Below are 72,089 nucleotides of genomic sequence, written 5' to 3' on the forward strand. Positions count from 1 at the left end.
ATGAGATATTCACTGAATTTCCAACTTCTGTTTTACATATCTTCAAATCTGTTGACATTATTTTACATTTCTTTGGATATAAAGAGTAGGAATAGGAACTTACTGCTTCATATCCGTAATTAATTGTCTCAGGACAATTAAAGAATATTTATACCTTTCAAAAAGCATGACATTGATTGAGGTACTGTATTCATAAACTGCTTGGCAACTCTTGTACAACTACTTAAAGAAAATACATTTTTAATATATATTTTTATTGTAAAGATACTGTATAAAGGGGTTACAGTTGCATAAGGTAATGAGTATACTTCCTATCGAGCATTGTTACCCCCCTCCTATGTTTTTCCCCTACCATCCCTTCTCTCCCCACCTCTACATCTCCCTTCCCCCACCCCTGAACCTGTAAAGTCCATTTTCAACATAGTGTTTTGTACATCTCATTGTTACAATGGGTCAACCTGTATCCTTATTTCAGCAATTTGTTATTTCCCTTCCCCTCCCCAAATTAAAAAATGCATATGCAAGATGCAAGGCATCAGAATCAAATACAGTGAAATAAAAAAATTTACACTTAAAAATATTGTTTAAATATATTAAAATTTCTAATCTTTCCCGAGGATTCTAAATAACCATATTCTAATATATTTTCTACTAAGTCTGTTTCTATGTTTTTCTATTCAGTATATTTATAGACAAATATATATTAATATAATTTATATATTCTTGCTGATTTAACTGAAGCTATCACATTTCTAAGGAAATGAACTCAATATATCTAAGAGATATGGTTATTGTAGCACTATTCACAATAAGCAAGATATGGAATCACTCTAGGTACCCATGAGTGGATGAATGGATAATGAAAGCATTGAACATATACATGATGGTGTATTTATTCAACTACACAAAGAACAAAATCTTATCATTTTCAGCAAAATGGATGGATAGGGGAAATTTAAGTTGGAAAGTAGCTAGATTGTGGACATATTTTAAAAAGGAAGTAAGATTTAGTAAGCTCTGTGACATATTTGATCATAGAGGTCAAAGATAACTGCCCTCCCCTCACCCTGCCTGCCACCCCCTCCCCTACACATGACTTGCTAAGAGGGAAGCTTAGGGGTTTTTAGACTTTCAAAATATGAGGTGTTTGAGTATCTTTGTAGAATGAAGTGAGCAGATAGGTATGTTTGTCTGAACGTTAGGGAAGTTTCAAAATAAATATCAATTTTGTAGTCCTCAGTCATGTGATTAGGTAATATCATTTAACGAGTTGGTATAGTTTATACTGAGCTTTAGAAATTGTAGTTTGGAGGCCAAGAAATGATCAAATGAGACTGAAGGGACAACTACCAAATTAGGGGAAAAACCCCAAAAATACTGATGGCACAGAGGCAGAGAGAAACATCAGCTGAAAAGGGAGTCAGTAAAGCAACCTTGTTAACTGCTGCTCACAGGTCAAATCGGATGGTGACTTAGAAATGATTAGTGGATATAGCAACATGAGAGTTTTGTTGGTCTTGACAAGAACAGTATGGGATATAGAAGGGAAATGAGGCAGCAGTTTGGGGAGCACAAGGGGCAAATAGGAATTGCCTTCAAGATGGAAGAAATAAAGTTAGAACTTCTTTCTGATGGCCTATGCTTTTTTGTCTTATGTTCTTTTTTTTTTAATAAGTTTTTTTTATTGTGAAAATACTGTACAGAGGGGTTACAAGTACATGAGCAAGGTAATGAGTACATTTCTTATCAAGTATTGCCTTCTTTGTTTTCCCCCTACTTTCCCTTCCCTCCCACTTCCTCATCTACACTCCCTCCTCCCCCCCCACCTAAATTGTAGATTTCATTTTTCAACAAAGAGTCCTGTACATATCATTGTTGCAATGGGTCTACCTGTATCCCTATTTAAACAATTTGTTTTTCCCTTCCCCTCCCAAAATTATACCAATATCAAATACAGTGAAAACAGGGGTTATACTGTGGGGGAGAGACATACAAAGCAAAAAAAAAACCCCACATGGTGCCTTATAAATACGTTAGAAACAATAGCAAGAAAGAAAAACCCACTTGTGTCCCTATCTTGGGGTTCATTTTGCTTAACATCATCTTATCCGACCTTTTCTGCTTGTCCCAGACATATACTAGTTATTGCAAATAAGGGAAACCATGGGACCTATGTTTCTTTGGGCCTGGCTTACTTAATTTAATATGATTTTTTTCCAAGTCTTTACCTTTCCTAACAAATGGGTGATGTCATTCTTTCTGATGGAGGCATAGAATTCCATTGTGTATATATACTACATTTTCTTGATCCATTCATCTACTGAGGGGCATCTGGGTTGGTTTCATATCTTAGCTATGGTAAATAATGCTGCAATAAACCGTTGTGCTGGTAGCTTTAGTATGGTCTTGTTTGTGATCATTTCGGTAAATGCCCAAAAGTGGGATTGCTGGGTCATACGGGAGCTCTATGTGGAGTCTTTTGAGGAACCTCCACACTATTTTCCAAAGTGGTTGAACAAGTTTACACTCCCACCAACAATGTAGTGGGGTTCCCTTCTGGCCACATCCCTTTCAGCATCTGTTTTTATTAGATTATAGCCATTGTAACTGGGGTGAGGTAGAATCTGAATGTTGTTTTGATTTGCATTTCTTTTATGGCTAGAGAGATTGAGCATTTCTTCATGTGTCTATTGGCCATCCTTCTTTCCTCTTCAGAGAAGTTTCTCTAAGTTTTTAGCCCACTTATTTATTGGGCAGCTGTTTCTTTGAAGATTTGTTGTTGGGGGATTTAATTTTTTGAGTTCCAAGTATATTTTAGAAATGAGACCCTTGTCCATTGTATGGCTAGTGAAAATCTTGTCCCAATCTGTGGGCTTTCTATTGATCTTGCTAGCTATGTCCTTTGGCATGCAGAAGCTCTGCAGCTTCATGCAATCCCATTTGTCCAAACTTTCTGTGATTTGTTGTGTTTCTGGGTCTCTATTAAGAAAATTTTAGCCTGTGTCAAGGAGACCTAGGGTTTCTCATATTCCATCCTGTAATGTTTTCAGAGTGTCTGCTTTGACTCCGAGGTCTTTGATCCATTTGGAATTGATTCTGGTGCAGGGTGATGTATAAGCATCTAGTTTTAGTTTTCTGCAAGTGATTAACCAATTTTGCCAGCACCATTTACTGAAGAGGCTGTCTTTCTTCCATTCTAATTTTTTTAGCTTCCTTATCAAAGATTAGGTGGCTATAGGTCTGTGGGTTCATTTTTGAGTTTTCAATTCTATTCCATTGATCCTGAGGTCTGTTCTTGTGCCAGGACCAAGCTGTTTTGATTACTATGGCTTTGTAGTAGAGTTTGAAATTTGGTATTGATATTCCTCTAGCACTGGTCTTTCTGCTAAGGATCGATTTTTGCTCTTCGGGGGTCTTTCAATGTGATACCTATCAATATTCCAATCTTATTCTTCAAGAAAATAGAATGGTGGCCTAAGTTTTCTATATTTCCTTTGTGTACAATACCTTACTATGGCCTTAAAAGACATACCTTCACTCTGGACTTGTAATTTTACCAAAAGAATTGTAAGATATGACAATGGGTCCAGAATAGTAATACTTATTAACTAGTTTAAAAATGGATAAAATATTTGGTTTCACAGAAAAAAATAACTTTATATTCAACTTTAAAAATAAATTAGAAGGTGGGCACTCATAGCAGGCTCATAGCTATCCTAGCAATTTAGGAGGCTGAGAGCCAAGGATAGTAGTTCAAAGCTAGCCTGGATATGCAAATCAAAAAGATTCGTACCTCCAATTAACAACAAAAAGCCAGAAGAGAAGGTGTGGCTCTAGTAGTAGAGTGCCAACTGTGAGAAAAAAAAAATGAGCAAGATTATGTAGCTCTGAGTTCAAGCCTTGATAGTAGTAACAAAAAATAAGGAAAATCATGTGATGAAAGTTAGATTCAGATAAAGGAGTTGGAAACAAGAAGAAAGGGAAATAAAATCATGGCACCTGGGGTGCTAGATTTCATACTAATAAATAAATGGTGATATTGTGAAAAGCTCTATCAGATAAGCTAAAACTTGAAACAATTTATTATCCGAGAAGGAAAAATGGACCCACTTTTATCACAATGAAATAGTTGGATGTCAATGTTATTTTAATACCAGTACCTAAAGTAAATATGATCTAATATGTAGTTACAATAAACGATTTTAGGTGTAGGATGAATTTTGTGTGTGTGTGTGTGTGTGTGTGTGTGTGTGTGTGTGTCGGTCCTGGAGCTTGAATTTAGGGCCTGGGAAGTCTCTTGAGATTTTTTTTCTCAAAGTTAGTGCTCTACCACTTGAGCCATAACAGCACTTCCAGCTTTTTGGCGATGAGCCTCACTGACTTTCCTGTCCAAACTGGCTTTGAACCGCTATCCTCAGATCTCAGCCTCCTACGTAGCTGGATTACAAGGGTGAACAAACAATGCCCAGCCTGGGGTGAATTTTTAGTATTTCTTTGGCTAGCCATATTAATATGACAGATTGGTTCAGGAAATAGAGAAGGATTTAGATAGAATCCAGTCAAACAAATCTTTTGGAGTTATATAGTTAATTTATAATTTTGGAGCTACATGGTTAATTTCTGGATGTAACTTCTGTTTCAGAAAATCGGAGTTCAGAGAATGGTAGTTCATCTCAACGTTAGCAGGTGTAAAAAAATCTTTTAAACATTTCATTTTCCCCTGAAGAACTGTATAATTAAGTAGCTGGATAGCATTTTCATCAATTCTTAAAAATAAGACATTTGACATACATAGGTGCCATCATTATGACAACTTCTTATTATCCATCAAGTCTCATTTACAAAATCAGATATAAAATATGTAGTTCAAGCCCAAACACATTTAATTTTAATTATACTATTTTAATATTATATAGTTACGCCTTGGGAATTTAAAATCCAACTTGTTCCCTCAAAACAGCTAGAATGGTAACGGTCCTACTTGAGAGAGAGGGGCACTTGAGAAATTGCAAATGTTCTTTGATTAGTTGTTACTGTGTGTCTATTATAGAAAGGTGCTGCCCAAGGTTTCGTTGTTTTTAATTACCTGTATGTCTCTATCAATAGAAATATTGATATTTATTATGTAGTTAATTTAACCAAATTTAAATTTTAAGTAGGAATATGTAATTAAAAAACAATATACAAGAGAACTTTTAGGTTTGAGTTCAAACATCAGAGTAAAACTTGTTTATTTGGGTATCTTTTCTGGAAGACACAAATGCTTCCAAACCACAGAGAAATGCTAGTCGTCTTTCTTTTTCAATTGTTTCATGAGGCAGAATCTTTTTCAGGTGATAAAACTTACAAGCTAAATTAAAATGCACTCTACTCATTGGCAAGCTACATGAGCAAGAATAATGTGATTGCAGTACGTGGAAGTTTTTGATTTATAACTATACTATTCTCTACTTATATGGCTGCAGTCTAGAAGGCAGAGCAATGAATCATTACAATTGTCTATTTGGGAAATGTCAAAAGATTAAGTAAGGATAGAAGAGAGAAAAAGAAAGAGCACACATTTGTGTCCAAGAAATACTCTTCAGTTAATGAGAATGTATCAGTAACACATAAATCTAGTGCCACAGAAATAATAAATTGTACATTTTTTCAAGTAAAAGTGTGAACAAACCATAATGTTTACAACTTCTTGGGTGGAAGGTACATTGACATTAGAAGCACTGATAACTAAATCATTCCTCATTCAATAATAACTTTATAATCTATTTCTATCTTCCATCATTTTGTTAGCAGATTAATAAAGCAAGTAAGTTTAAGTTAGGGAAATAAATTAGAAATATGAACCAATTAGTGATTCAATTAAAGAAACACACACAGTTTAATCGACACTTTCCAATACAAAAATAAGCATCCACAGAATGTTTATTTGCTGTTTAAATTATTCCATATTTTCACATATTGTGAAAAGAAAATATATTTCACCTCACACATAATAAAAGCAAATAAGTGCAACCTTTCAAACATTAAAAATCATAATCAAATCTGTACAACAGATAAATAAATGTATACCTCTAACAGTTAGCTTATAAAAAAAAACAAAAACAAAGATGCACACATTTATTGCCCAAAGTCACCAGTTTACTTAACAATTCTACTATGGCCATTCATCTCAATCACCACTTGACTCTTAATTACACTGTATATGCTTAGATTGATAAATATTGTTTAAAAATAGGAGAGGATCATAGGAAATACCAAAATGGCTACAAAGAACTTTCCAAACATTGGAAATAATATACAAAAATTAATTAGTGGGAAGAAAACATATCAAATGGATCCAAAGACTAACTGACATTACACTGGTATAGATTAAGGAAAACAAACAGGTAAATGTTTGGCCTTTTTATAAAAAGAAGCAATGACAACAACTAACAATGACAAAACCCTGTCATGGAGCCTCAGAACAACTCTGTGAGAGACTAAGTGTACAAAGGTTTAGGCTTTTATGTACCTGAAAACCACAGTAAAGAGAAAATCACATCAGGAAACACAGAATATCAGAACATGAATACATATAAATTAAAGGCATATCATTCCACATCATTGCACATATGGTAAGAAAACAATACTGCAAGTCATTCTTGAGTAAAAATATTTTCACTGAAATAGTAAGTTCCACATGAGTTTAGGTAGAGTCTTTTACCACGAATTTAGTAAATATCAAAACACTCAGTGGTGTCACTAAGCTAATAAAATTATCCATACTGTTTACTGGAAAGGTAATCATTTCCCTGCTTTCATAGGTTAACTTAATATCAGTTATAAATGGAAATAGAGAACCAGTAGAAAAAGCTTTACATGCAATCCTATATGGTGCATTCTTAGTATTTCATGTTGGATATATACATTGCTTATATATACAACCACACATGCTCAATAGACATGGCCTTCTTCCCATACATGTTTATATTGATCCATACAGATGCTCTTCTCCTCTAGGCAGATATAAAGTAATAAACCTGAAACATTTAAGTTTTCTTTTTTAATGATTTGAGGAACCTAATGTCTTGCTTCTTGAATGGATGATAAGAAGAGTAGTCCACAAAAAAAAGCAGCTATACATGCTAATCTTTTCAAGAGAGATGAGTTATCTTTAGGAATAAAAATATGTGCAAGATCATTAGTGATCTGAGAAATTTCATGTGCTACACAAACAAAGATGAATGTGCTGACAATGATGTTGAGCACAGGGTTTCCAGGGATGAGAACCAAGATACCCCTGGTGTCCGCTGCCAGCCATATGTGGTATTGGCAAATAAATAGCTAGGAGAAAAGAAATAGTTGAAGTTAGATATATACAGAGTCCATGAATAAATGAATTTTTCCTAATTTAAATATTTGAAAGCAAAAGTTTCCCCCAAAAGATTAGATTCTGTCTCACTATTAGCCCTGAAAAACCCCCTGTAGAATTTACTTCCCAGGACCCCTATGCCTATACAATACTACACTATACTATCACCCACAAATGAAACTACATTAACAGGACACTGAATACTCAAAAGAGAAACTTCATTTCCTTTATGTTAAGGATAACTCAATAAACCTTATACTCTGAAATGCACATTACAGTTACATAAATTGTTTTAAAAGATTCTATTTCAAATAATAAAGTTCAGACTATGCAGAATGGACTTCAAAACCTACTGCACACTGCTTTTGTATATAATTTATACAGAATGTAAAGTCTAATATTTCCTCATAATTTCCAATCATGTTAAAGATGAATATTATTTTGATAACCATCAATAATCTGAATTCTCATGATATTGTGTTTTATTATGGACATGATCAAGATTTCATTTTTACATGGCCTAATACTTTTTCTTTTCTGATCTGAGAATCTTGATCATGCTCAAAAGCTTAAGACAATGTAAAGAATGTTCAGAAAACTATTTTCATCTAGCCATTTTAATATAGGCTTTAAAAACATTCCAAAATACTTATAATAACAGCTCAAATTCCTTATGCCTATACCATGAAAGCTTTGGCTGTTAAAAATGTCAGATTTATGTATTCACATGTGTGCACATGTATATGTACACACATACATACAAAATACATGGCTGTGTATAATAAAGCAAAATATTAATGTACTAACCTCTAATGAAATTTTTCCAAACCAAGCAAAAAATGAACTGTAAACTGAACGGGCATATCCAGGGATGTTCCTTATTAGAATAAAAGCTAAAATCTAAGAAAAAAATGATAAAGATAAACTTTGCTGTATTTATTTAAAAGTATTTTAGATAAAGCTTTAAGTGGTTTTAAACTTTCTAAGTTTATTCTGAAAGATTGTGAATTTGACATGTATATTTAAGTTACAGATTTTTTGTTGTTGAGATCTTAACCAAACTGGATTTCTTGACCCAATGTCTGCATTCTGAATATCAATGCAGATTTGAGACAATGCAAGGCTAAAGTTTTTTTGTTTTTTTTTTTCTGTTTCTTGTTTTTGTTTTTGTTGGCCATGGGGCCTGAACTCTGGGCTTGGGCACTGTCCCTCAGCTCTTCAGCTCAAGGCTAGCACTCTACCAGTTGAAGGCTAAAGTCTTATCTTATAAATATACAATGGAGAAAACCTGCTTTGAGGCTTTCTAAGTAGCAAAAGTTGGTATCATATTTATATGGCAAAACTTCATAAAAGCCCATGATATAATCTTGCTATTTCTGTAAAGTATCTGCCTGATTGGCAAGGCAGTCATTCTCTCTTTACTCTCTTTCAAGCCCCTTGTTATTGTGTAGATATGAAGTGCTCTCTCATAAAGGTTCATGTGTTAAAGGCTCTGTTCTCAGTGGTGTGATTTAGAGGTGATAGGATCATTAGGTACTAACTGGATCAATAGATTAATCCACTGCTGAGTTCCTAGGTGAATGAGCTATTAGGGGCCTAATGGAAGTCATGGTGGCTAAGGGTATATATTTCGTTCCTGGACAATTTCACCCCCTTTACCCCCCCCACACACCTCAGGTATGACTCAACTAAGGGTATTCATGGGCAACAGCATCATGCAGACTCATCTGAATCTGATAAAGATACGTTATAGGAACACGTGGAGATGTCAAAATGAAATCCCCTTGTGCAACTAATTGGTGCTAATAAAAAATGTAAAAGAAAAGAATCTGGCTTTTGGATTACATTTGTTTTGGGACCTGTGGAAAGGACGAAACTTAACTTTTGAGTGTTTATCTTCATCTGTACAAATGCAAGTAAGCTTAACTTTGAATACAAACATTAAATTAGAATGCATCGTAAGTCATTTAAAAAACATATTAGGTAATTACCATAGGTAGTATACCATATTAGTGTAGGTAATAAACATAACTGATAAAACATTATAAAGATAAGGCCTGAATAAAATCTTTCATAGTTTTATTATAATTAAAGTATTACATAAACTCTATGTAAAATACTATCATTTACATATATATATATATATATATATATATATACACACACATAAACACACACATAAAATCATTAACCTGAGCAACACAAAGTCTAGGAATAGTCCTAAACAATTCATCCTCCTTTTCCTGTCAACTGGCATTCCCCAATGCATACATCCTTTCTTTAGCATAGTCAACTCTTGTTGTTTGGTCACATACTTAGTAAACAATATGATCTGAAGAACAGATGAGAAATTTAAAAATTAAAAAAATGAAAATTTGTATAGCTGAGTACTATCCAAGGTACTCTGAATACATTATTCATAACTAATCATCTGTTTTACAGCAAAGCTCTTCTGGATGTTTCTATCTAGACTCATAGGCAAAACAATTAAGGTCAGGATTTCAAAGACTGATGTCTAAGCCATCAGATGTGTTAGGCTGGAAAATATCTTCCAATAAAACACTGGAATTCTTGTACATGTTGACAATGTTAATGGAGGTCCCTTAGATAAGTACACTAAAAATTTTCTATCATCCACCTATTTACTACCTACTTATCAATCTATTTCACATACTTACATATTATCACAAAATCTTGTGATACACACACATAACATTATTATATATATATATATAAATATACCTCTGTTCACATCTAAGAATAACAGTGAATGTAGTTGGAATATGGCTGAAACTTATAGCATTTGAAACTATCTGGATGCTCTATTACAACAAGAAGCAAATGTTTGAGCATAGAGTGAATACAGTATAAAGTTTAAAAGTTTCATTATCAAGTCTGGAGAATCTATCATCTTCTTGGTGATACAGAGTATGCATAGGATTAAAAGAAATAAAATACTCCCTGCCCTGAAGAGAACTGAAGCCCTACAAGAAGCCCCTCCAGAGATTCTCCTAGCTCCTCTTGGTTGGGCTCAATTAAGCTTTAACTGAGACACAACTTCCCCTAAAACCCAGATCAATAATCAAGATAAATTAGGAAAAGGTTTTTTTCCTAAGAAATCTATACTTAACCATCTCTACCCTGTGATTTTTCTGCAATCTCCTGTACCATACTCTACCAAATCTGATTTGAGCTGTTCACAGCTTCTGCCTAACCTCAATTATTACCACACACTTCTCTGGGCTGAGTTCTGGTCTCACTAGCCTTTCTTGGATGGGCCATGCTCCCTTATACTATAAGACCCAAGTTTATAACTTCATCTCTCTATTATGCTTAATTTTCTCAGGGAAATAATTCCAGACCCAATCACCTTCCCCTTCAACTTCAACTAGGGTCATATACTCTCCCTTATTATATTTTATTATAGCATCATATACTGTGATTCATAATAATGTGGTTGTTATGAAATTACTACCTCTGAAAAGAAAAATGTAGGCTCAATAAGTATAGGAACAATACTTGATTTACTAATCACTGAAATGACTAATATTTGTAATCAAAAGTTCATTTACTGATTTTTTGTGCCAGTCCTAGAGCTTGAACTCAGGGTCTGAACACTATAACTGAGCTTTTTTGTGTTCAAAGCTATCACTCTACCACTTGAGCTCTACTTCCCGTTTGGGTATTTTTTTTTTGGTGGTTAAATGGAGGGAACCAGGGTGGCTTCAAATCATGATCCTCAGATCTCATCCTCCTAAGTAACTAGGATTACAGGTGTGGGCTATCAGTGCCCTGCTAAAAGTTTATTAAATTTTTAATAAAAATCTTTATTAGATGTTTATTAATACTTATCATTATACAATTCTGAATTTCTTGAGAATTGAGCCTCATATCTAGCATAGTATTTAACACATAGTAATTAAAGAAATTCGAATAATGAAAAGGAGATAAGAATTAATATTTTGTAAGTCACAAATACTGAATTAGATCATTTCCATACATTTAACATGGTAACTCTTGGAGACTTAATATACCTGTTATTACAGAAGATTTTGGTAAAGTATAGAAAGAACAATAAGTAAAATTTCTACATTACCTCTATGTTTACCCAAAATTAAGCAAAATTTTCTCAACATTAAAAAAAAATATTACCAGAACCTGGGTGTGGTGGTACACTGTATAATTTAACACTAAGAAGCTGAGACAAGAGGGACATGAGTTCAAAGACAGCTCTGGCTACATAGCAAGACTTGTATCAATGAAGCATTACCTGTGCCACAGAAACAGACGGATGGAGCTCATTACACTCTGCTTTGTTTTTACAACTGCTAGCCCAAATGGAGTAAGTCTAAAACAAAACCAAACCAAACCAAACAAAATCTATCAGTTCACAAAAATAGTTAAACTTTAGAGTAGGGAAAGTTCTTATGCCTATTTTATTTACAATATTCAGTTCATCATATTATATTCATTATATTTATATGTGTGTGTTCAAGGTGATTAAAAAATTCTTCTTTCACTGACTCAATTATTCTTCATATTTAATATACATAAATATTTTCCTTAGAATTTATATTGTTAGAAAAAATTAAAGCAAAAAAATTAAAGATATTTACTAAAAATAATTGATTTTAATCCTTTACTCACTTTAAAATTAATCTTCTATGTTATGTAAGATTGTAAGAGGGAATGGGGCCAGGGAAAGGGGTAGATAATGAAAGAGGAAAAGGGGAGAACGCACTCAAGAATTCATTGTAGGGCTGGGAAGGTGGCTCAGTGCTAGAGTGCTTGCCTTGCATGCATGAGGCCCTGGGTTTAATTCCTCAGCACCACATAACCAGAAAAAAAAAAAGCCAGAAGTGACACTGTGGCTCAAGTGGTAGAGCGCTAGCCTTAGCTGAAGAGCTGAGGGACAGCGCCCAGGCCCAAAGTTCAGGCCTCATGACCAAAAAAAAAAAAAAAAAAAATCCATTGTATATACCACAAAATTAAGAAAAATAAAGGCAGAAATGTATTGAAGGGGGATGAAAATGTTGAGGGATGACACAGATCAGGATGTGTTGCACATATGAACTGCTTTGTTAAATGGAGAAAAAATTCAATACATATTCTAAAATATTAGGAAAAGTAAGGGAAGGAATGGTTTGGGAGGGGTAGGTGAGAACACTGAAAGAGGCGACACTGATCAAGACGCACTGTACTCATAAACCGCTTTGTTGAATGGCAACTGCTTGTACAATTACTTAAAGATAATAAATTTTTTTAAAAAAGAACTACTACATTAAAAAAATCTTTAATTGCTGATACTACCTAGCTATTGTGCCTCTATGGGGAATTAATTTCATAAATAGGAATAAAATCTATTGCCAGTCATGAAAAAAAAGGTTTTGGAAAATTATTTCAGCAAAACTTACCAAGAAAGAAACTACTGAAATAAACAACAGAATATTTGAAATTTTGCTTGAAAAAAGAGGTTCGCCCTTTCCTTCAGAAAGTACTTGACGTTTCTGTAAAGCCAAATAAATGAAAGCAAACAGCATTCCATGAAAAACTACCTGAAAAAAACAAACAAGAGAAAAATTGTCTTGCTTTACAAGAATTAGCAAAAATATTTTGTTAATGATGACTATATCACCAAAAGTAAGTCAGTTAAAAGTTTAAGGGTTTGGCGTTTTTATAAAGAACTTAAAAAGTTAGAGAGAAACATCAAATAATGAAATAAAGCCAGTGATTGTTAGAAACCATCAGTGATAGGCAGGCCAAAGGCTCTTGTATTTATATGAGATAAAACTAGTTCTCTGTGAGCAGTCTCAGAAGGAAGTAATAAAGACAATTTATTTACTTTATTCTATGTTTTTCTGGTGGTAGGGATTAAGCCCAAGGCTTTGTGCATATTGAATACATGCTGTGCCACTGTGCATGCTAATTAAGTACATGACTCCAGTCCCAACAACTTAAAAATAAGAATTTCTCCTAATGATACATGATAAAAATTTAAATACACCCAACAAGACATCTTTTATACTGATCTACCAATGTTTTAGTCAAATAGAATCAACAATAATACCAAGTACACTTTTAAAAAGAATATATACATAGGAGTGAAAAAAACAATGTAGAGCAGGAGTGAAAAAAACAATGTAGAGCAGAAAGCATATGTTTCCTTTTTTTTTGGTCTGGTAGTGGGGCCTCAACTCTGGGCCTGGGCACTGTCCCTCAGCTCTTCAGCTCAAGGCTAGCCCTCTACCACTTGAGCCACAATGCCACTTCCAGCTTTTTTCTTTTTGCTTATGTGGTGCTGAGGAATCGAACCTAGGGCCTCACGCATGCAAGGCAAGTGCTCTACCACTGAGCCACCTTCCCAGCCCTATAATGTTTCTTAAAAAAATGACATGAACATATAAATAGACCTAGTAAACACACAATATGAATTATGCAGATTTAATATTCATGTAAACCCCTAAAGTTTGAAACCTAATCCCCAATGTAACAATTTTGAAGTTGGGGTTTCACAGAATTGAAAAGGTCATGAGGGTGGACCCTTTATAAAGTAAGGAATGAGTACTGTTACCCTGATAGCTCCCCTATCCTTTCCACTATGTGAGGACATGGCTCTGTGAACCAGGATATAGATACCCACCATAAAACCAAATTTATACACAGTCAACTTATATGCCCAGTCTGGTGTTCTGCTTAGTAGTTCATATACACTAGGAAGCGTATCATAGTAAACTACTCTAAATGAAGCTTTAGAAAAAAGCTTCTATTCATATATGGTTTGGGAATTCAATAAACAGTGAAAAGTGGATAGGTATTGGAAACCAGGAACATCATCGAACAAGCCCCCTCCTCCCCCCCCCCCCCACACACACAAACAAAAACCATTTGTTGAAAGCAAAAGGAGATGAGTCAAAGATAGAAAGAAGATGCAAGTATATACAACTGTATTAACTGAAATATAGTAGATTCAAGGGGGAACTCAGATAATAAAATTCCTTAGAAAGCAAAGCCAAGATTCTACAAAATAAACCCCATGAAACAAGTATGTGAAGGGGTAGAGTGAGGTCAAGGGGAGAAGGGTAGACAAATGAAGAGGAAAAGGGAGGGGAGGGGAGGAGAAAGCAGTCAATAATTCAATGTGTAGCCTACAAAATTAAGAAACACGGGAAGAAGTAGGTTGAGAGGGATAAGTGAGAATGCTGAAAGGAGTGAGTGATCATGATACATTGTGTTCATAAATTGCTTTGTTGATGGCAAATTCTCTGTACTACTGTTTAAAGATAATAAAAATAAAAGGTAAAGAATAATCAGTATTTACTTAATATATAGTATTTTCTAAATGCCTTACATTTTCTCAGCTGGTGGCTCACACCTGTAATCCTAACTACTCAGGAGGATGACACCTGATAATCATGATTGAAAGCCAGCCCAGACAGGAAAGTCTCTGAACTCTTATTTCCAAATAACTACCGAAAAGCTGGAGTTTTAAGGCTGAAGTGGCAGAATGCAAACTAGCCTTATGCAAGACAAAACAAAACAAAACAAAACCAACAAAAAAATACCTCAGGGATAGTGCCCAGGCCATGAGTTCAAGCCCCAGGACTGGCACTCATGGACAAACACATACACAAAATCAGTCAAGTTTTTGGGGAGTCGGGAGGGCTGTGTAGAGGTGAGGAGTGACCTGGAAGGGCTCATCCATTGAGCTAGAAATTGAACTCTAGCCGACTGAATCTTAACTGGTTTTTGTTTGTAAATGGTTTAAGTTGTGGATGCCTAGCCAAGTGCAAGCACAGATTTCAAACCTTAGTACCACCAAAAGTGAAAAAAAAAAATGAATCTTAACCATTTTTAACTTCATGGAACAATCCAATACATTCCTGTTTATTCTTTTGTATAATTCTACAACATAGGTTGTTTCTTGGAGTTTTTAGACTTAGATTGCAAAGGCTTAGAAGCCCTATGGGTGTATCTTCCTTTTCTAATGTACACTTCACATCACCAATATCTAGGACTTAGAAGTTCAATATTCTGAATTCTATTCTGAGTTGTTGAAGCATATGTGGATCACTGGATTATAGTTTATTCCTAGGCCACTTTAGAAACATTTTTATATTATCTGCTTTCTGGTGAACATATACATGCATTTTCTATTCCTGCTGTAAAGAATAAGGAGATGGGGTAGACTTTTAAATGACTTACTAAATCAATGTGTTCCTCTATTCTAAAATTATATAAAATAGATAAACGAGTTACTAAATTACTAAAGCTCAAAAAGTATAATTTGAAATGGCAAAATATCACAAAGTAAATACATACGTAACGGTCCAACCTCCATCTGAACCACCATTCATACACATTCCCATTCAGCTCAAAACACTTAGACAAAGGCCAGAGAGAAAAGATCTTCTCAAATGCACCCTGAGAAAAGAAATCCAGAAACACTGTTACGATATAAATCAACATTTGTTTTGCAAGTCTATTTTAAACTGTAGTTTTCTAAAGTTATCATTCACAATGTTTAGTCTATTCATATAAAATATTAGAAATTCATTGCAAAATAAATTAATTTTCTAATGACCAAAACAAAGGTGACTTAAAGCTTTTTAAACTTATTCACACTTTACATGAAAGCTACTAAGACTGTAGTTTTCAGAATACTAGAACTTGGAAAATCATTCTATAGCATTACAAGAGTCCTCTGATCTAGTCACCTTACTCAATCATTCAGAGAATAAAGATGCAAAAGTCTTGTAACATTCCTGCACATTAATGAAGTCTTTTAAAAACAGAGATCAATTGCCAGACTAAGGAACCACAACAAATTCTATTAAGAAAAGCTCCATTATTGGACCTAATGCCACAATAAAAAAATGTATTTATATGTGTTTTATATCTATCTATTTATCTATCTATCTACAATTACTAAATTACTAAAGCTCAAAAAGTGAAAATATTTCAGGTAATGCTGAATCATTAAGTCAAAAACATTATATTAACAAAATGGAATGATCTTTGTTTAATCACAAGATTTAAAAGAGTATAGTAAAAATAGATTATATCAAAATTTATGCTCCAGAAAACTGTTAATTCTTACTGAGAGTTGTGCTCCTAAGTATCTTGGATCACATACATACATGCATATTGATATGAATATAGATACAGGACATTTACAGCTTAACGTTTTATTTCTAATTACAATTTACCTCTTCTGTTTGAGCTTTCAATTTTTAAAAGATAAAGAGCTACACTAGATTTTCTTTTGTCCAGGGATCAACACTGACCCAGAGCCGAAGAAATCATCTATTGACTCTATTAAATCTCTGGTCAGCTTTCTGTTCATTCCCACAGAAGCACTCATGGGGTTGGAAATTTTGATAAACAACTGTCAAGTAGTTGTTGCTCTTATTTCTTTATATACTTGTCCGCTGCTTCCTTATTGTTTTATTTATCTCCTATTTAAAAACCCTGATGTCATGCATAAATGAAAACATTTTAAATAATTATAAGTACGCAAATAAGTATTAATGCCTACACAAAAACCTCTCCAAAATAGCTTAGTAAAATATACACAAAATACACATGAAGTATTTACACTTGACACAGCCTGGTACAAAGCCAAGTGATAGAGATACAGTGAACTGTAGAATGTGTCAAAACTATAGGCATTCAAAGTAAAAATATTGTTATAAATATCATTCTTCCCCAAATAAAATGTCTTCCTGATAGACTGAACCTGCACAAGCAGACTGGCATACTGCTAAAACAACAGAAAATGCCAACCATTAAAATGAAAGGATGAAAGGTTAGAGCTAGGAAAATGACCCAAAATTCCATTAAATTAAATGTATGACACATAAACAAACACCTTTGTACCTAAGTTCACTTTACTAACTGCCAAAATTTTTCTCTGTGTAGTTATAGAAAAATCAGGTGAAAGTTTGATGAAATGAATAATGCACAAACCAAACTGCAAATTCTGTCAAGAGAATTTTGATCTCCACTTAGAGTAGTGTCTTCTAAGAGGCATTCAATAAACGTTTGATTGATCAAAGTCAAGTAAAATGGATCTTGAACAACTGCCAGAAGAAGAGCTTTAAATTGCTCTTACAACAAAAACAGTGGTAACTAAAGTAGAACTACATTGAATAGTCAACTAAAGTGACACTTTTATTACAGTCATTAAAATATGAAACAAAAAAAGGCTCTGACTCTTCTCACATACTTTAATAGACTTGAACTTTAAAATACTACAAAATAAAAACAGAAAAGGCTGTACAAACCTGAGAATATGCCAAAAAACAAATGCACAACAGCAAAAAGGCTAGCTTCAACAGTAAGCCAAAATGCCAGAAACAATTTCCTAAGAGAGAAAATATTCAATTTACTAAAAAAAATTCATATTAGAAAACATATTAAATACTTTCTATTTAGAACACTTATACCTTGACTAGTTCTCAAGATAATTTAAGGACGCATTATAAGGATATAAAATGTATCTACTGGAGTAGAACAATGTAAGGGGTGTCATAAAATAAAACTAACTAAATAACTAGATAAATAAAATATACTAGGTGGTATAAATTACAGGTAGGACAAAGGGGAAAAAAACATAGGAGATTCTTTTTAGAAATGAGACTAAAATGAAAAGCAGTACCCTGTACACTGTTGTTCATCCACTATAGATATATCTGAAGACATTTTAAAATATATTTTAAAATACTGCTTAGATATTATTATACTTAACCCTACAAAATATAGAGTATGTTCAATGCAATGTTAAAACTCATATTAATATTGCTTAAATATTATAGTCTTAAAGAAAGACTAAACTCCACAAAACACATATTAACATACATATATTTGAAATTGTGTTCAAATCTTTATAAACATTAACTAATAGGTTAGGTTTGTGTAGATAAACTACATTATAGAGGCTGTCCAAAGACACCATTTCAACTCTTTCCAGAAAAATTATCTGATATTATAGTGAGATCCAATGAAAAAGTGTTTTTGATATATATTTGCCTAAAAGCCAAATGTGCTTTTAAAAATAAAAAAGCATTATTTCTCCAAACAAAGGAAATTTCATTTTAATGATATGATCTTAAGAAAAATAGCATTAATATAAATAAATGATTATGGCTTTAATTTGAATATGATCAGTAACAAGTGATAGGAAATATGAATATGAAAACTTTTGGGATACTTAGGTTCTTTATGCCTTATATGTTAGATAGGCTGATAATCGGTATTTAACTATTTAACGTAAATATTTATCTAGCACTTATGTTAGTGCTTTAAACTTCGTTTGATATAAGAAGTATTTACTGAAAGACTCCAGAGGGCTAACAAATGGAGAAAAGAAGAGGAAGAGAATGCAATCATAATATTCAATGTACATATGTGGAGATGGAACCAGAGAACTTGAAGGGATAGTAGGGATGGGAGAGATAGGGGAGAATGATGGAAAGGGTGGCATTGATTAAGATGCTTTGCACTTACAAAGTGACATGCTGACTTGAAACCCCTCTGTACTATTACTTAAAGGTAATTTGGGAAGGGTAAACAAAGGAGGAGGCTACAATGCTTGATAAGAAATGTACTCACTATCTTGCCCATGTAATTGTAACCCCTCTGTACAGTATTTTCACAATTAAAAAAAAAAGGATTATAGCTCATGCCTATAATTCTAGCTACTCAGGAGGCTGAGATCTGAGGATCGCCAATTCGAATCTAGCCCAGGCAGAAACATCCCAGTGAGACCCTTATCTCTAATTAACCACTCAAAAATTGGAAGTGACACTATGGCTCAAGTGGTAGAGCACTCGCCTTGAGCACAAAGAGGCTCTGGAACACTGCCCAGTCTCTGAGTTCAAGCCCTAAAACTGACCAAAAAAAAAAAAAAAAGATAATTTAAAAAGGAAAAGTTGAAAAAAATCTCTCTCTCTCTATATATATATACATATACATATATATCTATATATCAGAACTGTCAAATACTAAGGAAAGATAGGTGGCCTGAAGCTGAATTTAGTTTTTCCTTCTCCTAGCTGTGTTACACTCTGGCATTACACTAGGAAATATGAAAACTACTGTATTAGCTAGAGGGAACACACATATAAACCAGTATTACAAGTGTTATACTGTATTGCACACTATGTCATTATAATCTTTTCACTGAACTACTCTAATATTTTAGAAACATACTTTAAGAACAAAACTTCAAAATGTCAAAACTACACATGAATGTCTACACATCTCAATAAAAAGAAAAGCTTCTCAACTAAAAAGGAATTTTATACATTGAAAGAACATTTATTGACATTAGTAAGAGTATATTTACCATTTGCTTTTTTTTGAATTATTTGGGGCCATAGTGCTAAAGTAACATATATGACCATAAACCACACAGTGACCAAGGGGACAAAGTAATAGAATTGATAAGGTCGATCCATTACTATACATAACACTACTACCAGGAAATTGAGACGAAATAAGACCTATAAAAAAGAGAAGAAAATAGTTTTTATTCCAGGTATACAAGAGTAAAGACAGATTTTCTTTCTGACAGAGTATTAACATTGAGGCCTTAAAAATGACTGTATAAATATATTTTATTAATCTTTAATTATATTTGTATAATCATTGTAATTATATATCCTTATATTAACTAAATCCCATCAAAGTGCCAGCTTGAGCTGTCCTCTAGCTTCAACTATCATCTTGTTAAATATAAAGGGAAAAAAACCCATAAACCTCTTTTGTAGAGCTATAGTTTATAAGCAGAGATTGGATTACCTCAAGAAAAGGGTATCCATTTCATCTCTTGTCTATGATTTATCCCATTGGGATTAAACTGAGGGTTGTCACAGTTACAAAGTAATATTACTCTAATTTAAAAAAAAATGTCTTTGGAACCTTTGTTATCATCAACTCAGACATCAGTTGGAAGTCATTTTAAAAACAATATTTGAACAGATTTTTATTAGTCCAATATCACTTATTATGAAACCATGGACAGATTATATGATCTTTCTGAGTCTTAGTTTCCTTATCTATAAACATGAAATAGTATTGCAACAGAAGGTATATAAGATAATGTTTAAAAACTAGTTAGCACAAGGTAGAAAGCTCATAAAATATGTACTAGCTGAAGATTATCTACTCTTCAGAGAAACAACTTGTAACAATAACTCTCTACCTATATTTGTATGAACTAAATGAATCAACAATGTCACTTGCCTATCAGTGGTACTACTGTACATTATCTAAATGATACTTTCCTCCTCTCACCAAAAAATTATCTCAAATTATCAGACTATAACTTTGATGTTATTTCATAAATTCAAATTATTCAATCTTATACTGACCTTACTCATATTTCCTCAAGAGTTAGGCATAGAAGCATGTCAAATTGAAAGAAAAACATAATAACTCAATGATTTCCTACCTGACATACTCTATGGATTCCAAAGTCGCCTTTGATCCAAAAATATGAGAAATGTCCATACCCTGTCTGAAACAGATATGCAGCAACCAGCACTCGAATATGCATGTACACAGGCAAAAACTGTTGACAAGAATAAATAGGTAAAACATATGGTGGCATAAACTATTCCTTGAATTATCATAACTTAAACATCAGCATACATATTTGTTTATAAAGAAACACCATTTTCATTTGGTATTAACTCAATGAAAACATTCTCAAGACATTATTATAGTAATGATTACAAGAATATAGACTTCGCAATCAGATGGACACGTGTTCAAATTCTAGTTCTGTTACTTCTATCTATAGGACATTAAGTTTTCAAACTCACAAAATGAGAATTTTACCTTCTTTATTAAACAGTTCTTAGTAAACACAAAGGAAATAATATATAGAAGGAATTTTATAGATTAATTTGCACCCAGGAGTAATTCAATGTATAATAGTGGCAATTATTAACCATCATACATCCTGATTATCCTGGATTTCATATTTTCTCAATATGAGGTGAAAAACAAGACAACAAACACTATTTCTTAAAAATTTAAGTCTTAGAGTTGTAAGTAAAATAACCAAATAACTACTTTTAATACTTAACAAAATACCTAATAAAATAAATATTTTAGAAAAAATATCTAAGCATAATTTAGAAATATCCCTCCCCTCCACTTTGTTTTTTGGATAGTACTGGGGCTTTGTTTTTTGGATAGTACTGGGGTTGAAACTTAAGGCTACCATTTAAGCTTGCTTGTGTGGCTGGTGCCACACCATTTGAGACAATCTTCCAGTCCTAACTCCTCTTCTATGAAACAACTGTTTAATACTCCTACTGTCTTCATCATGACGGAGCTCATTAAAATCATTTACTCTGATGTTGCAAAGAATCACATCCTCACTTCTAAGGAAAAAAAGCAACACACTTCAACTCAATGTATAAGGATCATGGGAAATGTTACTTTAATTCTCATTGTCTTACACATTTCACCTGACTACCAATCACTTTCAGCAGTATGTTCATCATCTCTTCAACATACTTGTTGCATTTGTTTTTTGTTTTGTTTTTCCTTTTTTCCTTCCTTTCTTCCTTCTTTGCTCCCTCCCTTTCTTTTCTTTCTTAAAATTTTATTTGAGACAGAGTCTCAATAGGTAGCCCAAGTTGGCCTTGAATTCATGATCTACTTGCTTCTGCAAGAGAGTTATGGTCTTACAACAATGTGTCACTGTGCCCACTTCTAATTTTGATTTTTAAAATATGATCTTTGGCCTGGTGCTGGTGGCTCACTCCTATAATCCTAGCTACTCAGGAGGCTGAGATCTGAGGATCGCGGTTCAAAGCCAGCCTGGGCAAAAAAGTCTGTGAAACTCTTATCTCCAATAAACCACCAGAAAATCAGAAGGCGCTGTAGCTCAAGTGGTAGAGCGCTAGCCTTGAGCTGAAGAGCTGAGGGACAGCGCCCAGGCCCAGAGTTCAAGCCCCATGACCAACAAAAAAAATAAATAAACAAAATATGATCTTTGAAAGGCTTGTAGAGTGATACCTAGCCTTTGGAATTGCTAAATTTCTATGGGTTCCATTTTACAAACTCATCTGATCACCTTTGCAAGTATCCAGCATAAATATTGTTTATGACAATAAAGTGAGTATAGGCATCTTTTGCATGTATGCTGAGATATATTTTTAGGTATTAATATTCTGGGAGAAAAACTTAAATATATCATAAATTTTCCTCATCTCCACTTCAACTGAACTGTTAAGATTCCTCATCCTCTAAACTGGTCTTCTCACTTATATTCCCTTGCCAACTACCTTGTTTACCTGTTTATTCAGTCATAAAATATTCTTCCCTTCCCAAATTTTGCTTAATCAAACCTTATCCTCCTTCATAGCAGATTAAAAACCCCAATACTGGCTGGACAATTATTAACTTCTATAGAGTTCTTTTTCACTAAAAGCTGAAATCCATCTATAAAAGCTACAATTTCAGTCCTCTAGAATAGCTATGTCCTACAGAAATAAAATGGGAGTCATCTGTCAATGTAGCTATCAGAACATTTAAAAATTTAAAAGAAACAAATGAAATTAATTTTAACAAATATATTTACCTTAATATATATAAAATATTGTAACTTCAGTATGTATAGGGGATAATATACTTTATTTTTACATGAAGTTTTTTAAACTTAGTATTAGTTTATTTTAATTATAATTCTCAGTTCTGACTAGCTACATTTGAAATGCTCAAAAGCTTTATGTAGCTACTGGTTACTACAGTAGAGTGTAGCTATAGATCCACAGTAGAGTACAGCAATAAATCCATAGATGTATGAATCTATGGATTACCGTAATAGGTAACCTTTCTTACATCTGATCTGAATTCAAGTATTCGAAACAGATGTCAAACCTATGTTAGCCATTCCCAATTACTTTAACCACTTTCCATAAAACATGCTCTCAAGTTCTTTGAGACTTGAGCTGAGAAATCTGGTAAATATATTTAAACAGCAAATACAATTCACTTAACTGAATGAAATATACTGTTATAACAATTTCAAGGTCCTACAAATGCTGGTCTATTATAAATTTCAAGCAACATTTCTGTTAAAATTTTACTACAATATATTTTAAACCATAACAAAACTAAAATACCAAGCTACGCTGAGAAACGTTAAGTGTTGTAGAGCATGTGACAGCACTCCTAGGCATTTGACCATGGTACTGGTAGAAAGAAAGGTAGCTTCTTACATGAACACACTATCATCACCACACCCAAGAAAATTAATATGAAAATAATAGCATCTACTTTAGAACTCAGATTTAAACATCTCTGATTATTCTTCTATACAATTAAAGAAAATGTATCTGATATGGTCATATATACCTATAATCCCAGAACTTTAGAGGTGAAAAGCAAGAGGATTTCAAGTGCAAGGTGAATTTTTGAGACTCTCAACAAAGGCTAGGATATAGCCCAGTGGTATATGCTAAAAATGTGCACATTCCTAGGTTCAATTCCCAGCACTAAAAAAATAAATAAATCTAGGGGCTGCAATCAAGAATAACACATTACATTTAGTTGTTCTTTCCTTCTGTCTCAGTATAAATGGTTTTTCTTTTCATCTTTCATCAGTCAAGTATCAAAACAAAATTTAATTTATATATCAATATATCTATATATCTGTTGTGTGTGTATTTAAAATATGTTTAACATTCTCAATACAAAAGAGTTAAGAGCTTGACTGACTCTGGTTTTATTCTTTTCTGGTTCTCCAAATTTCTTAATGAAACTCTCAGAGTTAAAAAACAAACAAATACAATACAGGGAAAAACAAAATAACAAATGCCAAGCAAGTGGTTCTCTCTCTATTAAGTTCACAGCATTTTAAATGAAGTACATATTTGATATGTAAATTTTATTTTAAAGGAAAATATACCAACAATCACAATCTGCTAGACCATCTGGGTTATTTTAATAGTCTTCTGCAATTTTTAACATAGTTTTTCTTTTGGCATGAAATATGGCACAAAGTTTGAAATGTTTTACTCAAAACATTAAAATAAGTAATTAAAATAACCATGGCAGTTAAAAGTTTTTAGTGAGATTAATCTCTCAACTATCCAGGAATAAAGTCTCAAAATATAAACTGTACTAACAATGTTTGTCAATACAGGTAATTTTTAATGACAAAATGTGATATAACAGAAGAGTGATATAGTAATTAATCATTACAAATGATCAGTTAATGAAAAGTATGTCTTTCCAGAGCAGGGTATTTTTTTTTGTCAATTAGAATGAATTGGGAGGTAATCTAAGAAGATATATTAGAATATTAGGTTTGTAAGTGATTATAATAGAAAGCCAAATTATCTTCATCCTATTATGATCTAAATTCTATCTGGAATCATTGACTTGAGAAACTTAATCTTCCATGAATTCTATTTTTTTAATAGAGATATCACCCTGTAATATGTCAGCAATTAATTATGTCTCTACATGGTATTTTCTTAAAACGAAACATGTTTTCCTCCGAAACTCAGTCTTTATTCATATGTCAGCAGTATTTCTCTAATTCAACATTCATCTCTAATCTCTATTTACTTTTTAGAGAATACGAATTCAATTCCAAGGTAGGCTTATAAACTAAGTCTTGTCATCTCCATCTCTCCTTGCTTCAGGTATCTCTAACTGTCTTAGCTCAACAGTAACTACTCAAATTCCCTAGCTCCAGCTTATTCATAGCTTCAATGTTCACAGGAACTTACTGTTGTTGCCACAAGTATACATATTATAGCCATATAATTTCAGTAAAAAGTACATGTCATTCCATTACTTTGTATCTTTCAAACATCCATAAAATCACCAATTTTTAGAAATAAGAGACAATTTTTACATATGTGAAAAATTATTTACTTTCTTATTGCTGTGCTGCTATGTAATTTTCAAAACATTCTTTGCTGATAACTTTTCTCTTATGTCAATTTAGCACTGATTCAAATACTGTTTATGAAAAGTCATGGACATATGTTTTATATTCACAAATAAAGGAATAAAACAGTTTGGGAGTCCCAAATTACAAATAAGTTTCTAATTTAAATTTCCTCTAAAAAAGTTTTCATCAGTCAGTTTGAACCTTCACTATGAAAGCCTAGGTGAAAAGTTGTTAGGCTCAGCCACAAAAAACTTTTTAATGCACTACAGCAAAATGTTACAATTAAGAATGAATAGATTTTCTTCTAACCCTGCCATATTCAAGGGTAGCCAAAGGTCAGGAAGAAAAGAGTTTCATCCAGATACAAAGGGCTATGGCTCACCAAAGCAGGGTCTTCTACTACATGCAGGAAGAAGTGCTTAAGAATGTGGCCTTGGGTGGGGCGCTGGTGGCTCACACCTGTAATCCTAGCTACTCAGAAGGCTGAAATCTAAGGATTGGGGTTCAAAGCCAGTCCGGGCAGGAAAGTCCAGGAGACTTTTAATCTCCAATACAACAGAAAACCGGAAGTGGCTCTGTGGCTCTCTTCAGCCTTGAGCTGAAGAGCTGAAGGACCAGTACCCAAGCCGAGAGCTCAAGACCCACAACCAACAAAAACAACAACAAAATGTGGCCTAAAATATAGAGCCCTTCAGCTACTTAAATGCTAGCATTAAAGATAAGTCAATTCAAATGAATTGTTCCCTTATCTTCTCGAACAAAACTCATTTTGCTTTTAGAATTATAGATGCACAAAGTCAGAAGAAGAATGAAAAGGTAAAATGATTAAATGGAAATCAAAAGGTTCTCTAAACAACAGAGAACATAGAAAACAAACAAACAAAAAGTACCCTTTAAGAAGCAGTAAAGTGATTTGTATCATCTGAACTTAAATTCAGATTACTTACTGTACTTGCTCCAGAGATATGATAAATTAAAATCACAAGTTGCATCCAGCCTTTCCATTCATCTGTTTGTTCTCTATTTAATACTTTAGTCTGCATAAAGGAACCAAAATCTGTTTAAAGATTCACCAAGAAGTAATTCTTTGGGTTATATATATTATATATTCTTAAAACACATCAAAAGTAATACTTCCATAAGAAAATCTTGGTGGGGAAGAGAGTTAAAAACCTTTCATTTCATGCTAAAACATGCAATTAAGCTATTTTAAATATAATTTGAAAAATAACTATAAACTACAGGGATTTTGAAGAACTTAGTTGATTTTTTACAGTTTTACATTAAAATTGCATTTAAACATGACAGATGTATTTGTAGATCTAAAAATGATATTTGATAACAAAATTTTGGAATTTCAGAGTTAAAAATTATTTTACAATTCTCATACGTTATTGAGAATAAGGTTCTACTATTATATTTTCCCTAGTATGCTTTTATTGGAGATGAAGAACAGATTAATCATCCTCATTTGAAAATTACTTTTGACGATAGAACTTAATTCAAATTAAATCACTCATTCCACAAAAGTTACACTAATATTCTGAGCAATGACAGCAATTTTGAATTAAGAAATTCAAAATATCATGAGTAGTCATTACATCATTATTTAAGTTCTGAATTTTGGGGAGATTTGCCTGATTAATAAATATAACATGTTTGTGCATATAGGAATTATATGTATTTATATAGAACAATATATTTAATTACATATATTTGTATATACATGAGATATTAAATAGTACCTAGCATGTGAAGGTGACTATAACATCAAAAGTCTTTCCACCTTCTCCATCTCTAAGCAGGCAATATTAACACTAAGTCAAGATTTTTTCCCACAGGTCATACTTTCCAACTTTTTACAACCTTTCACTTGATTCTGAATTTCCTCCAAATTATTTTGAAAAGCAAATGTTTATGGGGGGGAATGATAGAATGGGTGTGACACTGATCAAGATGTACTATACTCATAAATTAACATGTTGAATTAAAATCCTTTTGTACAACTATTTAAGGATAATTATTTTTTTTTTGGGGGGGGGGTCGATCGTGGGTCCTGATCTCTGGGCGTGGGGCTCTGTCGCTGAGCAATTCAGCTCAAGCAAACGCTCTAGCACTTGAGCCAAAGTACCACTTCCAGTTTTGTGGTGGTTAACTGGAGATAAGAGTCTCCTGGATATTCCTGCTTGGGCTGGCTTTGATCTGCGATCCTCAGATCTCAGCCTTCTAAGTAGCTAGGAGTACAGGCATGAGCCACCAGCGCCTGGCTAAGGATAATTTTTAAAACTAAAAAAAAAAAAAAAAAAAAAAATTCAGTAAGTGAAATTCCTTAACCCCCATTTGTATACATGTTTGAATATTCTGGCATAGTAAATAATATTTAACCTAGATTTTATTATGAGATCAAATGGATAACGTGAGCTAAAATAAAATCGATTCTTACCTCTTTTGTATTTTCATTGTAAAATATTCCCAAAACCAAGATATAGATAATGGGAATAAAGAAAGATGAATGAGTATAAAATTTGTTTTCCTTCATAAACAGATTTGCACGGTCACACATATAGAAATAAGCCATAATTAGGCCAAGTTTGCAGAAAGACTGTAGGAGTATTTCTAATGGAGACACAGGGGTATTGATAATATTTTTCTTTTCCTCTCCACTTTCCAAATCAGTACAAGGCTTATTCTTCCGATGAGCATTACGATGAATAATGTAAAAAATCAAATATCCAATAATAGATAATGTGAAGAAACAAGCAGCTAGCTTCTGTATGAGAGTAAGAGGAGGCTGAGGTTGACAACAGGAACCATCTACAGGCTTCAAAATCTTATTGCAATACACATTCATAAGAATCATGGCACTCTGTGAACAAATCAAGTTATTTGGTTATTATCTTGTCAGTGATGTATTTCACATTTGATTTTCTCCTGTGAATATTTTTGAGTTTTCAACACTTTTGCAACCATATTTCAAGCAGTCATGCACAAATAATAGTATTCCTTCAATCTGTAATAGCTAGTTCAGGGTGTTTTAAATTTCTGGTTATGATTCATAATAAGAAATTTGTTTATGATGTGACCTAGGAAATATTTACAGGAAACAATTCCTCTCCTTACTATTTGGAATATATTCTATGGTTCCATTCTTCAAGGAAATAAAAATAACCACATGGGGAAAAAAATGCCACACAAACCCCCATGGATTTCATGGTTACTAATGAATCATGACCTTTGGTTAAAAAAAAATTCTAACATGCCATGCACTGGTGGCTCACACCTGTAATCCTAGCAACTCAGGAGGAAGAGATCTGAGGATAGTGATTCAAAGCCAGCCAAGGAAAATTCATGAGATTCTTTTATCCAACTAATCATCCTAAAAAAAAAAAAAAAGAAAGAAAGAAAAAGAAAAAAGAAAAAGAAAAAATGCTGGAAGTAAGCTGTGCTCAAGTGGCAGAGCACCAAAGTCAAAAAGCTCAAGGATCACACCTTGAATTTAAACTCCAAGATTGGAACCAATAAATACTGACAGATGTCAAGGGCCAGAGTTTGAATTAGCAGAATTTCAAAACAAAAGATACCAGACTATAGGGCCCCAGCTTTTTTACATATATATATATATATATGAAAAAATATATATATAAATACTATATAGAGGGGTTACAGGTACATGAGTAGGGTAATGAGTACATTTCCTATCAAGCATTGTTACCTCGTCCTTTGTGTTTCCCCTACCAATCTTCAACTCCGCCCTTCCCCCCCCAAAATTGTAAAGTTCATTTTCAATATAGTGTCTTGTACATCTTATTGTTACAATGGGTCAACCTGTATCCTTATTTCAGAATTTTGTTATATCTCTTCCCCTCCCCAAATTAGAAAAATGTATATACAAGATGCAGGACAGTGGAATCAGATACAGTGAAAACAGGGATTATACCATGGGGGAAGAACTTGTTCAGCCACTTTGGAAAGCAGTATGGAGGTTCCTCAAAAGACTCCACATAGAAGCCAAGTGCAAAGAGACAAACAGCACATGGTCTCCCTGATAAGTGGATGTTAAATCCAAAATGTTAGGTGATACAACAAAATTAACAGGACTTAAGAAACAAAGGACTGCCCCACGACTGACAAAAAACAGAAACAAAGGACTTCCACTCATCTGGTCGAATCACTACTAAATAACTCCCATGCTGCTGATCACATGTATGATATATATGTCCACACCGGAGGGAAACCAGGAGGACAACACAGAACTAGAGGGAATCAGGGAAAAACATACAACAGTGGGACCCATCAACTGTACTGGACCCTGACCAAAATGAACTAAGCAATTCAATGGCAGTGATTGGAGGGAGGGAACAGCTGATGCTATGCAAAACAAAAGAAATGTACATATAACAAATGTGGAAGAAATAACTGTATTACAAAGCTCATTGAACTCATAAATGTTATAGACCATGATAGACAATTTGTTCTATGAAAGTTAGAATGTGTTTGTGACTTTAACTAAGCTTCACTATCCCACAATACTGTGAAATTTGGGAAATTATATAACCACTTAATCACAATAAAAATTTTGAAAAAAAAAAAGACTCCACGTAGGGCCCCCCGTTTTTAGAAGTGAAAAAAAGAATATAAAATAACTGTCATAGCAAAATTCTTAATTCTTAGCAAACATATTTGTATTTTTTTTGAAGGAGAGGAATAGAATCTCTGCTTTTTTTTTTTTTTTGGTCAGTTGTGGGGCTTGAACTCTGGGCCTGGGCACTGTCTCTCAGCTCTTCAGCTCAAGGCTGTGCTCTACCATTTGAGCCACAGTGTCACTTCCAGCTTTTTCTGCTTATGTGGTTGGTGCTGAGGAATTGAACCCAGGGCCTCATGCATGTGAGGCAAGCACTCTACCACTGAGTCACCTTCCCAGCCCCAGAATCTCTGCTTTTAAATCAGATATTCAAATGGTTCATGAGAGCCTCATAAAAGGTTAAGAACCATTGCTTTCTAAGAGAAAAAGAAAACAGGAACTATCTATTCTACTATGTGTGAAAGTTGTAACTGAAATTCTTTCACAGTTAATATAAATAAATCCCTATCAGTCAACCTGGGTTACATTCAATATCTACTCTGTATCTTGAATAATACTTAAGTATAACAACTCTAAGAAAATTTAAAAAATTTATTTATGGATTAAAATGTGTGCTCTTTTCTGAAGTTTAATTCTGTAATCATAAGGTTTAAGGCAAGGATAGCATAAAGCAGTATTTTTCCAGAGTATGCTAAGAAACGTATAGGGTTTTTTTTCTCTGTTTTTACAGTACTAGGGTTTGAACCCAGGCCCTCACGCTTGCTCAGCAGGCACTCTACTGCTGAGCCACACCTCCACTCCTTTCTGCTTTCATTATTTTTAGGGCTTGCTTACTTAATGCTTAGGCTGGCCTGGACTGCAGTCCTCCTGATGTTAGCCTCTTGAGGATTGCTAGGATTATAGGTGTAAGCCATCATACTCTGCTGGAATTTACAGATTTTATATAGGAGAATATGTATTAACAGTGATTAGCACTCTATAAACAAAGTTTAATTTCTCTCCCTTCCATAGCTTCTACTTTTAAGTATACTGAACTCTTATTTCTTATATGGTCAACTAGATAATTAAAAAGCAAAAATATTTCCAGATACATTCTTAAATAGACTATGAGTAATTTAAAATACAATTTAAAATATACTATTATAAACATGTTAGTCTATAACCAATAAAAATCATAGTCTCCATTTACCAACAAACATATTCTTACCGTCTCTCTGCTTGATTCAGGAAGATGTAAGCCATCCAAAGATTCCATAATCGTTTCTTGAGCAATTAATTTGGAAACGCTAAACATCTTAACATTTGACTTAGAATTTCTGGTGCTACTATTCAAAATACTGACTGCAGCTTCATTGTATGCATCTATCTTCTCATTAGTGATCATTTTCCTATTTTCACTTAATAGATCTTCATAAACAGGATCTGTGTGTGAAACACATTTTTTTTTTTAATTTATTTTTTTTTGGGTCCGGTCGTGGAGCCTGAACTCTGGGCCTGGGCGCTGTCCCTCAGCTCTTCAGCTCAAGGCTAGCGCTCTACTACTTGAGCCACAGCGCCACTTCCGGCTTTTTTCTTTTTGTTTATGTGGTGCTGAGGAATCGAACCCAAGGCCTCAGGCATGCAAGGCAAGCGCTCTACCACTAAGCCACCTTCCCAGCCCTGAAACACACTTTTAAAAACAAATTTTAAAAATCTTTATAGGTAGAAGCTATAACCATACAAATTAGTTGATCTACATTCAATATTTTGTTCATAAAAGTCCAGATTATACCAAGGAACTAAATATTAACTTTCTGCATAATGCTGGCCAAGGTTTACAATAGATTTTCTTGCTTATATTCAAATTTTGAGTCAACCAACAGCTTCCTCAAATTTAAGAAATATTTGTCTCTCCTTTACATACACAGCTTTGGTGAAAAATTTTTATGTTCCAACATGTCTTAAGAGTTTTGAAATTTTGGATCTGAAAACAAGAAATTAAAATTGAATTATTGAAGACTAATAAAGAATAATAGCCAATCTTTTTCTTTCCTGTTACTAATTAACTCTGTAAATTTTGTTCTCACAACTTAGGCATAATACAGAGGACTGAGGTCTGTCTAGTCTATTACTTATTACAAGTAATACTAGTTTACTTTTTCTCCTTTTAGTAAGAAAAAGGTTACCAGTGAGTTTGTGAATAAACAGGACTTGAGGAACAGGTTACCAGTATACTTTCTTATTTTGTTCCCCTTGATATCCAACTTGGAAATAATCTTAAGAGTTTCTGACAAACAATTCAAATTGCTAAAACATCCAAGGCATTTCATATTGTGTTAAGAATTAAGAAATGGAAATTGAATAAATTCTTGAACTGAGTTGACCTAATGCCTACTTCCTCTTGAAGAATTTCATTACAAAGTATAAACTAGCTGATATTAATTTAAATGCTCTGTGAATTCAAAAGAATATTTATTTCTAGTGATTCTAATATGAACATTATTAATAATTTTCTCTGTATTTTCCAACCACAATAAATACACTTTGTTAAAAAGAATCGCAAGTAAACATGCTATTTGCCTTTAGGATTTCTCTTTCTGCAGTCACTCTGCCTGCTCAGGTTCCTTAGAGGATTTTTAAAATTTATTTTATACTCATATTTATTAGTCTGCTCCTGAAAATTTAACAGCAAAATCTACTTTATTCTAATCTTGTAAACCTTACTCAAAATTTGTTTTCATAAAGCAGTTAATTCAGACTCCTGAAACAAGAGATAATAAAAAGCCATGCCTTAAGATGTATACAAAATGACACTTTTTCATTACTCATTTCTTACCTTGTAAGACCCAATAAACATCACTGGTCTTGGCCAATTTTTCCAAAAGTGGTGCTATGGAGGTAATGTTCATTTTATACTGAGAAAGTGCTTCACTGCTACCATTGTGAATCTTGATGGACCACTAACAAGTAATAATTAGGCATTAATTCAGTATTTATCATAGAGACTTTCAAGTATATAATTTACCTAATATAATTACGATTATAATTTTATTGTAATTCCCATTTTAGTTAACATTTAACAACATTTGGTCAAATTATTTCATTAAGTATATGAAGGCAGTTATAAAGACTTTCAATGTATATAATTCAAGAATAAGTCTAGATATAATAATATAGAGCTTTAAAATATTTACTAAGTTCATTCAAATCTTTTATTATTATTCCCTAGTCTGATTGATTTGAATAGGAATTAAAGTACAAACACAGCCAAGTATTCCATTTACATAAATTACCTTTTTTCTTTACATGTGTTCAGGGGTGAAACACAGATTATTAGGTCAGAACAAAAAAGAGTACTTACTGTGGCTGCTCCTGCTACAATCACATGGGGCTTTGCAACAGAACCCTATAGGAAGAAAACCTTTATAAATGTGTTGAACACCAATTACATCCTTTACTTCTTCCTTAAAATACAAACTCTGCTTCTTCTAAGTGCATCTTAATTTGCTAGAATTCCCTACTGGGTTCTGGTTACAATAAGATTTTAGACATCTAATGTCTAAAATCCAATGACAGGGCTATATGGCTACATAGCATAGCATAAAGCATACATGGTTACTCTTTTGCTGTTCTTAGGGGGAAAAATACTGAGTTTTAAACAAGACAACAGTATTCTGAACTGTGAGCAAACTGCTTTGAGTAAAGCTCTAGTGTATTATGTCAGTAAATTAAAAGATACTCATGGATGCCTATAGGGTATATAGTGTAAGTGTTAAGTAAAATACAAGGTCAGCTCCCTAAGGAAACAAAATCTTCTGGGAAAGCTAACTAAATTGATAATTATTAAAGATTGGAAGCAGAAAAAAATACTTGGAAATTCACACTAACTACAAATTGTAGTATTTATAATACAGTATGTATTGTTAGTATAATAGTATATATATGTATGTGTGTGTATTATAATTACAGAGCAATGAATAGTTTACTAAATACTTTCTCTTAAGCTATTTCAATATAGATTCTTATGCCCCATAGGTTATCAAGGAAGATGGTGTATATACACTATAAAATACATTCAGAACTACTGATATCATGTCAGGAATACTCAGAACTTTAATCATCTAACTTCTGAGGTCACTGCACTTTCTACACCAAAGATCAAAGATCTGATATTATATCAATGTTCATAAGAACCAAAAAAGCAAGAAATTTTATTTTAAAACCACACAAAATACTGCTACATTCTCATTATAAAAGTAATATATGTTCAGAGTCATGGAAAACTATTTCTAGTCTAACATGCTTTACTTTACAGTATAAAAGAATTTCTTTCCTTTGTCCTCATTCAGAAACAGCTCCCTTTCTTCATCTTCCTTACATAGGCTGTGACTGTACTTCTCCTCAGCATAACATCTTAATTCTCAAGTTCAAAGAGAAAATGTATAAGTGCTCCTCCTTCCTGCCCTACTCTTACAACTTCTTCATCTCCACATTCTTTTCAGAGGGGAGTAAAGAAATGAGTCCCCCTCTCTTCTCCAGATTCTCTCTTTTCACTTCTGAAACTTTGATCCATGAGTTATCTCCTCTAACTGACAATATCAATCTTGTACTGCTTCTCTACTCTCCTTCCTTCTAGATTAAATCATTCTTATTCTCAAAAAAAAAATTCTTTCTGCCCATCGATTTACTTATTTATTTGTCTGTTTGTTTATGGCAGAACTAGAACTTGAATTCAAACACTTAGGGCCTCCACTTGAGCCACGCACCCAGACCTCTTTTGCTTTATATATATTTTTGTTCAGAACCGGCCTGAGACCACAGTCCTCATACTTATACCTTCCAGTAGCTGAGTTCTCAATATGTTTTTGCTTAGGCTGGCCTGGAAGACTGTTCTTCACAATGTCCACCTTCCAAGTAGCTAAGATAATAGTCAATCTAACAGTCTTACAAGTTTTCCCCTCATACCCTTAGTCAACAGATTACATTAAAAAGCATTCTGTCCTCAGCCTGCTAATTCCTCACATCATGCCTCAATTTAACAAGATTTAATTTGAACTTCACTATCCATTTACACAACCTGTTACAGGCTATAATGAATTTGGAATTGACAGGCCCCTTAGTTTCATTCTACCTTATCTCTTTAAAGTGACACTCCTCTATTACTCATCTTTTACATATCCCATATGTTAAAAAGTTATTGCTACTGATGTTAGTTTTTCCTCTCTTGATTTTCTTCCCACCCCTTTCTACTTCCACTTCTCAGAATCTTCTCAGTAATGAAGTCTTCTCCTTAATCTCTTAAATTCCTTCCATTCAAATAACTTCAAATATCACTTTAATCCATACCAAGACTTCCCCAGTCTACCTAAGTCGCTCTGACTTCTTAATGACTATTATTCACTTAAGAATTAAATCTAAATTGCCAGTTTCCTCACAGTTTAGCCCAATTTCCTCCCACTATTCCACCATACTGCTTTTCTTCCACTTAAAAGTTTCAATCTCTCTCAAATGCCCTAAAAAATAAAATAAATCAATGTCCTTATTTTTAGGAAATAAACCCTGAAATATTTAAAAGTAGGGAAAAAACTAGACTGATAAAATATAGCTTACACTATCTTTCATAATCTAGTATCTGCTTGTTTAAGCCTCTCAAGTGCTCAGATTACAGATTCCATACCTAGCTTGATTATTTAGGTTTGAATTAAGATATAGCAGGAACAGACAATTTTACATCTGGAAAGTCTAGTGTGAACACAGTCTAAACAGTGGCAATGAGGCAAAGCTACTGAGTCAACACCTATCAGGGAAATGCTAAAAAAGCTAAGCTATGTAAAGAAGGTGAGTAGAGTTGAATAAGCAAGTAAAGATAAAAATAAAACTTCTTCACAAGCTTTTTAAATTTGGTTCCTCAAAAACAGACCTATGTTTTCAAATACAGACCTCAGTCCACACTTTGATACACTGTTTCATAGACCCATTAACTTCTGGATGCCATAGAAAATCCTGAAAGAGAAATGTTAGAAATAAAACAGTAAACAATATTCTTATTTAGCACCACTCAAAACAAATATTAAGTCTCTCACAAAGTACATAATCACCTCCCATCTCAATCTCCATAAGATGTCTCGTAATAGTTCCTATGTCCACTTTCACCTCATCCACTCTCCATACTTAGCCTGAATATTTTTTTTTTTTTTTTTTTTTGTCAGTTGTAGGGCTTAAGTCTGGGCCTGGGTGCTGTCCCTGAGATCTTCAGTTCAAGGCTAGTGCTCTACCACTTGAGCCACAGCTCCACTTCTGGCTTTTTGAGTGGTTAATTGGGGATAAGAGTCTCATGGAGACTTTCCTGCCTAGACTGAACCCTGATCCTTATATCTCAGCCTCCTGAGCAGCCAGGACTACAGGTATGAGCCACTGGCACCTAGCTGAATATTTTCTTAAAAAATTTTTTTATCTTTATTGAAAAGGTGATGAGCATGGGAGTTACAGTTACATAAGGTAATGAGTACATTTGTTTTTAAACACTGTTACCCCATCCCTCATCTGTTCCTGCTTACCCCTCGTAATTCCCTTCCCCCCAAGTTGTAAGGTTCATATCCAACATAGTCTCAAGTGAATATCAATGTTGTATTAGTTCATCCTTTGTCCTGCTATTTCTGTGATTACCTTTCCCTTCCACAGATGGAAAAATCTTATATACAGAACACAAGGTATAGAAAACTAAGAGAAAAGAAAAAAAATAACCACATATAGGACATAATAAGAACCTCTTGTTTCCATATCTTGGAGTTCAAGTTGATACTCTTCATTATATATGGTCCTATGAACTTAGTAATTGGGTTATTGAGATCCCCTGTTAGGAATATCATAGACATATTCTAGTTCTTAAAATGAGGGAAATCATGAAACCTACTTTTCTTTGGGTCTGGCTTATGTGGCTTAATAAAAACAGCTTGATATTGGCACAAGAACAGGCCTGAGAACCAATGGAATAGAACTGAAGACCCAGAAATGAACCCACAGGCCCATGGCCACCTAATTTTTGGCAAGGGAGACAAAAAACTAGGATGGAAGAAAGACAGCATATTCAACAAATGGTTCTGGAAGAATTGGCTAAACATGTGTAGACAACTAAAGTTAGATCCTTATATATCAGCCTGCACCAGAATCAATTCCAAATGGATCAAAGACCTTGAGGTAAATGCAGATATCCTGAAAATATTACAGGAAGGAATAGGAGAAACACTAGGGCTCCTTGGCACAGGTTGAAACTTTTTTAATACAGACCCAGAAACACAACAAATCAAAGAAAGGTTGGACAAATGGGATTGCATGAAATTGTAGAGCTTCTGCATGGCAAAGGGCACAGTTAGTGAGAGATACAGAAAGCCCACAGACTGGGAGAAGATCTTTACTGGCCATATAGCAGACAAGGGCCTCATATCTAAAATATACCTATAGCTCAAGAAATTAATTTCTCCAAAAACAAATCTTAAAAATTTAAATCTCATCATTTCATACCCCTTTTATGAATGCTCTCAGAATAAAATCCAAAAATGCTGAGAAGGTAGAGAATATTTATCACCTGTCTGCCCTACTTTATGCTACTTCTGCCCTTGCTCTCTAAGAACTCCTTTGGTCCTCATTCAGTTCCTGAAATGTTCTATGCATTCCCTGTCTACAGAGTTCGGCACATATGATTCTCAGTTAAAACATCATTTCCCTCTATTGTGTACTTTACGATGGAACAGGACTTAATGCTCCCTGCTATTCTTATCTCACTTAGCTTTGCATGTAGGTAACTATGCTGACCTGAAACTACTAGTAGACCAAGAACATTTCTGTCCTGATACCTACTGAATTCTCATTATGACTGGGAAATTTGTATATATGACTGCAAATTTGTATATATTCTTTTATAATCACTAATCCCAGAATGATGGATTTCAAATTACTACACAAGATTATTTTCTCCTGGATAAAGGTTTAACCAAATAGTCTACTTCTTTACATAAAACAACTACATAAATATTTACTCCATTGTCTTGCTGTGTGTATCTGATCTCAAGATCACACTGAAAACTACTTAGTATATACAAAGTAGTATATGAAATATAAGCTTATTTATAAATAACAATATCATCACATTTAGCTTATTAGTACATGAACTTACCACTTTAACTGAAGCAATCTTATCTTCAAAAGGAATGTTTTCATGCTGCCATAATAAAAGAGATAACACATGCAAGTTTGTATATATATGCAAATGTATAGAATAAACATGTTTCCCTTTAGCTGTTACTTTAAAATGTATTTTTATGCACCAAATATCTATTACTAACACATTCAATCTGAAAGAGGAGGGGAAAGCTAGATAGAATACTAAAAAAATAACTCTAGTTGTTTATATGTGATTTAAACATATATAATATATATGGTTCAAAATAAAATAGGATGAGTGTAGCGGTATATACCATCAAAACAAAAACAAAAAATAGAAATGGTTTCAGATTAGAAACTCTGAATACAGAGAAGTAGAAGGGGGCAATAAGAAGCTAGTTCTGTTCCTAAAATTAAGGTTAAAACATTTTCATTAATTTTTATATATATAAAACTAATGGAAAACACATTTACACTTAAAAAGTCTACAAAGAGCTGACTTTATTGTTTTTCATTACTCTGAAAAGGAAGAGCCACTGAGGATTAAGGACCCATTATCTTCACTATGTGAATTGCTACTTAGCCATGAAGCTCATTTTCAACTACTTACTAAAGGCCAGGTTGTTCCATACAGGCAAATTTTTATTAAAGGTTGATGAGCTACTCTTCCTACAACTCTGAACAGTCTTTTATTTCGTTTTTTGCCCCTTTCAGTTCCCTACTTCTAATGATAAACTGTTTGAAGAAAGGGATTAGAAGATGATCACTTAAAATCTATAGAGGTTATATTAACTCACTAAAATATAATTAACTATTAACAACATAGAAAGATATTAATCCTTATCTATTTTACAAGGATTTGTTACAAAAGTGCATTTTAAAAATGAGAAACAGATGGGCACCAGTGGTACATGCCTGTAATCCTAGCTACTCAGTAGGCTAGGATCTGAGTATAGCAGTTCAGAGCCAACCCAGGCAGGAAACTCTGTGAGACTCTTAACTACAATTAACCACCAGAAAACCAGAAGTGGCACGTGGCTCAAGTGGTAGAGCACTTGCTTTGAACTGAAGGGCTCAGGAACAGTGCCCAAGCTAAGTTCAAGCTCAAGAGAAACATACCAGAAAACAACAGAAAGGTATCATTAGTTTTCATTTATAGGCTGATCACTCTGAATCAGAAAAGTGGCGACATGTATTGCCAACATAGTAGGTGTCAATATACATTGCTAATTAAGAATAGAAACTGAAACAATCTGGCAAGATAATCAATTTTAATATCTTTACCTTAAACGCAGTAGTTGTATTATAGAAATTCCATATAAAAAATTTAAAAAGCAAAGTTTTTGCACAAAGATATGAGAACAATAGTGCTTCTTTTATTGCAAAAAAATTTTAAAATACTAAAAAATAAAATTTTAAGGGAAGATTACATAAAATTCCATTATATCCACTCAATAATATGCTGCTATTAGAAAGATACTTAAGCTGATTATATAATAACATGGTGAATTATGATAAGTGGTAAGGGGAAAGCCAGATATAAAATTACATGTGGTAAAGCTCACAAGTATGTGTTTTTAAAAAGGAGACTAAAAGAAAATGTGCCAAGGATATTAGTAAGAGGATAGAGATATTCCTTGTTGTCTCAAGGAATTTTTGTAAATTTGTCTATGGCAAGAAATTATTCCTGAGAACATTGAAGTTAATTAAGGACTGATAATAAATACCTTCACCTCTACTTCTTTTTTTTTTATATTCTCCATTACAACAAACCACCCTTTTTTTCCCCTGTTTTTCCAAAACTCAAAGCAAAACTTTTACAGTTCTTACTGGTAATCCAGAGCAGCACATACCTCCTAAAACTATTAAACTTCTAAAACTACATCTAAGAGAAGGAAGTAAATGAATTTTACCTTATTTCCTTCTTCTTTGAACTGGGGATTAATTATTTTTACAAAAGAATAAAACAATTGACGAATTCTGGAATCTCCAATAAATGCAATGTGTTTATCTACAAGGCAGTTCTTTGCTTCACTGCAATCAACAAAGAAGTATTAATAGGTAAAATCAACATATTTGCATTTCAAAACACATAATTTAATGGAGAAAGGCCATGTCTAGTCATGTTGATTTGAAAGTAGATGAACTTTACTACTTGGGGTGGGGGAGGACTTTAGGGAGCAAGGTGAGTGGGAGAAAACAAGGGAATGGATAACTGACCAGAAATGTATACATTACCTTACTTATGTAACTGTAACCCTCTGACATCACCCTTACAATAAAATTAAGTTAAATTTGAACAAAAGAAAGTAGATGGCCAGATTTATTTAACTTACTAGTTATTACCAAATAATTCTCAACTATAGTAACCCCCAGTTATTAATTAAGAAGTATTGTAACTTTATTAAATGCTTTATATCCATTATTTCAGAATAACTTTCATAAGATAGGTATCCAAGTCACAGTGGAATAGGCCACTGCTCATAGGATAGGACTTGGTCCTTGTCCTTGTCCTCATTTACCAAAGATAAAGCCACCTGGCCAAGGGTCTTCCTTTAATACTTTAGGACAAAAATCTTCTTTTAGAATCAATCAGGTAGTATGTATCCCACAAAAAGAAAAGCACTACCAGGTACCAGTAGCTCACATCTACAATACTAGGTCTCAGAAGCTTAAATGAAGGATCAGTCTACAACCAGTTGAGAAGGTCAAATCTGAGAGATTCTTATCTGCAATTAACCAACAAAATGCCAGAACTGGAAGCATGGCTCAAATAATAGAGTTTGTCAGCCATGAACAAAAAAGCTGTATGTGAGGGCTCTGAGTTCAAGCTCTAGTACCAGCAACAACAAAAAACAAACAAAAAAAAGGAGTAAAGACAAGAGGAGGAAAGGGAAGAGGAAGGAAGAGAAGACAATATTGTACTCTCCTTCATCACTCTCTCTCCATTAGATATTAAGACCCATGAAAGGGGTGGGGAGGAAGAAAAGCATCTTACTTGATTTTGTATTTATGCATCATACAACTGTGAGGCTGCCAAACTTTTTCTCCAAGGAATCTGCCACTTGAGAGAAGGTATTCACATGAATCACTGCCTGTAACAGTAAAACACCATGGTATAGTGTTTATGTGTGTGCATATATATATATACACATATATATACATATATATACACATATATATGTGTGCATATATACATATGCACACACATATGTTATTGTAATCCCCTTTAAGATCCTGAAGAAAGCGTGCAGTTTTCTATGCTTCCCTATACCTGCTTGGATATATATAAATCATTCATGAAAAGCATAGTATATGAAAAGCATAGTTAATGCATTAACACTCATGAGGGGAAGAGCCTTTATTGCCTTACACATTATGCTATAAGTCTCTATACTATCTCTGATGCATTGGCAATTTCTTTTCCTTTCCTTCAAGTTTTTTTTTTTTTTTGTCTTTTCTTTTTAGTACTGGGGATTGAACCCAGGACATTGCACTTGCTAGGGAAGTGCTTTGCCCCTGAACTACATCCCTGCCCCCTCTTATGGATTTTTTTCCCTGAGTTATCACCTCCATCTCAAACCAGCCTTTCTATGTTTATCACTCCTACTTTGGGTTGTGAAAGAAAAGTTAAAGGGCTAAAAAGACTCTGGAAATGACTTCCTACTCTACTTTAGTAGATAACATATTAGCATATCTGAAAACCTAGTTTTAAATAGAAAGGTTCATAGCTAGGAAATCCCTCTGTCCCATGTAAAACTAGGAGAGAGTAATTCTACATTCTTTGGCAATTTTACTGTACATTAGCTCAATACATATCACTGAAAGAACAAAAAGGTGGTTTGGAGGTATTAAAAACTGAGACATGATATAGACTAGGAGAAAATGAAATTAACTGTGGGGTTATAATAAAATGTAAGCTTAATTTAAATGTTAGTTCTTTATTAATGGCAATAAGTAAGCTATGTTTGTTTTACAATTTCTTCAGGTCAGGCTGGTAAGAGTCTGGTAAGAGAAATATGACAGAACAAAAATATTGCAGAATCATTTAGGGAGGAGATAGGGAAGACTCAAAGTTGGTTCTACTGGATTTGGGAGTTTTCTGTTTGTTTTTGCAGTGCTAGGGATCCAACCCAGGGCTTCATTTAGGGTATGCAAGCACTGTACCACTGTACCACAGAGCTGAATCTCTAGCCTCCAAAACACTCAAAAGGAGAAAAACATAACTTTTCTCATTTCAATTATTCTTTCAGCAGGCCACAATAGACTCAAGAGGAGACAACTGAAAGTATTGTGGCTGCAGTGTCATAAATTCCAGATAGAGGAAGGAAAAATGAAAATACTGCACTGTTGTGCAAATGAAAAACTGTATAAGGAATACAGAATATTAATGGTTAAATCTTTGACGATATATATAGATATATCTATGTATAGATATATCCTGAGGGGTTTTTTCACTACAAAGATTTTTAATAAGCTATCTCTAAGTATAATTAGTTTTTAATTCTTTCCATTAAAAACAAATTTTTGTTCTAAAATACAAAATACGCTGCATAAATAACCAAGGATGAGTAAAGAAAAGACTGTAGGAACACACAATTAAGTTATTTCCCTAAAAACAGCACTCCTGCAATAACATTCTTGTATGGCAAAATCTGATTAAAATTCTAGGAAATCTTTAAAACTCAGGATGAAAATTTCATAGTTACTACATTTCTACATGTTTTGACATAGCTATTAAACTAATTACATGTTAGTAACATACCTATTTTTAAGCAAACATGAGTTGTAAAAACTAGATATTAATCTTGTGGCGTTTCCTTTTTTTCTCCCAGCCCCGACTGTGTATTTGGTAATTAAATTTTTTTAAATAACTCTTTAATCAATCTTCAGTGTCTGGTATTATGTGATTTGTTACACATCTGCATAGGTTATCAATATGATTCTGTGGAGATGGATGTATCATACCAACATATTAAAATAATTTTTCCTCCACCAGAAAATGTACTGTCAATGCACCATTCTTCTTTCCCTTATCAGTATGACCTTTACTTTGCCTTTCAGGAGCTCAGCTATTAGGCAATAGCTTTAATGCTAATATATAAAAATATAATATATAACATATATATACTAATATAATAATATGTAATAGTAATATAATAATATAATATAATATATAAAAATAATATATAATTCCACAACAAAATAGAGTTGAAGTTGGTTACTAACCAAAACATTCTACAAACACAGTATTTTAGAGACCACTGGTCTTTCAAGGGGTAAAAAAAAAATTTTAATTTGCTAGTGAATGCTGGTTTATGACAACTCTTCTTACTATACTTCACAATGTAGAAAGACTGTTTTTAATCTTTTGCCCAAAATTATGAGTTTAGCTGTCATAACAGTATCTCATTGGAAGAAAGAACATGTATCAGTTGTTTTAATAGATATAGTTTAATATAAAGATTGTAAGCAAAGTAAAAGAACTACTAACTAAGAGAAAAGGCCATAATGGCTTTTTTTTTACATTCATCAGCAAAATAAAAATAAAATTAGTAATAAAGGAAAATTAACCTGATTTAGAAAAGAAAATTCTGTAAACACCACACTCTAAAAGAAGTTCTCTTTTCTTGGGTCAGATCAAATTACTAAATGTAAACCTAGATATTAAAAATGGCAAATCTGCCTTATTTTAATATACATATACTTAAGTATCTGCTGGCATATATTATCCTTTCTAAGTGAATCAAAAACAAAGGAAACACTCCAGGCATTATTTTTGTCTAGCATGATTATGATAGGTACTTTAATACAACCAACATGAGAAGTTACTAAGTGGTCTGATTAAATCAAGCTAGGCACTCAATTTTCAAAAAAACAACTAAAGGATAAAATTATCTATTGGAGCTATCTCTAATACTAAGATTATCTAGATGCCAGACTATCTTCTTCAATCTTTTCCAGTATAATCATCTGGCTTGTTAATCTAGCTTTGGATTTTTATTAAGGACTTTTTTTAGTAATAAAAAGTTATTCAGGAACAAGCAAAGAAAGAAAACACACAAAAAGGAAACAAAACCCAAAAGCAACACCTAAGAAAACACCTAATACTCTCAATGAATTACAACTTCCCTTTTCCTTGGCACACAATACCTCTGGACATGGTGCATTTTGCTGGGCCACCCTACTGCAACTGTGAGCTTCTTACTACCACCATGAAAATATCAGATGACAAAGTGTACAGAATGGTCTGTAAAACACGGCCTAAAACTCAGCAAGCAATAGTTAATTCTATGCTAGAAAACACTATTTACTTTTCTCTTTACACAAAGTAGGAGTGATACATCAAAATCATATAGATCAGGTCTAACAGTCAAAGAACATTAAGCCTAAGTGACCTACGGCTATTACATGCTTTAATTCTTGAGGCTTTCAGTTTACTTTTCCCCATAACATGCAATAGTAGTTAACGTTGACATTTTATATATATATATGTATATGTATTTTATATATATGTATATACTATTAACTACTATATATATACTATTAACTACTATATATATATATATATATATATATAGTCAGTGACAGAAAATAATTCATTAAAAAAATTAAGACATCTGAAATTAACTTTATTAAAAAAATTAAAATTCATCCAAACTGGAATGTTGATCCTAAAGGCAACAGATAAGGATCTTTTGATACTGAAGTGATTATTTTAATCTATAACCACACTATTAAAGGACATTCCTGATTTATGACTATACAAGAACGGCAAAATCTAGAAAAAAGTATAGTTAAGAAAGTAATTTTCTTTAAAATATCATCCTGTTATACTATGTGGAAATATTATTAATCATTAAAAACTCCTCTACTTTCATCAGGAGACCATGGCTTATGTCTGTAATCCTACCTAATCCAAGGCTGTGGGAAGCTGTCACAGACTTTCTTGTGAGAGCTTCTCCAACAAACTACCAAAATAGCCAGAAATGGAGTTCTGGCTCAAGTGGTACACTGTGAGCCTAAAGCAAAAGAAGCTCAGGAATAGCACCTAGGTCCTGAGTTCAAGCCTGAGGACTGACACCAAAATAAATGAATAAATGAAGAAATATAAAAACAAAAACAAAAAATGCTGAACTTTCAGAAACAAATTAAAACAAAACATTCAATTAAATCCACAAAAGAATCGAATACAGGGAGAAAAATTGAAGAAAACAAAGACTTTGCAAATCTATTTATCCAATGGGTATTTATAAAGTTCCTATTGTGTATTAATAAACTCTGATGATTTAAAGACGAAAAGACACTCTTGAAGGCTCACAGCCTATGTAGAGAAGGTAGATAGCAATTATTAAAATACAACATGGTCAATAGGTACAAGTTACTGTTGCAGAACTTAATTCCTACTTCTGTGGAGGTGACATTTGAACCAGGCCTTGAAGAAAAACCTATACTTTCTTTCAAAGGGATAGACCTTTGCAAGCAGAAAAACAAACAAACAAAAAACATTTATCTGTAAGAGACTTAAAAAGGAAGGGCATGTTTACACAGAGAGCTTGGAGTTAGGAAGAATAACGGAAAAGCACATAGGTCAGATTTTGAAGTTTTACATATATAACTTTTAAAAATTTATCTCTTGACTGTATTAAATAGAAAAAGTCTTGGCTGATAATGTAAAGCTGAATAAGTGTATGTAAATTGTTTAACCCTGCCCTTCTCCCTTGAATATGCTTTCTTACTTCATCTTTCGTATTTAATAATTGATGAGAAAGGCAGACTATAACACAATGGCAAGAGGCTGACCAACAGGATCCTAGCTCAGTCATTAACTAGTTGTATAATTTTAGGCAATTTACTTAACCTCTCTACTCTCATCTTCAAAATGTAAATAATACTGTAATTCACTGAGTTGAAGACCACTGATTATAAGACATTATTTTGTCATAGTATGAAAAAAATGTTACCAATTAAACTTTGACATGCAATCAAAGTTTAAAGACTCATCCTGATTACAGAAATGTTAAGGAAGGAGAGAGATGAAATACGGTAATTGTATAGATCTCATAGAATGGTTGTAAATAAAAAATGTAAAACCTGGTATATAAGTGGCTCAATGGTAGCACACAGTTATTTGTCAAACTTTACTTTCTGTGGTGTTCAATTGTTTTTATTTCGTAGTTTGTAAAGCAAGAGATATTGTGTTTATTCAAACTGTACTCTACAGAGTCTGAAGACATTCATATCTACACACTCAATATACTAATATATAGCATAAACCACCCCTTCATCTAATATATAAGGTTCTCTCTTATTCTAAACATTTATGATACAATTCAAGTGCATGCTTATTATCTTTGTGTGAGGGGAATTGTACTTTTCATAGTTTGACACTTTCAAAACATGAGGATGGCTAAAACCTTCCACGTAAGATGTTTGCTTTTCCAAACAGACTCTGGCTCAAGTTCATGACATTTAGTCTGGGCAAATATACATACCAGGTGTACTGCTTCACTCTCAAGGCACTGAAGTACCTTCAAAAACCGATGACTCGATTCTGGAGGAGGCTTTACAAATAATCCCAGATTGCTACACTGACTCATAAAAAGCCCATCTGACATTCTATTCTCCCTGCTGATGACAGATCTTGATAAGATCCAACATGAAATCTAAATATAAAAATTTGTATCCCAAGACTATGAAATGATTGACACAATTTTTTTAAAAAAGGGAAGGAGACTAGAGGTTTCTTTTTAAGATAAGAGATTACAATTATAAAACTTATCTTTACTAACTTCACACATCCAAAATTGAGTTTGATTACCATCATCTCACACCAAACTAGCCTAAAATGATTATTAATTAAAAAATATTTCCCCAAAATTACCATAACCAATACACCAGCACTGCTAGTTACAGTCTTCATATCAAACTGCTGGATTTCTATTACAGTGGCTGTAGATGAACCAAAGTAAGGGGCCAAATCATATGACCGTTCATCTGCAAGGGACTGGAAGAGAAAAGCCAAAACAATATTAAGAATCAAACTTCTCTCATCCTTTGGTATATTTAGATTGTGAGATGTTCATCCAGTATGATACTGAAGTAACAAGGTTTTTAATATTCAAACGTTTGCCAAAACAATGCAGCAAAACTGACCAAAAAACTGACCTGGTGGTACTTTTAAAGAATTGGACCCTATTTGCTGTATATTTTGCCAAAGTAGATGTGCAGAGTTAATGTGCACCTGTTCATTACACTTTAGATCTTGATTAATTAATCTCACAACCACCAAGAGCTGTCCAGATAATGGCTTTGATAGTAGTAAGAGCCCAAAATAAAAGATTCTATCATTATCAATTTCCCTCTGCCTGTCAGCCTCTCTCCTGGTGGCACTTTAATAAAAACAAAGCAAAACAATCAACAAGGACAAGTAAATATCCTTTGATTACTCAAAGATAATTCATTCCGAAATAAGGAGGTCCTATTTCCAGACTGCAAGGCCTGCTTTCAAAGTGCTTACTTACACCTTACTTTTATTGCTCACCTCTACTGTCAACTCCTAACCTCCTAACTACTTTTCAAAAATCTGCCTCAGTGCCTTTACCTTGTAAAAATAAGTAAGTAAAAGAAGTGTGTAGCCCAAACCCTTCAGAAGTGGGTGAGTCACAAAAAGACTCGGTGGCACCTCCTCTCATTTGGTCAAGGGCATCATTTAGCCAAGGATGGCCTTTTGGGGCAAAAGCAGCCCATGCCGCTGTCCAACAGCTGGACCCTACTGTGCCAGGGCAGAGACAGGAGATGAGACAAAGGTTGAGGAGCCAGACCCCCCCCCAAGAAACAGAATGTGTGACGCCCCTCCCCCACACACACCCCCACACACGACCGCAGGGCCCCTGACAGGGCGGCCTCCAAGCCTGGGACTGCCCCCAGGGCCTCCTGGCCAGCCTCCTGCACGTGAGCCCTGGCCAGGCCTGACTTCCCGCGCCCGGCTCGAGGGGGCCCTGGGCAGCCCCTCAGGTCAGGTCCGGGGTGCGCGTCCTGGAGCCCCGGAGCGAGGGGCTCTGGGGAGCGTGCGAGGGACTGAGGACCACGCGCCTGGCCAGGACGGCCCGCGCCGGGGTCCGCTCGGCCGAGGTGGGGCGCCGGCCGCCGCCGGGGGCCCGCGGGGGCACGTGGGGGCGCCGCCTCCCGCGGGCCGGGCTGGCGCGAGGCCGCGGGGACGTGGGCGTGTGCCGGGAGGGGGGGGGGCGGCCTCCCGCAGCCGTCGGCGCCTCCCCCGGGCCGGCTCGGGCCGGGCCCCGGCGGGGGGGAGAGGACGCCCGGGCCGCTCACCTCGGTAGCGGCGGGAGGCGAGGTGGCCCGCCGCGAGCAGCAGCACGGCCACCAGCGCCAGCACCTTGGCGCTCCTCACGCTGAAGTAGTGGTTGATCTCCCGCTTGCCCAGGTTGTAGGCCAGAGCCGCCATCTTGGTTCCTCCATGACAACAGTGCGCGGCGGAGCGGGGAAGGGGCGCCGCGCAGGGGCAGCACTGGGGCGGCCGCCGCCGCAGCCAGCCCAGGAGCCGCCGCCAGCGGCCGCGGCCGCCACCGGGGCCTCCCACCGGGCAGCCGGACCCCGCGGCCGCGGCGCCCTGGGCCTCGCCCGGCCCCTCCTCGGTGGCCTCCCCCCAAGCCCGCCGCCGCTGCTCCGCCGTGCCGGTCCCCCAGGCGCCCCGGACGCCTGTCTCCTCCCCTTCCTCCACCTCCTCCTCCTCCTCCTCCTCTCCAGCCTCCTGCCTTAATAACGGCTGCGCCTCCGAGGGGGGTCCGGATGCCGGGTGCCCGGGGGTCACCGGCCCGGGCAGGCCCTCCGGGGTCACGGGGTCACGGGCGGAGGCCGCGGGCGGCGGCGGGGGCGCGGGGGGCCGCGGAGAGGGGCCTCGGGGGTCCATCCCGGCTGGGACGCGGATCCTGGACTGTCCCCTGGAACACTGTCCGCTACCTGAGCCCAGGTTGGGACAATAGAAGTACAGTTCCGGGAAAGAAAGCAAGAGGAAAAAGTACACAACGCCCCACTCCTCCTTCCCGCTCCCGCCCTGGTCTGAACTTTCTAGTGCTCCTTGAACCGGCCTGGCATCCCTGCCTGGCCAGTCGGGCCGCTCCCAGGTGCTGGGCAGGTGTTGGGGTGGCTGGTTATCATCCAGCCTAGGAGTGGAACCGGTCTTATCACTTCCCGCTTTACTGCCCTGGCCTGTTTATCTTGCAAACCTTTTTGGTTGGGTTTGCCCACTTGTAATGGGCAAAGTATGGACAGGGCACCGAGGGAGAGGCCCAACAGGGCAGGTGACGGAAACCAGCCTGCTGGCAGTTGTATTTACACACAAGTTAACGGACTTGGGGGGAGGAGGGAGGATTTATGACAACTCTCCCTCCTGAAGTTGGTGAACGTTTTGTGATTTACAATAACGTGAGCATCCCATTTCCTTGTAAATCATTGGTCCTCGCAGCCACATACACGTGTTCATGTAGCTATGAAGGTCTATTTGCATCGTTCGCCATTCTGCTTGCTTTGTGCAGAGTTAAGTCATTGGAGGGTTGGAGGTGTTCGTTGTCCAGTATTCTTTACAACTTTCCCCATTTACCCATTCCGGAACTTGGGTTTATAGGCCCTTCCCAAAATTATAGAACTTAAGTAGAAGGGACTGTAGAGATGGTGTCTAGTCACTCCCATTGTTTTCATCCAAGGACTCTTTTTTTATTATTATATTTTCAGCCCCGGACCTCATATCTTGAAAGATTTTGTCACTTAAATGAAATCACATATATCACTGTCATGGACGCAATGCTAATAAGCAATAAAGTTAAATAAGTGTACAAACACTTGGGCACAGTTCCCTGCAAATGGTCGCTTAATTTTGGCTGTCATTCTTCTGATCTGAGGTTGGTCACAAGCTGGCAGAATTAAATCAGATATTGTAAAAACCAGATAAATAACTCTGCTAACAATATATAGTCTGCCAGTCACATCCTAGACATTTCTATGATGTCACCAACAGCAAATTAGAGTTTCTGATCAGCCTTCAATAAACCAGAGTTAGCCAACAGGGTTGATTTAGTGCCTGCCAAAAGTAAAGAAACTTGACATTTTATTTAATTGCAATTTCCAGAAGGCTTTCTGAAATATTGTAAATAGCTTGAAAACCTCTTTTTATTTCTGCACTCTAGTTTAAAGCTAATCCCTCTACCTCTGCACTAAATTTCTCCCTGCCCCTACATTAATCACCTTTCCTTGGGTCCTGTAAATGCTCCCTCGCCTCCATAGCAAGGGTATTCTTTCTCTCTCTCTCTCTCTCTCTCTCTCTCTCTCTCTCTCTCTCTCTCTCTCTCTCTCTCTCTCTCTCTCTCTCCCTCTCTGTCCTCTGTGTGTGCCTTCATGTTTGTGTCTCTCTTTCTCTTTCTCCACTCTCTTCCTCTCACCGCCTCCCTGCCTGCTGTTTGGTTTCCACTGATAAATTTATCTTTTCAATGAATAACACCCCTGGATTCTGTTTCTATATGTTTACTTCTTTTTTTTTCCCCCCTGTGACAGTCCTTTTAACTGAGTATTAGTGAGCGTTTTGACTTGCTCGATTCCCATTATCTTTTCTGCCTACTTCATTGTTGTTATTAGGCTGGGTGGAAAGGCCCTGTTGTTTAAAAAAAAAAAAAAAAGCAGGGGGGCACTTTATGTTTCTTACCATCTTGGATCATTTCCTTGCATCAGATACATTTGACTATTGCACCTTATTTGGTATCCATCGTTTCCCTTCCCTGTGTCTAGAAGGAGGCCTTCCTTGGACCTTTTTTAAATGATATAAACTAGGTATCTGTTGTCAGCCCACTCTTACCTGTCCTTAAGTGATCTTAAGATCATTTCTGACTTATCCATCACCTAGCAACCCCATTACACACATGTAATCAATTAACTTGTATGCACATACACACCCCTGGTTATATTAGTCCATATTTATCTCCTCATCCTCGAAATGTAGACTGTCCCTCAGATCTCTTTGCTAGAATAACTCTTAAATAGTTAATCATTATTTCCAATACAAACTCATCACCATCCCTTAATCTTTTAACCTATGTGCCTCATTGTTTCACCATCATCCCCATTATCCAAGCAAATGTTCATTACCTTTGATCCTTACTAAATAATCCTCAGATAATGTTGTCCCCCATCACCTTGCTGTTGTCTTGGTTAAAACATGACTTTTTGCCAAAACTTCGTATTCCTTAAATCATCTTCCTCAGGTGTGGCTCAGAAATCTAATCCTACTCCAATTCTGGCATTTCGTTGTTAAGAAGGATTTTCTCTTAAATATGATGTTCATTTTCTGGTACAAATTATGTTTGCTAATTCATTTTCAGGTTAGAGACAGAGAAAGAGAGAACACACACAAATCTCATAGGAACCCTTTCAACTCTGTACCAGACTATATACTACCATGATCTATCCTTTCTCTTCTGATAGCAGTCATTTCTCCTCCCTTTCTCAAAAAATGACACTTTCATCTGTGACCATGATTGTATCAGTAGCTTTCATTTGAGAACTTGTCTTCATGTCTCCCTTCCCTATTGCTGTTTCCAGTATATCCCTCTTCATTGTTTGCCATATGCTACCTTTGGTAAAGCACCTTTCTTGCTATGCCATTCTCTCCTTCCTTAACTATCAAACATGGAGAAGATGGTTACTGCTCTAATTTTCTTTTTTTACTACTTCATGTTTAGAGACTTGAAAAATGACTTGTTGCTAAGCCATTCTTGTTGGTCACATCCCAAATTATCAAATCTAATGTCTTTAGCTTTTTGTGCATTGTTGAAATATTTGTTTTATCCAAATCTCCTCTTTTGGCTGGTGGCATGACGTAAGTGGGAGTGCTCCCCGTGGCAAGTTCAAGGCATGTATTCAATCCCCAGTACCACTGGGAAGGTGGCTCAGTGGTAGAGCGCTTACTTTGCATGCTTGAGGTCCTAGGTTCGATTCCTCAGCACCACATAAGCAAAAAGAAAAAAGCTGGAAGTGGCGCTGTGGCTCAAGTGGTAGAGTGCTAGCCTTGAGCTGAAGAGCTGAGGGACAGCGCCCAGGCCCAGAGTTCAGGCCCCACGACAGGACCCCCCCCCCCCAAAAAAAAAAAAAAAAAGTATCCTCCTCCTGACTTTCATGATCCTACATCCTTCAGGCTTTATTCACTTTCCCAACGCATTTCCAAAAAGATTCCTCTTGCATTTTGAAAATCCTTATAGGAAAGTGCTTCTCGGGGTTATCATGTGTGCTTATTTTTAGGAAATTCAAAATAGTTTCAAGCATCCCATATACTAGATATATGCATGTAGCCAGGAATTCTGTCACTCATTCTGGACCTTCTCTCCCAAAATCACCTATAGCATCCTTGACAATCTCATATTGTCTCAGATTCAATGTGCCAGAAACAAGCTTTTCTTCTTTCCAAAGCCATTCATTCTATTACATTTACTGTTTAGTTGGCTAGAACTGCTATCCTCTAAGACATTTCAGCTAATTTTTGATTCATCTTTTTTGCCTCTGCCTCATCTAAAGTATAGATTTTTCAAAGGACTTGTATTTACAAGTCAAAATATTGTATAGCCACAATAAAGTACTTAGACTTTCATATAGTTAATTCTGAATTATAATAAAATATTTGGTATAAAGATTATCCTTAGTGCCCTGGCGTTGTATATTTTGTGGAATACCACTAAGTTCATTTGGGAGAAAGATGGTAAGGAGAAAGAGGAATTTGTGTTTGTGAGAACTTGACACTTGCTCACTTTCAGAAAGTTGAGCCAATGAGAGCATCAAATGAATTGGCACATAGTATTATCTACTTTTTTTTTTTTTGTCAAGGTGATGTCCAGAAGGGTTACAGTTACATAAATAAGGTAGTAAGTACATTTCTTGTCAAACTTGTTACCTTTAACTCATTTTATCTACTTAAACTTATAAAATGGAATGGAAACTGTGCCTCGAAAATAGTTCAAATCAGAGTAACAAAAAAGAAAAAAGTCAGTCTTCAAATATGTGCTCTTTATTAGTTATATTACTTAGTTAAGAAAAACCTGTTGTGTATTTATTTAACACATTCAGCACATGTGAGAATACCATTTGAATTTGTAAGAAAACTGCAAAGAAATGTGAAACTATCAAGACTGGTTAGAACAAGAATTTACATCCACTCATTTTTTAAGGATACAGTCAGAGTATAGTGTTTTGTTATGAGAATTAACTACTGACATAAGACCATCAAAAGTAGGAAGACACTTAAAAATTAAGCTTCTAAAACATGGATACATTAATTTTCTGTTCTTATCTGGGTGCCTGAGGCTCACTCTGGTAATTGTAGCTACTCAGGGGTCTGAGATCTGAGGATTGTGATTTGAAACCACCTGGGGCAGAAAAGTCTGAGACTCTTATCTCCAACTAACTACCAAGAAGTGGGAAGTGGGGCTGTGGTTCAAGTGCTAAAATACCAGCCTTGAGTAAAGAAGCTCAGGAACAGTGCCCAGGCACTGTGTTCAAGGCCCAGGACCCTGCCTCCTCCCCCATACAGCCAAAATATGCTTGTATTCGTTGAGAACAAAGAAAGTTGGTGAGTATTGCAAATGTCTCAAATCGCATGTTACTATGTAAGTACATTAGTAGACCAGTACATAATTTATAAATAAATAAATATTCACAAGTTGAAGGGATACATGCTCAAATTTTTAACTGATATGTATAACCAGATTTTAAAAAAAAGAAGTGGAGTCACTTGATTTGCCATGTCTCATTAATTCTACCTTTTTCAAAGCTCTTTCTTTCTCCCCAATACACTCTGGTTTAGGCTCCAACCTGTCCAAACAGACCATTGCACTAGACTTCTAGACTTCTACTGGCAGCCTTGTGACTACACACTTTTTTCTTTTATCATTTTCTTTCTCTTCCCACTCCCAATTGCTGTTTGAATGAATTAGGTGAAACACATTTAAATTTCTTATCTCCTTGCTTAAAAAATACTATAGTTATCTTGGGAATATAGTTCAAGGGTAGGGGGTTTGACTCACATGTACAAGACCTCGTTTTCAATTCCCCACAGTGCAATGGGGGGGGGGGGGGAAACAAACAGAAAACAAAAATAATTGGTAGTTCTCTATTGGGACAACAAGAATTCCTAACCTTTCAATATGTTTAAGATGACCTGAGATTAGGCCTCAAAGCTCTTTCCTCTTCCAACTCTTATTTCATACAATTAGGCTAAAAGATAAAACAAAAACATTAATTATTTGTGTCTTTTTTCCTGGTTTGAAGTACTTCCCCTCCACACATGAATCTCATATTCTATTTAAAAACGTTCTCATTTTAAAGTTTCCTACATTTTGATTCGTCTATTAATTTGTCCTAGTAGTTCCTCATGAGATTACAAATATTTCCTCATCTGATTTCTCATAGCACTTTGTTTTTATTGGTAATTAACTACATAGACTCATTCAATCAGAATGGATATTCTTGTGTATACTGTGTATGATAAGAAATGATCACTTTTTATTTTGGGACATACATTCTTTATTATAAAGAACACTATTTGGTTGCTGCATTTATTTTTCTTTTCATTTCCTTCCATCAGATTTTTATGTATTGAGGCATAGGAATTTAGTCCATTTTGTATTATTTGTAGGAAAATGTTATAAAAACTTTGATAAATGGATGAAAATATATTTGTTTTCAATGGAAATCAGGTAATCTGATTCTAGGGGGATCTCTTTTATTGTCTCTGAATTATTTTATGTTGTAACTTACATAATACAGTGATGCAGAATTTCCTCCCATAGAAATGCAAATTTTATCCCTTTTGGAGTACCCTATAGACATTAAAGTAGTTTGAAAATTTACATTTATTAAGCAAACATTTCTTCTTTATGGATTTTTTGAACTTCCTTTGGATTAGTTGTAACATCTTACTGTTAGCTTTACTGATGAATTCAGTTAAAGCCTTGGCAGATGTACATTTCATATCTGTACAAAAGCATGATTTTATATTCCTTTATAGACTACTTTTTAATACACGAATGTGCCCTTGAACTTAAATTTCTTAATCTCAGATTAAGGATCAATTAATGAAGAACACTAGAGAAAACTGTGATACTTCTTAGAATTTTTTAAATTGTGGTACAAAAGTATTTTAAAAACCGAAATTCTTGGCCGGGCACCAGTGGCTCACACCTGTAATCCTAGCTACTCAGGAGGCTAAGATCTGAGGATTGTGGTTCAAAACCAGCCGGGGCAAGAAAGTCTGTGAAACGCTTATCTCCAATAAACCACAAGAAAACCAGAAGTGGCGCTGTAGCTCAAGTGGTAGAGCACTAGCCTTGAGCTGAAGAGCTGAGGAACAGCACTCAGGTTCAGTGTTCAAGCCCCACGACCAACAAAAACAAAACAAAATCCCTGAAATTCTGTCCTTTAAAAAACTAAAAAGGCTTTTTTTTTCATAATTTGAATATAAGCCTTTATATTTTTTGGTTAAGTGTGTCCAACACCAAAAAAGCAAAACGCAATATCCAATTTGTATTTGGCCAACTTGTATTTATTCAACTGTTTAAAAGCTCCCATACAGAAAAAAAAAAAAAAACTAAACTATTTTAATTTTATCCTTTTAGGTTAAGAAAATTTGGAAATTTTTCCCTGGGAAAAATGATGTAAAGATCTTCTAATGTGAAAGTTTCATAATATGTTTTCAATATTGGGAACACATTTTGAAGTCACCCTATATTCGCAGATGTCTTATTTGTCTTTAGATTGTAATCACTCAAGAATCAACCTTAAGTTTCTGCAACGTTGTACCTAAATTCCCTTCTTGACCCATATATCTGTTCCCTCCCCACTCCACCTCCTTTATTGCTTCTCTTCTATCTTGTTTCTTTCTGTTACCAATTACAGGGTTTACTTTTGAGAAAACTATTTCTTACCCTAGTGGTCATAGTTTGTTGAGATGTTTCTAGCAAAGGTTTGAGCAGAAGCAGAGGAGGGAAAAAGTAGATGGATTAGAGACAAATTTGAAGGGTTAAAGTAACTCCATTCTTGAGGCAGTGACCATTTGTTGCTAGTTTATCTCAGCTAGCAGAGCAACACATGGTGGTAATCCAAACACCTGGTTGTTTGCCTTTATAAGGCTTGCAAATCCTTAGCTTGGGGCTCTCCTCCTAGGCTCTGCTGTGTTGGACTAGGCCCGAGCTGTAGCCCGTCTAAATAAAACTTTGCTTTTGCATTTCGGAATGTCTGACTCTTGGTGGTCTTCTTGGTGAGGATCCTGCAACGTGGGCACTACATATTAGTGGGGGCTCGTCCGGGATCCCCCCAAAGATCCCCGAGACCTCAGACTCTGAAAGTAAAACAGCGCTGTCAAATTTTTCTTGTGAGAACAACCACTCCAATTTGTATTGTGTAAAGGGTTGTTGAAGCGGACACACTTGCACAACAACCCTGGAGGAACTGGGAGATGTCCCAGATCCTCTTGTGAGTGGGGGGTCCTTGGCACCCTGCCGTGAGAATTGTGGGGTGGGGGTCCTTGGAACCCCGCCGTGAGAATTGTGGGGCGTGGGGCAGTTCGGTGTTGGGCCAGAACTGACCAAGAGGGCCTCCTAACTGAGGCCCAACTCACCCACTGTGGGTCCACTCCTTCTGCTTCCCCATTACAGGAGTCAGCGGACCAATTCGGGAGATCTCCACTTAGTAAGCTTCTTTTTTTTTTTTTAAACTGTCAGGCCTGCGTGTGTTTTGTTTGTACTGTTTATTGTTTTTTGGACTGTACGATTGACAGGACTGGAAACCATGGGCAACACTCCATCTAGCCCCCTAGACTTACAAAAAGAAACTAAGAAAGAGGAAAAGAGATTATATCCCCCGATTTTTCAGGGAGATAACTTGGAAGAAGAAATGTTTCCTCCCCCATACTCCCCTTCCCAGGTTCTTTCTGTAGAGCCTGAGAATGATCAAGAGGAGGAGGGAGCTATAGAACCAGCAGCCGAACCCTCGGCACCTGCCCTTAAAGTTTCTGAGGGGCCAGTCACTCGACGACGCCATGGGATCAACCCCCCTTCTAATGCGGCTGTTTTTCCCTTATGCCCTGTAGGTCCTGCGGATGCAGATGGTCAACAGCAATTCCAATATTGGCCATTTTCTACCTGTGATCTATACAATTGGTGCACCCAAAATGCCCCCTTTTCTGAGAAACCCCAGGATTTAATTTGTTTGCTTGAAACTATTTTCTTTACTCATCAGCCCACTTTGGATGATTGTAGTCAGCTTTTGCAGGTCTTTTTACCACCAAAGAGAGAGACCATATCTGTGAGGTGGCCCAAAAACATATCCCTGGCTCCACAGGAGCGCCCATCATGGATCCTGCCCTGATCGCTGCATATTTTCCTGAGATCCAACCAACATGGGACTACAATATGGTTGAAAGTAGGGAGCGACTCCTCGACTATCTTCAGGCTCTGTTGGCAGGTCTCAAGGCAGCGGCTCGCCAACCTACTAATATGACCAAAGTTTATGTTGTTAGACAGGGAGGAAGTGAAAGTCTGGCAGCATATCTTGAGTGGCTCATGGAAGCTTTTAGTCAATATACCCTGTATGATCTTGAGACCCAGGAGTCAGCTCAGATGATTATGTTTGCCTATATAAATCAAGCTGCACCAGACATAAAGTGAAGGTTGCAGGCTCTAGACAGATTTGGTGAAAAGTCTATTAGGGATCTAGTAGCCATGGCAGAGAAGGTTTACAATAAGAGAGAGACGGAGGAGCAAAGACAGGAAAGGAAGGACAGAGAACATGAAATTGAGCATGAAAAGAGAGATCAGGCCAAGGCTCCACACACTCTAGAGGGGGTGCTAAACCAATTGCCCAACCGGTGGATGAGCAATGCGCGCATGGTCCATTACCAGACCTTGTTACTTAACCGCGCGCGAATCAGCTTTTGCTTACCTATAACATTAAACCCATCTACTCTGCTGCCGGATCCAGATCTGGAAGCACCCCTGAATGACTGTGAGCAGATCCTGGCCCAAGTATATAGTCTCAGGCCAGACTTGGTACACTCACTACTATCACATGCCTAGCATACCTCGTTTACAGATGGCAGCAGTTTCATTCAAGATGGAAAAAGGTACGCAGGGGCAGCAGTCACCACGGACACTGAGATAGTGTGGGCAGAAGCACTCCCCCAGGGAACATCTGCACAAAAAACAGAGCTAGTGGCACTAACAAAAACCCTACAAATGGGAAAAGGGAAGAGACTAAACATTTACATGGACAGTCGGTATGCTTTTGCCACCGTGTATGTCCATGGAGCCATTTACCAAGAGAGGGGGCTCCTGACAGCTGAGGGAAAGACTATTAAAAACAAACAAGAAATTTTAAGCTTCATCCAGGCCTTATGGAAACCAGCAAATATTGCCATTATGCACTTCCCTGGCCATCAAAAGGTATTCTATAACCAAAGGAAATAACTTGGCTGATCAGGCAGCTAAGGAGGCAGCCCTCCAGCCCAGAGCAGAAGCACTGACTCAAGTAGACCCAGGGCCACGAGCTTTGCCTCCTGAGCCTCAGTACTCCCAAGAAGACTTGGAGTGGATAAAGAAAATTCAACCAACCCAGATGCCCCTCAGTAGATAAATGGATCAAGAAAATGTGGTATATATACACAATGGAATTCTGTGCCTCCATCAGAAAGAATGACATTGCCCCATTTGTTAGCAAATGGAAAGACTTGGAAAAAATTATAGTAAGTGAAGTAAGCCAGGCCCAAAGAAATATAGGTCCCATGGTTTCCCTTATTTGCAATAACTAGTATATGTCTGAGTCAAGCAGAAAAGGTCAAATAAGTTGATGTTAGGGAAATGAACCCTAAGATATGTATTCAAATGTTTTTCTTTCATGCAATTGTTTCTAGCACATTTATAAGATTATTTCTTTGTTGCATTGTATGTCCCTTCCCCATGGTATAACCCCTGCTTTCACTGTATTTGATGTCAGTATAATTTGTGGAGGGGAAGGGGAAAAACAAATTGTTTAAATAGGGATACAGGTGGACCCATTGCAACAATGAGATGTACAAGTTGTTATGTCAAAAACGAACTTTACAACTTTGGTGGGGGGGGAGGGTTGGATGGGGGGATGAGGGGAGGATGGGATGGGAAGGGTAAACAAAAGAGGAGGCTACAATGCTTGATAAGAAATGTACTCATTATCTTGCCCATGTAATTGTAACCCCTCTGTACAGTATTTTCACAATAAAAAATAAATAAAAATTTAAAAAAAGAAATGTACTCATTATCTTGCCCATGTAATTGTAACCCCTCTATACAGTATTTTCATAATAAAAAAAAAATTCCCCTGGCCTATAAACCCCCTGGCAGAGAAGAAAATAAAGACTGGTGGAAAACTGGTGCGGGAAACCTTATCTGGCCACAAAGATTGGGCAAGGGGATTCTTAAGAGAATCCATCAGGCCTCTCACATGGAAACCTGAAGAATGCAGGACTTGCTCTGACACTCAGAAGTAAAAATTAGGCAAGGAAATCAACTCATTGAGGACATTGTTAAAAATTGTAAAGCCTGTCAGCTCACCAATGCTCCCAATCAACCAGTTACAAAAGGAGCTCGCTTCCGTGGAGATAGGCCAGGTGTATATTGGGAAGAGGACTTCACAGAAATTAAAACTGGAAAATTTGGATATAAATATTTGCTAGTTTTTGTAGACACCTTTTCAGAATGGGTTGAAGCCTACCCAACAAAGCATGAGACCGTAAATGTTGTGGCTAAGAAGATCCTGGAAGAAATCCTACCAAGTATGGCTTCCCATCCACCATCGGGTCAGACAATGGACCAGCCCACCAGCCCTCGTCTCAAAAGTAAGTCAGGGAATAGCCATGGCACTGGGGATGGATTGGAAATTGCACTGTGCTTATAGACCCCGGAGTTCAGGGCAAGTAGAAAGAATGAATTGGACTCTAAAAGAGACCTTAACTAAATTGGCTTTGGAGACTGGCGCAGACTAGGTATCACTCCTTCCTTTTGTCCTGTTTAGAGTAAGAAATTCACCCTATCATCTTGGCTATCCTCCTTTTGAAATAATGTATGGACACCCTCCACCCATTATCCCTAGCCTTCAGACTAATTTGTTTGCTGATTTGAGTGATACTGAATTTCTATATAAACTTGACTATCTAAACCAGGGGACTGGGTGTTTGTTTGAAGGCACAACTTACATCTCTGGAACCATGGTGGAAGGGACCTTACATGGTGCTACTGGCTACACCTACTGCCCTTAAGGTGGACAGCATTGCTGCTTGGATCCACTGCTTCCACGCCAGACCGGCTGACCCCTTTGCCCTGGATGACCATGGGGAAACATGGGAAGTCTCCAAGCATCCTACCCAACCACTCCGCATATGCCTAAAGAAAAGAAAAATGGACTGATTGTTCTTGGTATTGTTATCATTGGCTAACTCCTGGGAGCCACTCAGTACAACAAGGGGAACTTTGTGCTGCCCTAGAAGAGTGTTGTTTTTATGTTGACCATTCAGGAATAGCAAAAGACAACATGGCTAAGGTCAGAGAGGGACTAGTCAAGATCGAGAGCTGTTGGAGTTTAGTTTTGGGCCGAAGCCACAAGATTGTGTCTCAGGACCATAAGTCAAGGGGGGAATGAAGGGTTAAAGTAACTCCATTTTTGAGGCAGTGACCATTTGTTGCTTGTTTATCTCAGCAGAGCAACACGTGGTGGTAATCCAAACACCTGGTTGTTTGCCTTTATAAGGCTTGCAAATCCTTAGCTTGGGGCTCTCCTCCTAGGCTCTGCTGTGTTGGAGTGTAGGACTAGGCCTGAGCTGTAGCCCGTGTAAATAAAACCTTGCTTTTGCATTTCGGAATGTCTGACTCTTGGTGGTCTTCTAGGTGAGGATCCTGGGACCTGGGCACTACAAATTTAGAAGTGAAATTAACAAAACTTGCTGATGGATTGCATATGTATCAACAATAAGAGAGAATCAGAGTGACATACTTCTGTTTCTGATTTGAGAAACTGATGATGGCTTCAGGGACACTACTTAGTAACAGGAAAAACTCAAGTAGAAATAAGTTTGGGAAAGATGATCATGATATTTTTTTCATTTTATTCTTGTTAACATTAACAAAAGGAGAAAGTTAAAACTCAAAAACTAGAGTATGAAATGCCTTGTTTAGACATCCTTAATATCCTTTTCTCCAGGTCAGAAATACAAAAATTACAGTTGTTTCAGCTGAAATCAATGTTTTCTATCAATGAATTAAAAACATAAAGCATAACAAAAATACAGGGAGAAAAAAATGATAGTGTGTTACTTTCTCTTGAGTCTTCCTCAAAGGCTAAGACAAATTCTCCTTTCTGTGAAATAGTTCATTTAGACTGCTGGAAATTCACAGCCCACTGCTTTCGTTAAAGCCACAATGTCCCTTAGGGAAAGGGAATATGAGTATCTCTCATTGTTTCCAAGGTGAAGGTTGCTAACCATTGGTCAGATCAGAGTAGAGCAATTTGAAGGAGAAAAGAAAATTCTAAATGACCTGCCTGGTTTCACAGCCTAGTGGCCCAAATGGTACTGCCATTTTCATTAAGCAGGTTAAAGGAAACAATGGAGGTTAATTAACTTAGAGATGTTTCTACTGAAATGGCCCAAACTGCCCTAGGCCTCAGGTATGTCTAATGCTGTTAGATGCATCTTGGCCTTCCAGTTCCACTATATCACCTTTGAATGTCTGTAAACAAATTAGAATTGCTTTTGGTGCAAGTCTGTGTAGCTCACAGGGATGTGTGAAAATGTATTAGGTAATGTCTATAAAATACTTTAAATGATTTATTATTTAGCCAGTTTTTCAAAACTAAGGGATATTTTGTTTCACACACTTATAATTGCCATCCAGCTAGATGATAAAGAACAATCTTCAACTAAACATTTTTTGGGTTGCAAAAATTGACTCATAGCTCTTTTTACTTCATGCATACAGATCATATACTTGCATTTCTCATCATGAAGTTCTTCCTTTCTAACTAGCACATTCTTCTGTGGCATTTAGATATTATTTTCAGTTTGCAGGAGTGGCAGGTATAACTCTGTGGTCGTTAGGGAAAAGTTTTTACTATGGAGGTAGAATAATGTAGTAAAAAGAGCGTAGGTTCTACAAGAACATTTGGAATCTGACACCTGGCTCTACCCGTCACGAGCTAAATAACATGTCAAATCATTTTACCTGTTGAACTTCAACTTTTACTTGTAAAAATGGAGATAATAGCACCTGTCACTCATGGTTGTTTTTACGACTAAATGAGTAATGTATAGTTCTTTTCATTTAGATACTCAATAAAATTTTTTTCTTCCTTCAAACTTCAGTGTTACTGGCAAACTCGTGAGCAGTTCCTAAATCTTTCCCCTATTGATCTATCACCACATGCAAACGTACATGTCACTGAGAATGAAAGTATAAAAGAAAATAGTCAAGTAAAACTCAGATACAGTTTCGTATTTAAGTAATCCTTGATCATGCCTGTTACAAACAAAAGTAAAACATTAGAGATTCTACCTTTTAGCTGGATGTCAGTAGCTCATTTCTATGATCATAGCTATTTAGAAAGATGAGATCTGAGATCATTGTTCAAAGCTAGCCCAAGCAGGAAAGTCCAGGAGACTCTTACTTCCAATAAACTACCACAAAAGCTAAACCTAGAGCAGTGGCTCAAGTGATAGTTGACTTTAAGCAAAAGAAGTTCAGGAACAGTGCCTGACCCTGAGGTCAAACCCTAGGACTGGCAAAAAAAAAAAAAAAAAAAAAATTAAAAAAATCTATTTTTGATCAGTCCACCTTTTTGCCTCATTCTGTCTTAAACACTTTTGCTTCAGAATTCTGTTTTGATAAGTAATCTCTAGAGATTATGCTTGATCACACACATATACATACAAAAAGTTAGTCCCATTATGTTTTGGCTTGATTGTTGACATAATTCAGTGGCAGGTATCAACTAATCATACATACTTCCGTGAGCACTCAGTATTGATCAACTACTGAGGCAGAATAATTAAATTTGGCCTGGTAATTTCATTAAGGAATATTGGATTTGGTAATTTAAATATCTCTATTATTTTTTCCTTCTATCCCCAAACTAAGAAACCAAGCCCTATAAAATTTACCCATCAAGATCTCACTTTCATTACTTTTAGATTCTGGCAAATTAATTTCTACATGAAGTCTCCCAACAAAAAATTCCTGGCTAGCCAACAAGTGTTGTTGCTTCTCGCCTGTGAAGCTTTAATCATGAAATAAAACCTGTTTCCTGGGGTGAAATTGGTAGGCATTGCTCTATAATGATAGGCTTTCTATATCTGATCAAAGGTCATTATTCTCAAATATGATTCCAAGTATAACCTGTATGACTGTCAACACTGAAGAAATTAAACATTTTTGTCGGGATACAATATATAATTTCTTTTTAAAAACGGGTGACTGATGAGAAAGAAGACAGTTTTATATTGTCACTATGCAAGTAAATATTTCAATGGAAGGCATGGAAATGGAGTAAAGACATTTGGTTCTGAATTCTAAAGGGACACTGAAAGTTTTAAGTTATTTTTAAAATGTTTCATTTGGTATTGAGAGAAACAAATTACAAAATAAGAGAAAGGACTTCTTTACACACAAGAAAGTACATAATTAACAAATGCCAACAGTATTACAAACCAAGTAGCAATAATTAGTTTCCTCTCATCTGTTCATCTGTTCACTTTGTTTATGTATTCATTCCTTGCTCAGCTCTCTCTTGGATCAGCAGGCTGCTTTCTTGAAGCCATGTGCTTCTGTATTAACAGGAGTTCTGAAAGTCTTATATGAAAATAGTGAAAGCAAGCTGTTACATATGAATTTGGTCATTGAAATACAAATAATTAAAAAGCACCTAGTAAAATCCTTCCTGTAAGAGATTAAGCCAGGCTCTGATGGCTCACCCCTGCAATCATAGTTATTCAGGAGGCTGAGATCTAAGGAGTGTGGTTTGAAGCCAACCCAGGCCCTGAGTTCAAGCCCCATGATGGGCTAAATAAATAAATAAATAATCTGAGATTATATTTTTTGTTGAGGACAAAACTTTTTTTTTGTTTTAAATTTTAATTTTATTGTCAAGGCGATGTACAGGAGGGGTTTCAGTTGCATAAGGTAGTGAGTACATTTCTTGTCGAACTTACTATCCCCTCATTTTTCTCCCACTCTCCCTCCTCCCGCCTCCCCCCCCCCCAAGTACAGATAATTTCCAACATATTGTCTTTTGAGTATCACTGTTGTATTGGTTCCGCCTTTGGAAGACAAAACTCTTAAACCACAAGTCTTTACACAAGCATCAGCAAATAGCAGAGATTTGTAATCATGGAGACCAAATGATCATGACTAATTTATTGGGCAACCTTAAGTGTCAAAACTGAAATTCCTTATTGGGAAGTATTATGTAACTTTTCATAAAGACTTTGATCAGGGTCTTTCTAGGGGGTGGTGGTAAGAAAGGGTTATAGACAGCAAGATCACTAACAGATCCCAGGGATGGAGTCTCAGAAACATGCTGATAAGTAAAATTTTATCTACTTAACATTTGTCATTTTATCACTCAATCAATTCTTACTATTACATTAAAATAATTTTTGTAAATGTCTTAGTATCCAAGAGTTTACTTGGGGAGTAGGATGGCCAAAGCAATTAGACCACTGATGATGCTAAGTATTAAGAAGTGACACTGTGGGGGAGGATTGGGGGGGGCGGGGGTAGGGGGAGGCTGGGAAGGGATGTGAAGGGTAAACAAAGGAGGAGGCTGCAATGCTTGATAAGAAATGTACTCATTATCTTGCCCATGTAATTGTAACCCCTCTGTACAGTATGTTCACAAAAAATAAAAATTAAAAAAAGAAAAAAAGAAGTGACAATGTTGCCAGGCACCAGTGGCTAAGTGAGATCTAAGGATTGAGATTTGAATTTAGCCCAAGCAGGAAAGTCTGTGAGACTCTTATGTCCAATTAGCACCAAAAAGGCAGAATGGAGCTGTGGCTCAAGTGGTAGAGCACTAGCCTTAAGCAAAAAGTTCAGAGATAGCAGTTCAAACTCCAGGACTGGCACCAAATCAAAAACAAAAACAAAAACTAAGGAAAAGAAGTGACAATGTGTTATTGAGTATATTAGAACAGAATTTACTTTAAAATGGTAAAACACATGCTAACCATGTACAAGGTCTCAGGTTCAATTGCTAGCTCCAAAACTCAATTACTTAATCATAATTTCTGTAAAACTACAATAATGAGCCATAATTTCCATACTTAAAGGTGAAATAGTTAAAGAGATAAAAATGTTAATTTTAAGTCAGGAATAAATAAATGTGCACATGAAGGTAAAATTGCTCCATGGGGAGGGCTGTAAGAAGAGAGAAGAATCAATTGGCTCTCCATTGGACAGAATTTACTCATTTCTGGATAATAATTATTTTGCACTGCAATCAGTTATCATCTTTAAGGTAATGAAGCACCAGGTATAGATACCAGGAAGGCTGTGATCTAAATAACCCATACTCATACTTTTATACCCTGAAGCACAACTGCAATTCTCGAGCCTAGAACAATAAGGTGAGCTTGTTTAATGGCAGGAAGTGATGGGACACAGGAGAGCTACTTTACATGAAAGGAGATAGGATTTAAAGTTCATGACAACTATTGCCACATTTGTTGGTAAAATATTAGGTGAGTGGCTTAGTGAGGGCTAGGACAGTGGTTTATATGGTATTGAGGTTCAACATGGGAAGGGAGAGGGAAAATCTTTTAAGAAAGGATCATGTTGAAGATTTATATTGAAATAGTGGGTGGATGTTGTATTATTATTACTCTCTCCCTCTTATGGGCGCCTGAATTAATAAGGTATGTGCACTGCCTAGCAGCTCCTCGATAAGTCCCTTGATTTTCCTTTTCAGAATATACCACCTGAACTGGGGGCCTTGTCGCTCATATCTGTAATCCTAGATTCTCAGGAGGCTAAGATTTGAATATCAAAGTTCTAAGCAAGCCTGGGCAGACAAATCCAAAGACACTTATCTATAACCAGTAGAAAGCCAGAACTGGAAAGTGTGGCTCAAATGGCAGAGCACCACCCCTGAGTGTAAAAGCTAAGTAAAAACATGAGGCCTGGAGTTCCAGCCCCTTATATACAACCTGTTTTGATGTGCTTGATCAGGTATCATTTAAATCATTCAAAAAAAATTTGAAGGGAATTTAGGAAGCTCCTAAAGTGAACCAAGGGTAAACTGCTTAGTATCTCTTTACTTCCTATAACTTTAAAACTATATGCTCGTTAAAAAAAATAGAAGGAATTGAGAAAATATTCTCTTTTAGAAAGTTTGAGGGAAAGAAAATTATTTGATTAGGGATTCTTTTCATGTTCAAGGTAAACATCAGTTTCTTTCTTTATAGCTCTATTACTGTTTTATTATTTTAAGGTTGTTTGAAGCCATGTATTATATCAGAGATTCCTTTAGTCAACCTGTTGTTCTGGCTTTCCAACGTTTTAAATTTTCAACTTAATTTCCTTTGTGTACCTTTTATTATTTCATCTTTAAGAATAAAAAGAATAAGAAAAGAAAAATATAAGGAAGGATGGAAAGCGAGAAGGATAGTAGAGGAAGAACATGGGAGAGGAAGAAGGCAAGAAAGGGAAAGAAGGAAATAGAATTGCAGACGATTCAAGCAAGGAGAAAGAGCAAAAGAAAGGGAAAGGAATTGCAATAACTTTGATTGGAGTTGTAGTTTGGTTACTAATGTGTTTCCCTTTGCATCTTTGAGCTCTGAACAATAACAAAAACCCTAACCTACAGCCCTCTTTAAAACTCTGCTGTTCTAAAAGAAAACAGAAACAATTGAGAACAGTCAACCTTCAAGGCTTTGAATGCTTTGCTGATTCCTTCTAGTTTCCCACAAGCTCCTCTTTCTTTATTCAATCTCTGTTAGAGACTTATAGAGACTGGTGTGTGTGTGTGTGTGTGTGTGTGTGTGAGAGAGAGAGAGAGAGAGAGAGAGAGAGAGAGAGAGAGAGAGAGAGAGAGAGAGAGGTGGGGGGACCAACTTCCTGAAATAAGAGTGGCTGGCATTTGCTTGTTTACTTACTACAGTTTGGGGGATGTTCTTTAAAAGTTGTGAGCCCGTGTGTGTGTGTGTGTGTGTGTGTGTGTGTGTGTGTGTGTGTGTGTGTGTGTGTGATGGTATTAGGGTTTGATCTCAAGGCTTTGTAGTTACTAGACGGGTACTCTTCCATTTGTCCCATACTGCCAGCCTCAAGTGAGCATTTGAACACTCAGACCAAATGAGAGGAGTTGTGAGAGAAGCACCCAGGGAGACAGGGATATCAGCAAGAAAGTGAAACTGCAGCTTGTTTGCTATGAGAGGATCTACTTTTGTATGTATGTCAGAAGCTGCCTCTATGCCACGTCAATACAGAGGAGATAAAAAATAACAGGCTGAAACCTGTTGCATGTATCTTTGCGTGGGAAGAATGTGAGAGGAGTCAAATAAACTGTAAATTGTATGGAGACTTGAATAAGAACTTTGCGGTATGCCACCAGAGCAACCACTGTTGGCAACTGAAAGGAGTAAAACCAGAGACTCAAGATTTTTTGGGGTGTCACACAGGGTTCCCCAAAAGCTCGTAGCTACTTTCTGCAAAGTAATATAAAAGGCTTGGTAACTTTACCTTGAGGGATCTCATGAGTCCCGGAGAGAATCACTAAAAGGAGACACTTCCCTAAGATCTGGGCTATCCTTCATATTGTCCCCCTCCCTCACCCCATATTAGGAGCTCTAATATTGCATGAAATGGAAAAAAAAAGTGCAAAGGAGAATACAGGGAAGAAATGTTCTGTGAAAGCAAATAAGCCTGAGTTTTAGAAATGAAGTAGATTGGAACAGAAAGTGATCCAACAGCTGTGAGGGGCTGCCTGAAATATTGTGAAAAAGAGGAAAACTGCAGTGCAAGGTTGAAGGCAGTGATTGGACAAACACAAATCAGTGCCTTGACTATTCCTCCTTAGAAGCCCAACTTATTGCAAATAAGTGGGATGGTTTTGTCTAGTCTGAATTGTACAAATGAATGGAGTAACAAGTAGAAAGTAACAATGACATGGACATGAGGAGGGGCTCTGTTAGCCATAGTGTTGCCAGAGGCCTCTTTAGATTTGTTCATCTAATTTTATTTATTGAATCACACATACTATAAATTCTAAATAATTCTGATCTTGAGAATAAAACTACTAAGAAATTTTCTATGTGTCTCCTTATGATCTCCTTGATACTCATATACCTTGATATTTATTTTTAAAAGTTCCTGCTCACTCATCTCTTCATATTCAGTATTAAATCTTTGTCAGTCACATGTGTCCACATACTCCAATAGCTATGAGTCTATAGTCTGATGATATAACTGATTGTTAAAAGACTGACATATTAGGTCTCAGTTGCTAAAATAGTTCATAGTGATCATGCCATAGGAAAGCTACTAATTTGTAAGCATGGAGAAAATGTGTAGAAAATAATGGAAGCATAACAAAAGTTCTGCTCTTTGATATTTATGATTTAAAACCCAGAACAGGAAACTCTTCCTCCTTAGACTCAGCTTCAAAGCCCAGACATGGAAATCTCTGCCAAGAGCTGCATACATCACCCCTCATTAGAGCACAGTTCTCTAACTACCTTAAAGAATTCACAGGCTGTAAGAGACGTGTACTTACCCCTTCTGCAGCAATGTTTCCGACTTCTTCTTTAATATGAATTACACACCTCTCGGCACAATCCTTAAACTTCTACCTGCTACATTTATGCAAATAGTCACTCAGAATGCCTTTTAATCCTGAAACAATAGGTATTGAAGCTGTCTCATGGAAGAAACAGAAAAAAATTTTCTGTTCAGTATGGAAATAACTCTATAAAGCTCATGATAAATGAAAGCCTCTGAATAGTATATCAGTTATTTCAGTCATCATTATAGTAGTATATTTCCTTGGTTCTTATGGGAAATTACTTTCTTTGGCACATTCTTGGGAATTATTTCCTGTGTTCCATTAGCTCTGCAGGATGACATCCTAAAATGACGGATGCAGTTCTATTGTTTGGTTAGAGTGCTCTGTAACTGCTCTTAAGGCTCCTTGTTTGAATGAACATTCTATTCTCTTAGAATATTATCTGAGAATATGATTCGTAGTTTAGTCTTAATGTTTTGGAAAACATTCACTAATGAACAAGAAGGAAACTTGTTTTGGTAGAAAGAGTAATAAACAGTAAAACAGGTGATCCTTGTTCCACTTGTGACTCCACTGATATGTGGCAAATTCCTTAAGCTGTGCTGCACTCTTCATTTCTCACTTAGTTTTCAATTCTCCTTTGGTTTATGTTTTCTATTTTCTTAAGATTTTTGGTATTGTCAGTGGCTCACGCCTATAATCCTACCTATTCAGGAGGCTGAGATCTGAAAAAATCAGTTTGAAGCCAACCCAGGCAGGAAAGTCTGTGAGTCTATCTCCAATACACTACCAAAAAAAAAAAAAAACAAAAGCCCAGAAGTGGAGCTATGGCTCAAACGGTAGAATGCTAACTTTGTCCAAAAGAAGCTCAGAGACAGCACACAGGGCCTGAGTTCAAGCCTTAGGATAGGCACAAAAAAAAAACCCCAAAACCAACTATATGTATATTTTTTCCAGTATTCGCCAAGTATTAACTAGATAACTGGACATCCTGTTGGTGAGACAAAAGTTAGGAAAAATATATAAACAAATGCTAACTTATATATTTTTCGAGTAAGCAGTATTATTTGTAAGGAAAAGAGTCTACTGAATAAGCAAAATGGGAGATTATTTTAAAAAATATCAGGTGCTCTCCAAAGCAGTAGGAAAGCAGTTAATAGTACTACTGGGCTTCGTAATGGGAAGGGCTCCAGAGAGCTCTGAAGAGCAAGAAACAGTAGCAATGTGAGCCTAGCGTGGCTGGGACTACCTGTTCTTGTTATGTTCTATTCACCATTGTTTTTGCTCTTGCCTCACATGCTCAGATTGACCGAGTGAGGCCAGGTCATTTGCCTAGCTTTTCACTGTGCTTAAAGATTGGAGCCTGAAAAGGCAGTCCCTTCAATTATTCTCCAATGACTTCCATACCCAAATAGAGAATATTATTCCCTAAAATAATAAAAAGGAAATTAAAAGGAGATAGCTCATTTTGGAATCAATGAGAGATTTTATGAAAGAGGCTGGACATACAGAAGTTAAGATGACATTAATGGATGCTGAAAATGTTTCCTTAAAGAAAAAAAAGAGGAGGCAACCCAACCGAAGTCTACCTAAGTCATCTAAACTCAGTGTCTACCCTTATTCCAACTCAGCTACTGTATCTTTGAGTTCTGCCAAGGCGTTTATGGTCATTCATATGAAAGAAAACAGTAACTTTTTGCACAGTCTATACTCTAAACATAGCAAAATTTTATTTTCTCCTCATCCATCACTCATTCATTTTTTAAGGATATGTATAGTAATATTTCACAGGACACTGCAAAAGTTATGGTTTCTCAGTCTTCTAATACACTTACAAAACACACCATCCCCAGAAATAATAAGCATGGTACATCTTAAAAAGAGTCAATACAACATAAGAAATGGAATGTTGTATATTGAATATCCTTTACTACTTATTTTTTTTTTCATTTCCTTTGCACTAAGATACTGTTGATGGATCTGAATACTTTATAACATTTGGCAATAGAAGCACAATTTCTTTCCATGAGACTGTATGGCTATGCATGACAACTATAATTTCTTGATAATTTGGTTTCCAAAGTCTATAATTGACTAATAAGAACACAAAGGACTTCTGGGGCTGATATGTTTGAGTTAAATTTTAGCTCTCCTTTACATAGTTAGAATGGAGACCTAGTAGATATGCTATTACATTTCTTTCCCAGAAAAATTCCTAGCTTTTTATAGTAGCAACATGGAAAAAGCACTCTTACCTGTCTATCTAAACACAGTAAACACATAAAACCTACCTCAAACATAATATTTTCATGAATATAAACCTTGGGATTCCTGTGTGCTGAGAATCCATTAACAGGGTATCATATGTCCATTGATTTTAATATGTATATAGATAGATATGAATTAATCAATATAGATAAGATGTAGATATAGATGTATCTATCAGTCCTGGGGTTGGACTCAGGGCCTGGATACTGTCCCTGAGCTTTTTTGCTCAAGGTTAGTGCTCTACCACTGGAGCCATGGCTCCACTTATAGCTGTTTTTTGTTTTGTTTTTTTCATTTGTTATGCCTAATTGAGATAAGAATCTCAATACTTTCCTACCAAGGCTGGCTTCGAAGGATGATCTTCGGATCTCAGCCTTCTGAGTAGCCAGAATTACAGGTATGAGCCACCAACTTCCACCTTAATTAAAAATATATTTGTAAACTGATAGAGAAGTGCTTTCTCATTCTAATTGTGATAAAATTACATTACTATTGTGTGTAGCAGTTCTGAAAAATAGAGCTCTCATATTCCTCAGGAAGAATAGAAAAAGCAAACAGTCCTCCAGATAGCATGAGTAAATACAAATGAAATACATTTACAGTATTCCACCTTGATGATAAATTTGCTAATCTGACCATTTTCAGATGTTCAAGACAGAAAAAATACGCAGAAAAAAATCTTGAATTTCCTCATCAAAACTCAACGCTATACAGTAAATTGTAAACAGCCTGCACATTTGAAACATTTTTAAAAAGTTATGTCTTTTATGTATTAATTTAATATGCTTAGTGGCAAGGGGAAAGTGGTGATTATTGACTTTCTCACTAAAAGTGACAATTGACATAAGGTGGGCTGAGAGAAATCACAAAAGAGTGTTTCTTGCCCCAATTAGATGTGAACAATATGTTCTGTGTGTGGTAAATGTCTGTGCATAAGGCTGGTTATGATGCCAATAATTAATGGCTGCTATGGTAAGTGC

The 72,089-nt window shown here is 35.8% G+C and overlaps 1 protein-coding gene across 1 annotated transcript; it reads right to left on the reverse strand.

The window, feature by feature from the left end:
* Positions 1–5,904: 5,904 nt before the first annotated feature.
* On the reverse strand, positions 5,905–48,598 carry Casd1 (CAS1 domain containing 1). The gene is made up of 18 exons (XM_042684688.1): positions 48,328–48,598; positions 40,994–41,090; positions 39,909–40,029; positions 38,009–38,053; positions 35,776–35,838; positions 33,197–33,241; positions 32,672–32,795; positions 31,064–31,278; positions 27,718–28,140; positions 26,222–26,311; positions 20,805–20,924; positions 19,698–19,854; positions 17,635–17,714; positions 15,671–15,772; positions 12,766–12,906; positions 11,622–11,699; positions 8,159–8,251; positions 5,905–7,323 (listed from the first exon to the last, which is right to left on the reverse strand). The coding sequence occupies exons 1-18, from the start codon at positions 48,458–48,460 to the stop codon at positions 7,060–7,062; spliced, it is 2,391 nt and encodes a 796-aa protein (XP_042540622.1). The 5' UTR covers positions 48,461–48,598; the 3' UTR covers positions 5,905–7,059.
* Between the last annotated feature and the right edge of the window lie 23,491 nt (positions 48,599–72,089).

Source organism: Dipodomys spectabilis, unplaced genomic scaffold, assembly GCF_019054845.1.
Source record: "Dipodomys spectabilis isolate Male_0828 unplaced genomic scaffold, ASM1905484v1 ptg000089l, whole genome shotgun sequence".
Taxonomy (NCBI): domain Eukaryota; kingdom Metazoa; phylum Chordata; class Mammalia; order Rodentia; family Heteromyidae; genus Dipodomys; species Dipodomys spectabilis.

Excerpts from the sequence above, each read along its gene's own strand:
- Casd1 (XM_042684688.1), bottom strand. The coding sequence starts at position 48,460 with ATGGCGGCTCTGGCCTACAACCTGGGCAAGCGGGAGATCAACCACTAC. Across the intron at positions 35,839-38,008 it reads AGATTGCTTCAGTTAAAGTG|GATTTTCTATGGCATCCAGA; the intron begins GTAAGTTCATGT and ends TTTCTCTTTCAG. Across the intron at positions 20,925-26,221 it reads ATATCTCTGGAGCAAGTACA|TTTTTGCCTGTGTACATGCA; the intron begins GTAAGTAATCTG and ends TCTTGTCAACAG.